This window comes from Oncorhynchus keta, chromosome 34 (genome assembly GCF_023373465.1).
Source record: "Oncorhynchus keta strain PuntledgeMale-10-30-2019 chromosome 34, Oket_V2, whole genome shotgun sequence".
Taxonomy (NCBI): Eukaryota; Metazoa; Chordata; class Actinopteri; order Salmoniformes; family Salmonidae; genus Oncorhynchus; species Oncorhynchus keta.
Window position 1 is genome coordinate 17,109,146 of NC_068454.1, and position 60,000 is coordinate 17,169,145.

Here is a 60,000-nt window from a genome sequence, read left to right on the forward strand (position 1 = left end):
GGGGCAAAGGTTCACCTTACAACAGGACAACAAGCCTAAGCACACAGCCAAGTAAATGCAGGAGTGGCTTAGGGACAAGTCTCTGAATGTACTTGAGTGGCCCAGCCAGAGCCTGGACTTGAACCCGATCAAACATCTCTGGAGAGACCTGAAAATAGCTATGCAGCAACGCTCCCCATCCAACCTGACAGAGCTTGAGAGGATATGCAGAGAAGAATGGGAGTCAGTCCCCAAATACTGGTGTGTCAAGCTTGTAGTATCATACCCAATAAGACTGTAATCGCTGCCAAACTGCTTTAACAAAGTACTGTGTAAGGGATCTGAATACTTATTAAAAAGTGATTTTTCAATTTTTTTCCCATTTACTTTAAATCTGTTTTTGCTTTGTCATTATGGTGTAATGTGTGTAGATTGATGAGGGGAAAAACAATTGAATCCATTTTAGAATAAGGCTGTAATGTAACAAAATGTGGAAAAACTAAAGGGGTCTGAATACTTTCTGAATGCAGAGTACTTCCATTATTTGTTTCAACTGGTATGGGGGGACCTTCGGACAAGTCTTGAGAGGTCTGTAAGCTTTCCAGAGAAGAACAACTAACATGTACATGTCCGTGAGAGTCTCACCTCACGGCTTTAAACTTCTTCACAACAGTATCTCGGACCTGCCTGGTGTGTTCCTTGTTCTTCATGATGCTCTGCGCGTTTAACGGACCTCTGAGACTATCACAGTGCAGGTGCATTTATACGGAGACTTGATTACACACAGGTGGATTGTATTTATCATCATTAGTCATTTAGGTCAACATTGGATCATTCAGAGATCCTCACTGAACTTCTGGAGAGAGTTTGCTGCACTGAAAGTAAAGGGGCTGAATAATTTTGCACGCCCAATTTTTCAGTTTTTGATTTGTTAAAAAAGTTTGAAATATCCAATAAATGTCGTTCCACTTCATGATTGTGTCCCACTTGTTGTTGATTCTTCACAAAAAAATACAGTTTTATATCTTTATGTTTGAAGCCTGAAATGTGGCAAAAGGTCGCAAAGTTCAGGGGGGCCGAAAACTTTCGCAAGGCACTGTATATGTTATTGCGGGTGTAGCGAAATACTTGCAATAACGTGAGAAATAACATTGAAAAAATGTCAAATACTGCAAAGTTGCCTCAGAGCCAGAAACAAGAAGGCATTTTACAAGTTCATGACCGTAGTTGAGTGGAGGCTTTAGCTCAAAGGGCTAACAGTTTCTTGAGGCCTGGGTTTAAAACATGGTTGATCAAACAAGTAGAGTAACAGTTTAGGAAGAGAATAGACCAGCACAGATAATGACAGTACAGTCAGCCTTGAGTAACAACGTCGGTGCCCCAAGTCTGGCTCAGTATTATTTAATAGGGATAATCCTCCACTCTATAATGGAATTACCATACATTACTGCAAATCTCTGTAGAGGAGCTTAAACTTGACCTTACCTGTAACTCAGTTATGTGGCGAGAGAGACACAGTGGACTTAACACTATTTACAATGGCATTAGCTGCCTAGTAAGTCAGATTTAGCCCAGCTAACATGCTTCCTTCATCCCCTTACCAACTCGGGCTTATTTAACTATAGCCCTGAGTCCTTTCTACAGCACTGCCTAGCGCTCATCTTGATTGGCGAAGCACCCAAAGACAACTGTGGATTCGTATTTATAGTTTGTCCAGATTGGGCAGATTGGGCTCGTTCCTGTGGAGATGGCTGTGATGAACCTCAGACGACCGCACTCAGCTGGAAACAGGCTGACACAGAATGGCATAATGAGCTAGCCTTCCTCATCTGACCCCCTGAATCAGAGGGAGACAGAGAGAGGGAGAGAGGGAGAGAGACAGAGGTATCTTTATAGACCTTTATGCAGATTTCTGTGGATAATGACCCCATGAATCAGAGAGAGACAGAGAGAGAGGGAGAGAGAGCGAGAGCGAGAGAGAGGGAGAGAGATAGACCTGTATGCAGATTACTGTGGAGAATGGAAAAAGGTCTGTGGGCATAATGAAAAACACAACAGAGGGTAATATAGAGAAGTAGATGCAGCAAGCATTCTCTCTTCTGGTCTGCAGGGTCCTCCTGTAAGTACGCTTTGTCATCAACACAGCCAACATGGTTCCATGTTCACTTCATCACTGCCACATACTTATCCTTTTACCATATACCTTATACTACACCTATATTAATTAACAAAACAAAAGACACGAGACTGGAATATGTTATAAAAATTCATAAAATGTATTTATCATTCAATCAGGATGAGATTTACAACTCTATCTCTCTCCTCAGGGTATCCCCGGACTTATGGGAATGAAAGTAAGTAAAAACTCAGGACTTTTAATAGCTAAATAAATGCTATACTAGTCAGTGATTAAATGTATTTTGAGGCATGTGTATGGTTTATGCCATACAAGGGTAAATGTTGCAGTTTTCCCCTGACACTGTAGGGTTATGGTTTGAACTTCAGTATAGCTGCTCTAATTCTCTTATTGATAACAGGTAGTGTTTGAGTGGTGGGAGGCTATCGAGGGAGGGTTGAGGTCATCTGTGGTAGGTAAGTATGGTAGGGGGTTACGGGTCTCATCTCTAGCCAACTAATGCTGCACGAGTTACGAGGGGATTGGACTTTATCAGGACAGATCAGTGTAAGTCGCTTTGGATAAAAGCGTCTGCTAAATGGCATTTATTATTATTATTATTATTCTAATGAGAGGGAAAGTAAACAGAAATGCTGCCAACCAGAGAGAGAGAGAGAGAGAGAGAGAGAGAGAGAGAGAGAGAGAGAGAGAGAGAGAGAGAGAGAGAGAGAGAGAGAGAGAGAGAGAGAGAGAGAGAGAGAGAGAGAGAAATAGATTTAAAGTCACGCATTGAATATAGGAGAGATTTAGAAATGTGTTTTGTCTTAACTAAAGCAAAGTTCTCTGTTTCACAGTCTCCCCCTGAATAAAATTGTAAAATGTATATCTCAACATCTTTACTTGGAAGAAAACATTGATGTTAATGTTATTCCTTGCTGTCCCCAGTCCACCTGGCCGTGCTGCTGCTCCAGTTTCAACTGTTCTGCCTTGTTATTATTCGACCATGCTGGTCATTTATGAACATTTGAACATCTTGGCCATGTTCTGTTATAATCTCCACCCGGCACAGCCAGAAGAGGACTGGCCACCCCACATAGCCTGGTTCCTCTCTAGGTTTCTTCCTAGGTTTTGGCCTTTCTAGGGACTTTTTCCTAGACACTGTGCTTCTACACCTGCATTGCTTGCTGTTTGGGGTTTTAGGCTGGGTTTCTGTACAGCACTTTGAGATATCAGCTGATGTACGAAGGGCTATATAAATACATTTGATTTGATTTGATTTGATTTGATTCTAAGAGCATTTGTCTATTTCCACTGGAGGTAGTCTTTAAACAGACTCCACTCCTATGAATGTGTTCTTTATCCTGAACTCTCTCCAGGGAATTATAGAAAGCACACTTATCATAACATGGATTTGTCGCCCTAAAACAAATTCTGATTTACCATAATCACCTGGGGTGAAGGTAAAACAATACTCAATATGCCACCTCGCAATAGGAATACCATTACTTTAGTAGTCTAGTCACGGTAGTACACAGCAAACAACAACAACAACAAAAACACAACTTCACCTAAGGGGAATACAAAAACACAACTTAACCTAAGGGGAATACAAAAACACAACTTAACCTAAGGGGAATACAAAAACACAACTTAACCTAAGGGGAATACAAAAACACAACTTAACCTAAGGGGAATACAAAAACACAACTTAACCTAAGGGGAATACAAAAACACAACTTAACCTAAGGGGAATACAAAAACACAACTTAACCTAAGGGGAATACAAAAACACAACTTCACCTAAGGGGAATACAAAAACACAACTTAACCTAAGGGGAATACAAAAACACAACTTAACCTAAGGGGAATACAAAAACACAACTTAACCTAAGGGGAATACAAAAACACAACTTCACCTAAGGGGAATACAAAAACACAACTTAACCTAAGGGGAATACAAAAACAGTGTACATTCTATTCTACAAAGACCCTGTGCATTATCCTGAACCCACCATGAAATATTCAATTTGTTCTTGCTGAGAGGTTGAACTTAATTAAATTACAATGGTCTTTAGTTTGTTTCCAAAAAAATACAACCTACCCACCCCATCCCCTAAACTCAGAATGGATTACAACCTCCATTTCATGAATATGTATGACCCTGGGGAGGGGGTCAGTCCCAGAGATGTATTGGTTTTAATCAATGCTGTGGCAATGATGAATGCAATCAAGACTCATTTGCATATTTAAAGGAAAAGGGAAATTGCTGTTAAAAGGGACAACAACCCAGGAAAAAGCTTGTGCTACTGTTGAGATAGTCTTGTTCACTAGCCGCAAACCCTAGATCTCTAGCACACAAGGCTGTAGGAGCAACAGTCACATATCAACCAAACAGAGAAACCAAATACATGTATAAGGCCATTGGTTTGTATGTGTGACTGTTAAGAGTCTGTCTCTTGTTGTGTAAGTGTGTGATGTGGAAATCATGAGAGCCCCCTATAAAGTATAACGCTCGCACCACTGATGATTATGGTGTTGAGCAGTAACACAGGGAGAAGTAGGCTTCTGGCTTAACAGGATCCAGAGAGGCTCATGGCTGCCAGGGAGGCCAAGATTACACGTTTGGCCAAAGTGATGCCTTTTTCCTCCAACAGTCCAATCTAAACACCTTCTCATTCTCTCTCCTGTTGTCAACCTCTGTTTCTCCTGTATAGTCTGTATCCATCCCTGTTTCTCGCTTATAACCCTCACCATGTCTCTTTCTTTTAACTGTATACTTTCCACTAACCAATTCCACAAGGTACTTCCATCTGATCATCCATCCGTCCCTCCAAGTGTCAGTTGTGGTGCTATGAAAAGGCAGCGACACATAAACAAGAGTCAGTCTCTACCCCTTTGACCCCCACCATCCAACCCTCCATCTGTGTGCCGCTAACCTAATTCACTTTGACCTTTAAGAGGCCATGACACTATGAACCCACAACCCAAGGGCCACTGCTCCTCTGCTGCGGTTGTTTTTAACCAACAAGGTCACAAAGTCTTCTGTTTCAAGCAGAAGCCATGCAGCATAAAATAACATTCTGAGGCAAAAGCAGAAAAACAAGGCAACAGAGAATTACTGCATGCAGTCAATTTCAGTTGTGCCTGTGGCTACACTCCTATACTTAGTGAATCATTTTGTGTCATATTCTTTTACTGCTTGAATTGTAGAACCATATGTGTCAAGACGCACAGTTAGAGGCAGATATAGTGTCCAATCAGAGTCCAAAACCTCTCAGCAACAATGAGGTGTCCTGTTTTACAATGTTTTTGTGTCTGTGTGTGCGTCTGATTTACGTTGTCTGGCATATGGCGGGGGAGTGGTGGGAAGACTCAAAATATATATCCTTCATCTTTCTCTTAGAGCTGCCAGCAGACGGAGGTGAACGAATCTCTCAAAAGATGTTGGCCTTGCCTTTCTGGAGCCGCCTCTTCGTCCTTGTCCTTTACTTATCTGGTTCCTTAACCTCACTTCCTGTCTCCTTCCGTCCTGCTTTTAGGCCTCTGTCTCCTAGTCACGTCCCTTTTCTGTCTTCTTTTCTAGTATTTCTCTGTCTTTCTCTCCTACCGTTCTGTCTCTCTCTTCTTCTGTATTGCCTTTCTGTGTCCCCTCCTTTTCTGTCTTCTTTTCTAGTATTTCTCTGTCTTTCTCTCCTACCGTTCTGTCTCTCTCTTCTTCTGTATTGCCTTTCTGTGTCCCCTCCTTTTCTGTCTCCTTGTCCACCACCTCTTTGGATTTCATGTATCAGACCCTGCACCTTGTCCCCTACTCTGTCGCCGTTCTCCCTGTGTCACTCTCCAATATTACCATGTGAGCGCGTACCTCCCATTCTCTAGAACAGGTATTCCCAAACTGAATACCCCAGGGGTACATGCAATGCTGTCGAGGGTACGACAAATAGAAATGTGATTAACATTTAAATAAATAATAATTCTTCACATTTTCAAATACTCCATTTATATTTTCCAACTGGGCTTTTTTCTCGCTTGAGTAGCTTCATTTCACTGCCAAAAATAAAATGAAACCATCTAGTGTTCAGCGAAATGGCAACACAATGTCAAGTACAGGTAGCCTAGTCAAATAACTAACATCCAATCACATTAACCGTTACTCTCTCACGGGAATTCCACCAACGGTCCATATGTAGCCTAACGTAGCTGCTGCTCATGTTGGTATCTGTACAGATGGCGCAAAAGCCATGACAGAAAGACATAGTGGAAGCAGTTGCTCCCGATGCTATTTGGGTCCACTGCAGCATCCACCGAGAGGCTCTTACTGCCAAGGTAATGCCTGACAGCTTGAAAGACGTTTTGGACACTACAGTGAAAATGGTTAACTTTGTTGAAACAAAGCCCCTGAAATCTTGTGCATTTTCTGCACTATGCAATGATATGGGCAGCGACCATGTAATGCTTTTACAACATACAGAAGTGTGCTGGTTATCAAGGGGCAAAGTATTGACATGTTTTTTTAAATTGTGAGACGAGCTTATAGTTTTTTTTACTGACCATAATTTTCACTTGTCTGACTGCTTGCATGATGACGAGTTTCTCACACGACTGGCCTGTCTGGGTGATGTTTTCTCCTCACCTGAATGATCAGAATCTAGGATTACAGGGACTATCCACAACTATATTTAATGTGCGGGACAAAAGAGCACTTCTCTGTCTGCATTAACAAGGACAACTCACAGGTCTTTCCGTCATTGTATGATTTTTTTGTGTGCAAATGAACTCAAGCTTACGGACAATGTCAAATGTGATATAGTGAAGCACCTGAGTGAGTTCGGGGCGCAATTACACAGGTACTTTCCCGAAACAGATGACACAAACAACTGGATTCGTTATCCCTTTCATGCCCTGCCTCCAGTCCACTTATCGATATCTGAACAAGAGAGCCTCATTGAAATTGCAACAAGCGGTTCTGTGAAAATGTAACTTAATCAGAAGCAACTGCCAGATTTATGGATAGGGCTGCGCTTAGAGTATTCTGCCTTGGCAAATTACGCTGTTAAGACACTGTTGCCCTTTGCAACCACGTACCTATGTGAGAGAGGATTCTTGCCCCTCACTAGCATGAAAAAGAAATATAGGCACAGACTGCATGTGGAAAATGATTAAAGACTGAGACTCTCCAATACAACCCAACATTTCAGAGTTATGAGCATCTTTTCAAGCACATCCTTCTCATTAACCGATGGTGAGTTATTCACAATTTTCAATTAACAAATAAGGTTTTATATGTAAAAAAATGATTGATTATTATTATAGTATTATTTGTGCCCTTGTCCTTTAAGAGCTCTTTGTCACTTCCCTCGAGCCGGGTTGTGACAAAAACTCACAGTCATTCTTATGTTAAATAAATGTATTGTATAATGTGTGTGTGGCAGGCTTACAATGATGCCAAAAACATTTGAGAGTGCACCAACCCGGGTGCTAGAGGGGGTACGCAGCTGGAGGTTAAATGTTTGGGGGGTACAGGACTATATTTATATATACCATATAACATACCACATGTTTATGTGGATCGCAATAGACACACTGACATACAGTACCATTCAAAAGTTTGGACATACCTCGTCATTCAAGGGTTTTTCTTCATTTTTTACTATTTTCTACATTGTGAAGACATGAAATTACACATATGGAATCATGTGGTAACCAAAAAAGTGTTAAACAAATAAAAATATATTTTCTATCTTAGATTCTTCAAAGTAGCCATCTTTTGCCTTGAGATGTGTCTGTGAATTGAACTCCTCGAAGCATTTATTTGGGCTGCAATTTCTGGGGCTGGTAACTCTAATGAACTTGTCCTCTGCAGCAGAGGTCTTCCTTTCCTGTGGCGGTCCTCATGAAAGCCAGTTTCATTGTAGCGCTTGATGGTTTTTGTGACTGTACTTGAAGAAACTTTCAAAGTTCTTGACATTTTTCGTATTGACTGACCTCCGAGTCTTAAATATAATGATGGACTGTCATTTCTCTTTGCTTATTTGAGCTGTTCTTGCCATAATATGGACTTGGTCTTTTACAAATAAGGCTATCTTCGTTATACCACCCCTACCTTGACACAACACAACTAATTAACGCATTAAGAAGGAAAGAAATTGCACAAATTAACTTTTAACAAGGCACACCTGTTAATTGAAATGCATTCCAGGTGACTACCTCATGAAGCTGGTTGAGAGAATGCCAAGAGTGTGCAAAGCTGTCATCAAGGCAAAGGGTTGCTACTTTGAAGAATCTCAAATCTTGTTAAGGGTGTGTACTGGAGGCGAAGTCAGGTGCAGGAGAACAGAGTGAAGTGAACAGGCACACTTTTTTTCCGGTCCAACGAAAGACCAAAGTACATAAACGTGCCCAAACACAGAACATAGACAAAAAGTAAGGCGCGTAACAATAGCCACATAACATAAATACAATTTCACACGAAGACATGGAGGGAAACAGAGGACTAAATACATGCAGTGTGATTAGGGAATGAAAACCAGGTGAACAAGGCAAAACGGAAATGGAAATATGAAAAAAGGGGCGGCGATGGCGGCGATGGCTAGAAAGCCGGTGAAGTCGACCACCGAACGCCCCCCGAACAAGGAGAGGAGAGGAGCTGATGTCGGCGGAAGTCGTGACAAATATAAAATATATTTGGATTTGTTTAACACTTTTTTGGTTACTACATGATTCCATGTGTTATTTTATAGTTTTGACATCTTCACTATTAATCTACAATTAGGGAAAATAGTAAAAATAAAGAAAAACCCTTGAATGACGAGGTATGTCCAAACTTTTGACTGGTACTGTACACATGGAAAATGTCCCTATCAAGAACATGAGCGAACAGAATGTGTGTGTGTGTGTGTGTGTGTATGTGTGTGTGTGTGTGTGTGTGTGTGTGTGTGTGTGTGTGTGTGTGTGTGTGTGTGTGTGTGTGTGTGTGTGTGTGTGTGTGTGTGTGTGTGTGTGTGTGTGTGTGTGTGTGTGTGTGTGTGTGTGTGTGTGTGTGTGTGTGTGTGTGTGTGTGTGTGAGGGAGGGAAAGGGTAAGCAGAGAAAACATCGAGTGAGCTCAGGTGTAAAGAAAGAGTTCTGATTAGGGTTGCAAAATTCCAGGAACTGTCAATAAATTTCCTGATTTTGTAGAAATCCTGGTTGGAAGATTACAGATTTTCATGATAATTCCGGTATTTCTGGAAAAACAAGTGATTTATTGAAAGTTCCCGGAATTTTGCAACCCTAGTTCAGATCCTAAACCCGGTACACATAGCCTCTTACTCACAGTTTGCCTACGTAATCCTATTTTGATCAATTCAGGACAAACTGAGTGCCCCCTTTCCTCATCCCTCTCTCCCTTCTTCCTCTCTCCACTCACTCACTTTAGAACATCGTGTATTTATTCCTGTCAACACTGATCCACTGTGTGTGTGTGTGTGTGTGTGTCAAAAAGGTCCAATAGAGGCTTTTTATTTTCATTCTATGTTATTCAACCTTAATTAACTAGGCAAGTCAGTTAAGAACAAATTCTTATTTACAATGACCTCCTATCCCAGCCAAACCCTAACCCGGACGGCGCTGGGCCAAATGTGGCCCGCCCTATGGCACCCCCAATCCCAGCTGGTTGTGATACCTCTAGCACTGAGATGCAGTGCCTTAGACCGGGTGCTTATATTAGTTCTGTTTCATACACGTACAGTGTGTGGTGTGAAATATAATATATATCTTTTTTTGCATAGCCCACTCCCCCTGAGACACCCTTCGAGAGTGGGGTCACTGCCAGGGATCGGTCATTACGTGTGTGTGTGTGTGACAGAGGTTGTGCCCAACCAGTAGAAGTCAGTTAATATAGGTACAGAATGCAGATGGAAGGTCTCTCCACTCTCTCATTGTGACCAAAACAATTTCAGTCTTTATCTAAATCAAGTCGATGGGGAGAATGTCTCGCTTTCTGTCTGCATATAGCACCTCATCTCCTGTTACACCAGATTTGTCTGCTTATGGAGAGCAGTCCCATATCATAGTCATTTTACTTCGCTCCATGTTTAAAATAAAAGAAGTAATAATGAACCAGACAAGTCAGTTAAGAACAAATTCTTATTTACAATGACGGCCAAACCGGCCAAACCCGGACGACGCTGGGCCAATTGTGCCGCCCTATGGGACTCCCAATCACGGCCAGTTGTGATGCAGCCAGAGTGTCTGTAGTGTCGTCTACAAGCAGTGAGATGCAGTGCCTTAGACCGCTGCGCCACTTGGGAGCCCATGTGACCCCAGACAATGCATAATTATGACAAATGACAAATGAAGCCATTATGGAGCCTGCATAATATGTGCATTCATATCTGTTTGATCAAGCTGGGGAGTGCACCAGTTTCACACATTTACATCTAGGCTAAGTGTGTGTGTGTGTGTGTGTGTGTGTGTGTGTGTGTGTGTGTGTGTGTGTGTGTGTGTGTGTGTGTGTGTGTGTGTGTGTGTGTATGTCGTGTGTGTGTATGTGTGTGTGTGTGAATGTATGTTGTGTGTGTCTTAATATAAACATGCTACGGCTCTTACATCTGCGTAAAATAAACATGAGTATCTGTAAAATTAACATGCTATCTGGCTCCTGAAGTAAAATAAACATGTTGTGGCTAGGAAATGCTCTGGCTCCTATGAATAAATATATTGCAATCTGTGTGCGTCTTAATATAAACATGCTATCTGGCTCTTACATCTGGTAAAATAAACATGCTATCTGGCTCCCACATCTGGTAAAATTAACATGCTATCTGGCTCCTACGTCTGGTAAAATAAACATGCTATCTGGCTCCTACATCTGGTAAAATAAAGATGCTATCTGGCTCCTACGTCTGGTAAAATAAACATGCTATCTGGCTCCCACATCTGGTAAAATAAACATGCTATCTGGCTCCCACATCTGGTAAAATAAACATGCTATCTGGCTCCCACATCTGGTAAAATAAACATGCTATCTGGCTCCCACATCTGGTAAAATAAACATGCTATCTGGCTCCCACATCTGGTAAAATAAACATGCTATCTGGCTCCCACATCTGGTAAAATAAACATGCTATCTGGCTCCCACATCTGGTAAAATAAACATGTTATCTGGCTCCTACATCTGGTAAAATAAACATGCTATCTGGCTCCCACATCTGGTAAAATAAACATGCTATCTGGCTCCCACATCTGGTAAAATAAACATGCTATCTGGCTCCCACATCTGGTAAAATAAACATGCTATCTGGCTCCCACATCTGGTAAAATAAACATGCTATCTGGCTCCCACATCTGGTAAAATAAACATGCTATCTGGCTCCCACATCTGGTCAAATAAACATGCTATCTGGCTCCTACATCTGGTAAAATAAACATGCTATCTGGCTCCTACATCTGGTAAAATAAACATGCTATCTGGCTCCTACATCTGGTAAAATAAACATGTTCTATCTCTCCAGCTTTGCTCCAATAAATAGACCTCCTGCCTCCTCATATGAGCATATTAAATAAATATCTATCTCACTTACCCATGAAATGAGAAAACTTAAAAAAGTAATTTAGTGTCAGTGTTGCACAAGATAAAGCAAGGTAAAACAGAGAAAAAAGGGGGAAGGGCGAGTGAGGGAAGAGAGATGGAGAGATAGATAGAGGGAAAGAAGGGGCTGGCATGGTAGGGGGCAGTAGGGGTTGGCAAAGTAAGGGAGGGGGCAGTAGGGACTGGCAAGGTAGGGTAGGGGGGCAGTAGGGGCTGGCAAAGTAAGTCAGGGGGCAGTAGGGACTGGCAAGGTAGGGTAGGGGGGCAGTAGGGACTGGCAAAGTAAGTCAGGGGCAGTAGGGACTGGCAAGGTAGGGTAGGGGGCAGTAGGGACTGGCAAAGTAAGTCAGGGGGCAGTAGGGACTGGCAAGGTAGGGTAGGGGGCAGTAGGGGCTGGCGTGGAAGGGGAAGGGGCAGTAGGGGCTGGTGAGGTAGGGTAGGGGGCAGTAGGGGCTGGCGTGGAAGGGGAAGGGGCAGTAGGGGCTGGTGAGGTAGGGGAGTGGGCAGTAGGGGATGGTGAGGTAGGGGAGGGGGCAGTAGGGGATAGTGAGGTAGGGGAGTGGGCAGTAGGGAATGTTGAGGAAGGGGAGGGGGCAGTAGGGGATGGTGAGGTAGGGGAGTGGGCAGTAGGCGCTGGTGAGGAAGGGGAGTGGGCAGTAGGGGATGGTGAGGTAGGGGATGGGGATGAGGTAGGGGAGTGGGCAGTAGGGAATGTTGAGGAAGGGGAGGGGGCAGTAGGGGATGGTGAGGTAGGGGAGTGGGCAGTAGGCGCTGGTGAGGAAGGGGAGTGGGCAGTAGGGGATGGTGAGGTAGGGGAGGGGGCAGTAGGGGATGGTGAGGTAGGGGAGTGGGCAGTAGGGAATGTTGAGGAAGGGGAGGGGGCAGTAGGGGATGGTGAGGTAGGGGAGTGGGCAGTAGGGGATGGTGAGGTAGGGGAGGGGGCAGTAGGGGATAGTGAGGTAGGGGAGTGGGCAGTAGGGAATGTTGAGGAAGGGGAGGGGGCAGTAGGGGATGGTGAGGTAGGGGAGTGGGCAGTAGGTGCTGGTGAGGAAGGGGAGTGGGCAGTAGGGGATGGTGAGGTAGGGGAGTGGGCAGTAGGGGATGGTGAGGTAGGGGAGTGGGCAGTAGGGAATGTTGAGGAAGGGGAGGGGGCAGTAGGGGATGGTGAGGTAGGGGAGTGGGCAGTAGGCGCTGGTGAGGAAGGGGAGTGGGCAGTAGGGGATGGTGAGGTAGGGGAGGGGGCAGTAGGGGATGGTGAGGTAGGGGAGTGGGCAGTAGGGAATGGTGAGGTAGGGGAGGGGGCAGTAGGGGATGGTGAGGTAGGGGAGGGGGCAATTGTCTATGATATCCATGAGATTTTCTGGTCTTGCAAAAAGGTAAATAATCCTGAAATGTCAATGAAATAATAATGTCGAAGTAAATGTCTGTGCAGGCCCTGCTGAAAAAAAAACAGCATGGACCAACATGGTGCCTTAGCTGTGTTTTCATGGTGCCTTAGCTGTGTTTTTGTGGTGCCTTCCCTGTGTTTTCATGTTGCCTTAGCTGTGTTGTCATGTTGCCGTAGCTGTGTTTTCATGTTGCCTTAGCTGTGTTTTCATGTTACCTTTGCTGTGTATTCATGTTGCCTTAGCGGTGTTTTCATGGTGCCTTAGCTGTGTTTTCATGGTGCCTTCGCTCTGTTTTCATGGTGCCTTCACTGTGTTTTCATGTTACCTTCACTGTGTTTTCATGTTACCTTCGCTGTGTTTTCATGTTACCTTCGCTGTGTTTTCAGTGTGCCTTCATTGTGTTTTCATGTTACCTTCATTGTGTTTTCATGTTACCTTCGCTGTGTTTTCATGTTACCTTAGCTGTGTTTTCATGGTGCCTTCGCTGTGTTTTCATGTTACCTTCACTGTGTTTTCATGTTACCTTCGCTGTGTTTTCATGTTACCTTCGCTGTGTTTTCAGTGTGCCTTCATTGTGTTTTCATGGTGCCTTCATTGTGTTTTCATGGTGCCTTCGATGTGTTTTCATGGTGCCTTCACTGTGTTTTCATGTTACCTTCATTGTGTTTTCATGTTACCTTCGCTGTGTTTTCAGTGTGCCTTCACTGTGTTTTCATGTTACCTTCATTGTGTTTTCATGTTACCTTCGCTGTGTTTTCATGTTACCTTCGCTGTGTTTTCATGGTGCCTTCGATGTGTTTTCATGGTGCCTTCACTGTGTTTTCATGTTACCTTCACTGTGTTTTCATGTTACCTTCGCTGTGTTTTCATGTTACCTTCGCTGTGTTTTCAGTGTGCCTTCATTGTGTTTTCATGGTGCCTTCATTGTGTTTTCATGGTGCCTTCGATGTGTTTTCATGGTGCCTTCACTGTGTTTTCATGGTGCCTTCATTGTGTTTTCATGGTGCCTTAGCTGTGTTTTCATGGTGCCTTTACTGTGTTTTCATGGTGCCTTCATTGTGTTTTCATGGTGCCTTAGCTGTGTTTTCATGGTGCCTTAGCTGTGTTTTCATGTTGCCTTCGTTGTGTTTTCATGGTACCATAGCTGTGTTTTCATGGTGCTTAGCTGTGTTTTCATGTTGCCTTAGCTGTGTTTTCATGGTGCCTTAGCTGTGTTTTCATGTTGCCGTAGCTGTGTTTTCATGGTGCCATAGCTGTGTTTTCATGTTACCTTCGTTGCGTTTTCATGGTACCATAGCTGTGTTTTCATGGTGCCTTAGCTGTGTTTTCATGGTGCCTTTACTGTGTTTTCATGGTGCCTTCATTGTGTTTTCATGGTGCCTTAGCTGTGTTTTCATGGTGCCTTAGCTGTGTTTTCATGTTGCCGTAGCTGTGTTTTCATGGTGCCATAGCTGTGTTTTCATGTTACCTTCGTTGCATTTTCATGGTACCATAGCTGTGTTTTCATGGTGCTTAGCTGTCTTTTCATGGTGCCTTAGCTGTGTTTTTTCATGTTGCCTTAGCTGTGTTTTCATGTTGCCTTAGCTGTGTTTTCATGTTACCTTCGCTGTGTTTTCATGTTACCTTCGCTGTGTTTTCATGTTACCTTCACTGTGTTTTCATGTTACCTTCGCTGTGTTTTCATGTTACCTTCGGTGCTGTGTTTTTCAGTGTGCCTTCGATGTGTTTTCATGGTGCCTTCACTGTGTTTTCATGTTACCTTCACTGTGTTTTCATGTTACCTTCGCTGTGTTTTCATGTTACCTTCGCTGTGTTTTCAGTGTGCCTTCATTGTGTTTTCATGGTGCCTTCATTGTGTTTTCATGGTGCCTTCATGATGTGTTTTCATGGTGCCTTTACTGTGTTTTCATGGTGCCTTCGATGTGTTTTCATGGTGCCTTAGCTGTGTTTTCATGGTGCCTTTACTGTGTTTTCATGGTGCCTTTTCATTGTGTTTTCATGGTGCCTTAGCTGTGTTTTCATGGTGCCTTAGCTGTGTTTTCATGTTACCTTCGTTGCGTTTTCATGGTACCATAGCTGTGTTTTCATGGTGCTTAGCTGTGTTTTCATGTTGCCTTAGCTGTGTTTTCATGGTGCCTTCATTGTGTTTTCATGGTGCCTTAGCTGTGTTTTCATGTTGCCTTCGTTGCGTTTTCATGGTACCATAGCTGTGTTTTCATGGTGCCTTTTCAGCTGTGTTTTTCATGTTGCCTTCGTTGCGTTTTCATGGTACCATAGCTGTGTTTTCATGTTGCCATAGCTGTGTTTTCATGGTGCTTAGCTGTGTTTTCATGTTGCCTTCGTGTTTTCATGTTTTCATGGTACCATAGCTGTGTTTTCATGGTACCTTAACTGTGTTTTGCTGGTGACCAGTCTCGCAGTGTTTTGCTGGTGACCAGCCTTCGCTGTGTTTTGCTGGTGACCAGCCTTCGCTGTGTTTTGCTGGTGACCAGCCTTCGCTGTGTTTTGCTGGTGACCAGCCTTCGCTGTGTTTTGCTGGTGACCAGCCTTCGCTGTGTTTTGCTGGTGACCAGCCTTCGCTGGTGACCAGCCTTCCCCAGTGTCCAAAAATCTGCAAAGGCTGGTCACCAGTGTCTAAAACACAGTGGAGGTGTTACATCTGCTCCTACCAGGTTCATGCTCTACAACATCCGCAGAGTACGACCCTGCCTCACACAGGAAGCGGCGCAGGTCCTAATCCAGGCACTTGTCATCTCCCGTCTGGATTACTGCAACTCGCTGTTGGCTGGGCTCCCTGCCTGTGCCATTAAACCCCTACAACTCATCCAGAACGCCGCAGCCCGTCTGGTGTTCAACCTTCCCAAGTTCTCTCACGTCACCCCGCTCCTCCGCTCTCTCCACTGGCTTCCAGTTGAAGCTCGCATCTGCTACAAGACCATGGTGCTTGCCTACGGAGCTGTGAGGGGAACGGCACCTCAGTACCTCCAGGCTCTGATCAGGCCCTACACCCAAACAAGGGCACTGCGTTCATCCACCTCTGGCCTGCTCGCCTCCCTACCACTGAGGAAGTACAGTTCCCGCTCAGCCCAATCAAAACTGTTTGCTGCTCTGGCCCCCAATGGTGGAACAAACTCCCTCACGACGCCAGGACAGCGGAGTCAATCACCACCTTCCGGAGACACCTGAAACCCCACCTCTTTAAGGAATACCTAGGATAGGATAAGTAATCCTTCTCACCCCCCCTAAAAGATTTAGATGCACTATTGTAAAGTGGCTCTTCCACTGGATGTCATAAGGTGAATGCACCAATTTGTAAGTCGCTCTGGATAAGAGCGTCTGCTAAATGACTTAAATGTAAATGTAAATGTACCATGCCCTCTACTTCTCATCCTGTGTCTCCCTAACCTGCCGCCACTCCCCCAGTGCTCTCTCCCTCTTCCTCTCTGTGTGTATGTGTGTGATTTTGTGGGTGGAGACAGTTGTGCTGGAGGCAGAGCAGATTCCCACCAGCTGCAACCTGTTCCATAATCAAGACCTCTACAAATACTCAACCCTGCCACTTCCACACTGTCAGATCGTAACCTCTGCTCATTCTGCCTGCTCTGACTTTGGTCCCTGTCTCCAGTCCCACTACTCTGTCCTTGACCTCGACACTCCACTGTGTCCTTGGATTCCTCTCCGGACCTGCTTACCCAGTCCCAACTCCAATCACTACAGCCTCGGCCTCCACACCTGGCTTCCTGCAACCCGCACAAGCTTCCCATGGCCCGCACCCCATCTTCCCCCTGTGTTTCAATAAATACCTTGGTTACCTCATCCTAGTCTCCTCGTCTGACTGAATCTGCTCTTGGTTTCACCTGTTCCGCACCGCGTGACAGAAGGCTGATCACCGATGTCCAAAACACAGTGAAGGCTGGTCACCAGTGTCTAAAACATCACAAAGCCTAGACACCAGAAAAAACAGCTAGACCATTATGCTAAAACAGCATAACCAGCTAGACCATACTGGTCAGACAAGCTTGACGAGCATCCGACCAGCACTGACTAGCATAGACCTGCATTGACCATATCACAATTGAACTGTATGCTGATATATGGTGTTTTTTTTCAGCAGGGGGAGTGATCATCATTAAACCTCATTTGGAACAATGACCCAATACTCTATATCCCTCAAACTCAACTCTGTACCTTGAAGCCACTTCCACTACTTTTTAAAAATTGTTCCCCTCTAGTCAGGGACTGACTTAGACCTTGGACACCAGGTGTGTGGAATGAATTATCAGGTAGAACAGAAAACCAGCAGGCTCCGGACCTCATAGGGTAGGATTTGAGTTCCTCTGCTCTATATCTTTGCTATTCAATATGACATTCACACGATAGAGCTACTTTATTCATATCCTCTAATTCCTCCATCTTTAATACAACCCCACACATCCCGCATATACCGAGTGTCAAATGTGCAGATTAATTTAGATAATAGATCATGTCTATTCCAATGATTTAGTTGACTAAAGTAATCAAAAGTGTAGTCATTGCTGCGAGGGCTCGATAGGGGAGCATGTCATGTCCAATAACACAGGAGATCTCAAGCGACACATGCTGAGTTTCTTCGAGGTCACTCCGTCTGCCATATTAATCACAGGGGAAATTAACTTGAAGAGAAATGTCAATCTGTCATTTACTGTATTAATTAGGGAATTGAGTCAATTAAAGCTGACACCATCAGAGTAACAGAGAGACCTATATCCAGTATGTACCATCCAGACCCTCCTCTGTTCACACACACACACAGGTTACGGGTTAACATTACATAGCAAATCAAACACTTTTTTATAGTTCATTGTTACGTTCCCCAGTGTCTGTGTTGTTTTGGGTTTGTATGTACAATATTTGTGTGTGTGTGTGTATTTCAGGAAATGGCTTCCTGAATTCTAAGCAGCTGATTGGTCGGCCCCGTCGATGAGTGGCGCTCTGAACCCTCCCTCTTGTCAGGGGATACAGCTGTTTTCAATTACCAACTCCTTCTCCAGCTGTAATAAAGCCAATGTTCCTTTGTAAGGAGAAGAGTGAGCTGCTTTGATGACCTGTGTTGGTTGTGCTGAAAGTGTTTTGTAGCAGCTACTGCTGAGGTATGTGTATGCCAATAGGACTCAGTGTTTTTGCTTATTGGAATTGTTCACCGAGTTTGAATTATTCTGTTTCATTTGTTCCCAGGGGGGGAAGGCAAGGCACTTTGGGAGTCCGTAGGCAAGAGGCCTGGGGCGGCAGCGTAGCCTAGTGGTTAGAGCGTTGGACTAGTAACCGGAAGGTTGCGAGTTCAAACCCCCGAGCTGACAAGGTACAAATCTGTCGTTCTGCCCCTGAACAGGCAGTTAACCCACTGTTCCCAGGCTGTCATTGAAAATAAGAATATGTTCTTAACTGACTTGCCTGGTTAAATAAAGGTAAACATCTTTTTTTTTTTAATACATAACCTGTAGTATTTACTTTCTACGCACACTAGGTAAGACCTGGGTGGACCACCCCCTCTATTTTGGTTAGTGTGCCAGGAGGTTAGTGTGCCAGGAGGTTAGTGTGCCAGGAGGTTCTAAAAGGCTAGGTAGTGGGTAGGTAGGAGAGGGGACTCTTTACATTTTATTGTATTTGCTTTGGTTCCATCCATCCCGTTTTCCCTACATTACCGTGTGAAGGAAATAAATTCCCTGTAAACAGTAATATTCTCTGCCTCTGTCATCCTTACCAGCACCTACAATCACATACCTCTTTCACTCCACGGGGAGTTGAGCGTAGCAGGCTGTTGCGTTCCCTCCATATTCAAGCTGAGATTCTCCTTTTCTCTGGTCAATTCTTAAGAAGTCACAAGACAAACACACACTAATGGCAGAGACCACAAGTTGGAGACATACAGGGTGGCTTCTCTCTGTGGTTTTGTTGATCCCCACATCATCTCTGGTTAGTGACCTAACAGAGGAGTGAGTAGATATTTGGCTGAATGTCTGCGTGACTCTGGGTAGCTGAACTGGAGATTATTGTCCCCTACGCCGCTGGACTTGTCATAAGAAGCCTTGCACAAGCCGACAAGGCTCATAGGGCAAGAGCCTATCTCCTATTTCTGTAGAGTAAGGCAGCTTAATGTACAAGCACACCCCCTGGACATTAATCTATCGCAGAATCTTACCCCTGATCTATCTTCTTAATTCTGAGTGCCAAGCAGAGACACATCGGGTCCTATTTTTAGTCTTTGGTATCACTCGGCCAGGGATTGAACTCACAACCTTCCAATATCAGGACAAACACTAACCACAAGGCCACTGAGTTGTCATTGTGTTAAGATACTGTGAAGTCCTATGCTAATCCTGAAAACAAACTGTATGGCTAAACTCCTGAACATGACACTTCAGGAAAAACACCATAATATGGTGGGGGACAGGTCATGAAAATAAATAACAGGATCACAATCAGATCGACAACATGAAAACAACAGGATCACAATCAGATCGACAACATGAAAACAACAGGATCACAATCAGATCGACAACATGAAAACAACAGGATCACAATCAGATCGACAACATGAAAACAACAGGATCACAATCAGATCGACAACATGAAAAAAATATGCATCAGACACCCCATGGCTCAGGATATAATCTGTTTTGCAGTTGACAAAGATGAGGATGGTGTGAGGGGTGACGACTGGTGTGTGGGTGCGCAGAGGGTGGTTACAAATGCGACAATAGGCTGCTGTTCATTTGAGGCAGGGGGCTTGTGTTGGAACGAGAGGAGTAAGTCTGATCCCCCATGGCCCCCTCTAGCCCCGACCCTAATCTTATCTCATCACACAACTAACTAATCTGCTTTATGACAGATTATGAAACCAATCGTGATCAGCAGTGTAGTGACGATACTGCAGGGGATGGAGAGGCTGGGGACTGTGGGGTTGTGACTCAGCTATTGAAGTATACTGTAGGATCCAGTGGATGTGTATGTATTTTGGGTGAGGGGTGTTTGTGTGTGTGTGTTTACGATAGTGTTACCGTGGCCAGTATCCACAATGCGTCCCAGAGTAAGAAATTGGTGGTAAGTGCTGAGAATAGAGACATTTTACTCCTACTCTTATAGGTAAAAATAAAAGATATGCATGAAGCCTCTTTGGTCATAAGACTCCCACCTAGTCAACAGATATTTATGAGAGCTTGTGAGCTATCCTAACCAGTTAAGTGTTACCAGCAGAAATACAATGAACAAAAATATAAACGTAACATGTAAAGTGTTGGTCCCATGTTAAATGAGCTGAAATAAAAGATCCCAGAAATGTTCCTTTAGCACAATACATGTATTTCTCTCAAATTCTGTGCACAAATGAGTTTACGTCCCTGTTAGTGAGCATTTCTCCATTGCCAAGATAATCCATTCACCTGACAGATGTGGCATATCAAAAAGCTGATTAAACAGCATGATAATTACACAGGTGCACCTTGTGCTGCAGACAAAAGACAACTCTAAAATGTGCAGTTTTGTCTCACAACACCACAGATGTCTTAAGTTTTGAGGGAGAGTGCAATTAACATGCTGATGGCAGGAATGGCCACTAAAGCTGATGCCAGGGAAATTAATGTTAATTTCTCTACCATAAGCCGGCCTCCAACGCCGTTTTAGAGAATTTAGCAGTACATTCAACTGGCCTCAAAACCACAGCTCATCTGCGTGATCGTCATCCTCACCAGGGTCTTGACCTGACTGCAGTTCGGCATCATAACTTACTTCAGTGGGCAAATGCTCACCTTCGATGGCCACTGGCATGCTGTAGAAGTGTGCTCTTCACAAATGAATCCTGGTTTCAATTGTACCTGGCAGATGCGAGACAGCATGTATGGCGTCATGTGAGCGAGCAGTTTTCTGATGTCAACGTTGTGAACAGAATGCCCCATGGTGGCAGTGGGGTTATGGTATGGGCAGGTAAAAGCTATGGGCAATGAACACAACTGCATCTTATTGATGTCAATTTGAACGCACAGAGATACCGTGACGATAGGCCCATTGTCGTGCCATTCATCCGCAGCCATCACCTCATGTTTCAGCATGATAAATCATATCAAATCTAATGTTATTGGTCACATACACATATTTAGCAGATGTTATTGCGGTTGTAGCACAATGCTTGTGTTCCTGGCTCCAACAGTGCAGTAATATCTGACAATTCACAACAATACACACAGCTCTATAAGTAAAAAAATGGAATTAAGAATAATGTAAATATTAGGATGAGCAATGTCGGAGTCTGGAGTATAAATATATACAGTACCAGACAAAGGTTTGGACACCTACTCATTCAAGGGTTTTTCTTTGTTTTGACTATTTTCTACATTGTAGACTAGTGAAGACATCAAAACTATGAAATAACACATATGGAATTATGTAGTAACCAAAAAAGTGTTAAACAAATCAAAATATATTTTGTATTTGAGATTCTTCAAATAGCCACCCTTTGTCTTGATGACAGCGTTGCGCACCTTTGGCATTCTCTCCACAACCTTCATGAGGTAGTCACATGGAATTCACTTCAATTAACAGGTGTGCCTTGTTAAAAGTTAATTTGTGCAATTTATTTCCTTCTTAAACCGTTTGAGCCAATCAGTTGTGTTGTGACAAGGTAGGGGTGGTATACCGAAGATAGCCTTATTTGGTAAAATACCAAGTCCATATTACGGCAGGTCAAGAACAGCTCAAACAAACAAAGGGAAACGACAGTCCATCATTACTTTAGGACTATGAAGGTCAGTCGATGCAGAACATTTCAAGAACTTTGAAAGTTTCTTCAAGTTCAGTCGCAAAAACCATCAAGCGCTATGATGAAACTGGCTCTCATGAGGACCACCACAGGAAAGGAAGACACAGAGTTACCTCTGCTGCAGAGGATAAGTTCATTACAGTTACCAGCCTCAGAAATCGACAATTAACTACACCTCAGATTGCACCTCACAGAGTTCAATTAACAGACACATCTCAACATCAAGTGTTCAGAGGAGACTGTGTGAATCAGGCCTTCATGATCAAATTGCTGCAAAGAAACCACTACTAAAGGACACCAATAATAAGAGGAGAATTGCTTGGGCCAAGAAACACAAGCAATGGACATTAGACCAGTGGAAATCTGTCCTTTGGTCTGATGAGTCCAAATTTTTGGTTCCAACTGGCGTGTCTTTGTGAGACGCAGAGTAAGTGAATGGATGATCTCCGCATGTGTGGTTCCCACCATGAAGCATGGAGGAGGTGGTGTGATGCTGTGGGGGTGCTTTGCTTGTGACACTGTGATTTATTTAGAATTCAAGGCACACTTAACCATCATGGCTACCACAGCATTCTACAGCGATATGCCATCCCATCTGGTTTGTGCTTAGTGGGTCTATCATTTGTTTTTCAACAGGACAATGACCTCCAGGCTGTGTAAGGGCTGTTTGACCGAGAAGGAAAGTGATGGAGTGCTGCATCAGATGACCTGGCCTCCACAATCACCTGAACTCAACCCAATTGAAATGGTTTGGTATGAGTTGGACCGCAGTGAAGGAAACAAGTGCTCATCATATCTGGGAACTCCTTCAAGACTGTTGGAAAAGTATTCCAGATGAAGCTGGTTGAGAGAATGCCAAGAATGTGCAAAGCTGTCTTCAAGGCAAAGGGTGGCTACTTTCAAGAATCTAAGCCCTGAGCTTATTGATGCGCTTGGAGGGTTCTATGGTGCTCAAAGCTGAGCTGTTGTCAATGACTAGCATTCTTACATAGGTATTCCTCTTGTCCAGATGGGATAGGGCAGTGTGCAGTGCGATGTTGATTGCATTGTCTATGGATCTATTGGGGAGGTATGCAAATTGAAGTGGGTCTAGGGTGTCATGTAGGGTGGAGGTGATATGATCCTTAACTAGCCTCTCAAAGCGCTTCATGATGACAAAATTGAGTACTTTGTGGAGATAGTCATTTAGTTCAGTTACCTTTGCTGTCTTGGGTAAAGGAACAATGGTGGACATCTTGAAGCAAGTGGGGACAGCAGACTGGGATAGGGAGAGATTGATTATGTCTATAAACACTCCAGCCACCTGGTCTTCACATGCTCTGAGGACGCGGCTATTGATGCCGTCTTGGCCAGCAATTTTCCGAGGGTTAACATGCTTAAATGTTTTACTCACGTCGGCCTCGGAGAACGAAAGCCCACAGTCCTCGGGAGCGGCCCACGTCGGTGGCACTGTGTTATCCTCAATGGGGGCAAAGAAGGTGTTTAGCTTGTACGGGAGCAAGACGTCTGCGAGCAGGTTGTAGAAACATCTCAAGGATGAGCAATGGAAACAGGATGCACCTGAGCACAATTTCAAGTCTCATAGCAAAGGGTCAGAATACTAATGTAAATAAGGCATCTGTTGTTGTTTTTTTTATACATTTGAAAAAATGTCTAAAAACATGTCTTGTAATAAAATGTGGAAAAAGAGAAGGGGTCTGAATACTTTCCTGAGTCGGACTAGAAGTCCACTCCAAATACCTCTTCTCTGCCGGCGGCGTCTTGGAGATGCCTACGGGATAAGATAAATTGCCTTGGAAGGAATGAACAAAGGATCCAATTTTGGAAAGTGGCGTTTCTGTCCGGAACACTGGTGAGTTACCGCCGCTCTGATATCCAAAAGGTATTTCCAGCTGTATGTAATAACAGAAAAAACGTTTTGGGCTAATAATGTAAACATTTTAAAATACTGCAAAGTTGCTTTGGAGCTAAAAATCAGAGTTGCCATGTCTGCCGGCGCCATGTCGCAAGTATCCGTACACAATTCCTGGAAGCTGAAAATGTCCCAGTACTTCCATGGCCTGCATACTCACCAGACATGTCACCCATTGAGCATGTTTGAAATGCCCCAGATCAACGTGTACGCCAGTTCCCGCCAATATCCAGCAACTTCGCACAGCCATTGAAGAGGAGTGGGACAACATTCCACAGGTCACAATCAACATCCTGATCACCTCTATGAGAAGGAGATGTGTCACGCCGCATGAGGCAAATGGTGGTCACACCAGATACTGACTGGTTTTCTGATCCATGCCCATATATATATTTTTAAGGTACTGTATCTGTTACCAACAGATGCATATATGTATTCCCAGTCGAATCCATAGATTAGGGCCTAATGAATTTATTTAAATTGACTGATTTCCTTAAAATCTTTTAAATTGTTGCACATTGTTTTTATATTTTTGTTCAGTATTACCTAAGAGGGTGGAGAAGACATGAAAGAGGAGCAGAGTGTGTACACGGCTCTGGACTGACGGCATTCAGACAAGGAAGGCAATTTATGGGCCTATCACACACCTTATTGGAGTTTTAAGGACTCCTCATTTGCATTTTATACTGGAGGGGGTTTATGGGTAATGCAAATAGAGACCCCCCTTTTCCTCCTTGTTTCCCTCCTGAAGTCCACCCACAACCCTTTCCATCTTCCCTTTCTCCCTCTCTCCTGATTAAGGTATCAAGCTCTTATTACATGCCTCGTCTCCCATTCTGCTCCATCTCTATCTCTCTTTTCATCTATTTCTCTCTCTTCGCTCCACTCGCTCTCTCTTTGCCCATCAGAGGCACTCTCAATGTTATTGCCAGACTATCATTAAAATGTTTGGCCATTCTTACCATATACTATCATTAAAATGTTATAGCCATTCTTACCATAGACTATCATTAAAATGTTTGGCCATTCTTACCATAGACTATCATTAAAATGTTTGGCCATTCTTACCATAGACTATCATTAAAATGTTATAGCCATTCTTACAATAGACTATCATTAAAATGTTATAGCAATCCACTCTCAGTGTTACAATCACCCTGACATTCCTGTAGATCTCGAGCATTCTGTATGCTACAGCCTTACATACTCCTCCATAATGACATAGGTAAACAGGGAGGGGTTTGGTAGGGGGTAGTTATATAACAGGGTGCTGCAGTAGTATAATGGCTGTTAGTTCTGGGTGCTAGAGTTAACCGACATGGTAGAGGAGATACCAGATGGTCGCCAGTCTTCCCTGGTCGTCTCCTTCACGTCCACATGGTCTAAAGATGAATATGCTAAATCCTCAACCTATTAAAATCCTATTCAACATTTCAGCACTCCCGCGCTTCATAAATGAATACTGTTATAGTAAAGCGTCTTAGGGCCTCTTTAAATACACTACTTTGACAACACAAACTAGGTCTAAGAGAGAGAGATACATGTGTAAAGAGACGGACCTAGATTCAAGTCTCTCTTTAATTAAGAGGTAGTGTGGAAGACATCTACAGATACCCCCCTCTGACTGGTACAGTTTAAAGACAATAGAGCCCCACAGTGGAAGTGTCATAATACCCGGGAAACAATCATTTTTTCCCATAGGGGGTTTTAAACTCACTTAAAATAAGGGCTGTGTTTCATGTCGGCTTGATAACCATGTAAATCTCTCTCGGACAAGATTTTTATCAATATATTACGCTCTATTTACTCACAGATTTAAAAATGCTAATTAGTATCAAAGTAGACATCGTGCAAAACTACAAATCCCTGCAAGCTCCTGCACGTCATCTCTAGCTGACACCTTTTCTAACAGCTATTGTGTCAATTTAAAACTTGGACAAGATAGTTCACAGAATTGTCCATTTAAATAAATGTACCTAATTTATTCATTACTACTATTAGCTAACATTAGATAGTTAATTCAGAGATTCTTACATTTGCCTTGATTTGCCTGTACATTCAGATCACCGTGGCTTTTGGGGTGGCAGGGTAGCCTAGTGGGTAGTGTTGGACTAGTAACTGAAAGGTTGCAAGTTCAAATCCCTGAGCTGACAAGGTAGAAATGTGTCGTTCTGCCCCTGAACAGGCAGTTAACTCACTGTTCCTCGGCCGTCATTGAAAATAAGAATAAATGTAAAAAATAAAAAAATGTATTTATTTACATTAGCAGCTAATTTTAATTTTTGGTGGGTAAATACAAACGAATATATTGATAAAAGTCACCTTGTCCTAGAGAGATTTATACGGTTATCAAAATATCACGGTTGTGTGAGGTGGTGAAGCCTGCACCCAAGTTAAATGTATCCTATCAGGCCCTGACTCTCCCGTGCATTGATTGATTTGACCAATTCAACAGCTGTAGGGGAACTGAGGGAGAGAGCGGGTCAGGCTGATGTCATTTCATGATTTGATTCCATTTCCAGTGCGGCACGAGTCAAATCAGTGCTATAGTTGGCATAATTGACCTGTGCAGGGCACTGTGTAAATGACCTTGGTGCCGAGGACAGAGTTGACTGGCTGCTGAGCCAGCAGAAATGTCTTTAACAGGAATAAAGAGGAGTGGGGGAGTGACTTTCAGTGGTTTCATCTTCATGCCACTAACAAGTGCATCATGGTCAGTGGAAAGTGCATCATGGTTGGATATCTATGTTTGACTATCTGTCAGGGTCAGTCCATTTTCTTTTTAAACCACTACATGATGGCATTCCACATGAAAGATGTTAAAAATTATGTTATGTCATTTTCTAATTAAAGTGAGGATCATAATTGTAATAGGTGACTAAAGCCTCCCATCAGCTGTCACCCTCGAATCTCTATCGAACATCCATTCCAGGAAAATCGTCGTCACCGGCAGAATGTAGTAGCCTCGGCCTACCAACCACCAAACAGAAAAACACGACCTTACATCACCTCGTCTGGCAGACAGACAGGGTGTTTTTCACAACAGACCGCTTTCACTCTAGTCTACGGGACAAGAATCAGGGATGAGGTGGCACGGGCAGGATTTTAGGTTCGGGCGGGAGCGTGATAGCCAGCTGGGCAGAGCGTTGTCTTCATCACTACGCACATCACCTGCCGCTGACGCACGAAGATTCAGGACCAATGACTCTGCGTCATTATAAAAATAAAAATAAATAATATAACCATATTTGGGTCATGATTTTTCTGTTTTCTGTGTTGAGAGGTGCTCTCTCCGCTCTCCCTCCCCTTCCTGCGTGGAACGTAGGCTATCTGTGCTCAAATACGCAATAGAGGAAGCATCCAACAGGTCATCTCCCCTTTTGCTCAGTCTGTGAAGGCAAATATACTCTTGCAGTACTGTTGTAAGCCTGGGCGCAGTAAAAATAGGCCAGTGGGCGCGCGCCTTACGTAACAATCTACGGAGCGCGCGGTGGGCTCTTGGTGCTTTCACGACAACTGGGAACTCTCTGACTTCCGCATTCTGTGCATTCAAATCAACTGGGAACTCTGACAAAAACGAGCTTCGACTGCAAAAAATCGGTTTGAACGTAATCCAAGCTCTGAGCTCTAGAACGATGCCCGAGTTTCTTACTTTGATATCCGAGTTGGATGACCGTTCAAACCAAATTTTCCCAGTCGAAGCTCGTTTTTTCCGAGTTCACAGTTGTCTTAAACTCACTGAAGTCGGAGATTTCCGAGTACCGAGTTCCCAGTTGTTTTGAACGCGGCATTTCTCTCATTCTCACACGGTTGTTTACAATTTCACTGTTTAATTACTTTTCTGTTGCCAAATTCGGTAAGAGAGGAAAAGAGGGAGAGGGCTCTCTGCCCATCATGGCACAGGCATGAATGTAGGGTATTATCAGGGGACATAGGGGCAATATCGAGTGTTGCCTGCGTCAGAGGCTCTCCCGCTCTCCCTCCCAGCCTAGCTGTGTCACAGAGCCGCAGTCTCGTGATGCTTGTTTACTTCTGAAGTAGGAGGGCAGAGGCTGGGTACAGACTGGGAACAGTCACGCACCCTCCTCTCCCATGCGCCTCATCACGTTGTAAATCGCAGTTGATGCCAATTGCCGTTCGGAGCATGGATAATCCATTGTAGAATCTACTAGATCATGCATCATGCCGTGTTTTTAGAATTGTGCTATAACTTGTGTAAAAAATTAATACGAATGCAAATAGACCTAATTATTTATATCATCAAGGCTTGTATTACATGCCTATTATAGCATTGTTAAATTATTGATAGCACTAACTTATCATAATAAAATAACATATAAGTATAACATAGGCGTACATTCACTCAAACTTCTAGCAGTTTATCCACTCTGAAACCTGTGACGAATATAATTGAGCTTTCCCTCCTTATTGCGCACTAACCAAACACAAGACATCATCAATGCTATACTGCGCACAAACCTAATAAATACAACAATACTTAACCCAAATAGCCACCGGCCATCTGTGATAGGCCTCGTCATAAATCATTTGATAATAGGCTACATAGGCTGAGTTGCTCTGCAAGAAGAGGATACACGTACGCATTTAATATGCATACAGGCCTAATAAATGCACCACTGGCTACAGATATGATCGGGCGAATGGTGCATTCACATGCTAGTCGGAACTAGGAAACCCTGACATTTCCGACTTGCTAACTGGTTGAACGCGGCACGAGTATAACTACAAAGAGTTAGCACATCGGACATTCCGAATAGCACATGAACAGCATCAACAGTTCCCAGATTGAGTCGCAAGAGGTCAGGAGTGTGTATGAGAGTGAGTGCATTGTTACAACAGTGTACATAGCCAGTAATATGACATTTTAAATGTCAATATTATTTTACAACTTTTGTGAGTGTAATATGTACGTTTTTTAAATTGTTTATTTCCCTTGTTTATTTCCTATTTGTTTATTATCTATTTCACTTTCTTTGGCAATGTAAAAATATGATTCCCATGCCAATAAAGCCCATTGAATTGAATGTAATTGAGTGGGAGGGCTTTCTAACGTCTGACGGAGTCTTTTCACTATCATGCAGCCCTCTCCACCACCAATGAGCCCAATAAGTAGGCGGATTTGCAGGTACGCCCCGTCGGCTAGCAGCGACCCAGTGTCAGTGTGTGCATTTTTTTCCTCCCCTTCTCTTTTTTTGTAACCAAAGCTGGATGTGTAGAACGTCACATATTGTTTCCCTCTTCACTCCGGTCACTCTAGCGATATGGGTTATTTACTGTTAAACAGCTACAGACGCCGAACGCACAGCCGGCGCCTGGAGTGAAAGTGTCTCTGAGAGATACGGACTATACAGAGTTTCTCTCCAGCCTTCGATAAGTGAGGATATAACAACAGGTTAACGAAAGTGAGATTTGTTTTTTAAAGGACGATAGAATGGCGAGTCCTCCAAATACTGGGGGAGGACACTTGTTATCCAACGCGAACATTAGTAACACCAAGATTAAGAAATGTGGATACCTCAAGAAGCAGAAGCACGGACACAAGCGCTTCTTCGTTCTGAAGGAACCGGGCGAGGGCTTCCCTGCCCGGCTGGAGTACTACGAGAGCGAGAAGAAATGGAAAAACAAGTCAGCGGCAAAGAGGGTTATACCTCTTGACTGCTGCCTCAATATCAACAAGAGAGCTGACGCCAAACACAAACACCTTATCGCCCTCTATACCAAGGACGAATATTTTGCCGTTGCGGCAGATAATGAAAAAGAGCAGGATAATTGGTACCGAGTCTTAACGGATTTAATGAGCGAGGGCAAAGTGTACTCTGATGGCTCCGCTTCCAATTCCGCTTCTTCGCTGGTGGGGTTTGATGAGTCGAACTACGGGATGATTACGCCGGTAACTGCCGCGTATAAGGAGGTATGGCAAGTGAACCTGAAATCCAAAGGGCTGGGGCAGAGCCGGAATCTGACCGGGGTGTACAGACTGTGTTTATCCAGCCGGACTATCAGCTTCGTAAAGCTCAACTCGGATGTCGCGTCCGTCAGTTTACAGCTGATGAACATTCGGAGATGCGGGCACTCAGAGAGCTTTTTCTTCATCGAGGTCGGACGGTCAGCAGCCACAGGACCAGGCGAGCTGTGGATGCAGGCTGACGACTCAGTGGTGGCGCAAAACATCCACGAGACTATATTGGAGGCCATGAAAGCCATGAAGGAGCTGTCAGAGTTTCGGCCGCGCAGCAAGAGCCAGTCTTCAGGCACTAACCCCATCTCCGTGCCGACCCGGCGGCACCTCAATAACCTTCCTCCAAGCCAGACCGGGCTCCAGCGGCGGTCGCGCACTGACAGCATGGCCACAACTTCCCCAGTTAGTAAATTTACTTCCTGCCGGATACGCACTGCCAGCGAGGGAGAAGGCACCATGGTGCGCCCCATGTCTGTGAACGGGAGTCCCCTCAGCCCCGGTATTCAACCGAACCTATTAGGGAGATCAAACACCATTACAGCCCGGCCCTGCCGGACATTTGAATCCTCTTCCCTCCAGCACAGTAAGTCCATGTCCATGCCTCTGTCTCACTCTCCACCCACAGCCACCCCCAGCCCTGTTAGCCTGTCCTCCTGCTCGGAGAGCAGTGCTCCTTGCCCCTCCAGCTGCAGTGCCTCGGTCTCCCCCAGTGATGGGGGCTTCATCTCCTGTGATGATTATGGCTCCAGCCCTGCAGGCCTACACCTCACCCTCCGCAGTAACACCCCAGAGTCCCTGAGGGAAGACACACCCCCTTCCCGGGAAGGCAGCAACCTGCACGGCTACATGGTGATGGAGAGACAGAACGGTTACCGTCGGTTACCAGAGCTGGACAAGGCATACCGGAAACGCACATACTCCCTCACCACCCCGCGCCAGCACAGGGCACCGCCCCAGGTCTCCTCTGCCTCATTGGACGAATACACGCTCATGAGGGCCACCTACACCAGTGGTTGCCAATCGGGTCGCAGCTCTCACATGGCTTCCCCAAAAGTGACCTATCCCGAGGACTATGGCGCTGTCCAGATAGGCTCCAACGGTCACCTAGGCGACAGTGGCTACATGCCCATGACTCCAGGTGTGGCCCCTCAGACAGCGGGGGTCAAAGGTAATGCTTACATGCCCATGAGCCCCATGTGTGTGTCGGCCCCAAAGCAGATCATCAACCCCCGCTCTCACCCCTCTCCAGCTGGGATGGGTCCCCATACAGATTCCCCTGGCAGTGTGTCTCTGGAGGACAGCGGCTACATGAGGATGTTCTGCGGGGCCAAGATGTCTGTGGACAGCTCAGATGAGAAACTCACCAATGAGGAGTACCTCAACATGTCCCCTGTGGACCCTCTGGTGTCCTTCACCCCCTCAGACTACTTCCTCACAGACACTACCCCCCAGCCTCACCCTCACCACAGACAGCCTTACTCCATCAGTTCCCTGCCCCGCTCTCTCAAAGCCCAGCCCCAGAGGAACGGTGTCACAGACACAGACCAGTACGTGGTGATGAGTCTACAGAGGCAGAGGATAGAAGAGGAGTCCAACTACTGTCCCATCTCACCAGTCTCCATCGGTACGCCCCCCACCAACACCCTCTCCTCAGCGCCCTCGATCCTCAGAGCCGGCAGGGTGACCCAGGAGGGGGGTCTGGTCCACAGGGGGAGGGTGAGTCGACCTACCCGGCTCGCCCTTGACTCTTTGAGGACACTGCCCTGTATGAGCGAACACCCTCTCCCCTCTGAGCCCAGGAGTCCCGGGGAGTACATCAACATAGACTTTGGCAACGCCACACGATACCCGCCTGTCTCTACCACGACTGAAAGCTCTGCTTCATCGCTGGGCTCGGTGGACGGGCCGGCGAGGAGTTCCCCGCCACTCTCCGAATACGTCAACATCAACATCAGCTCATGCTCTTCCAAACACAGGGATTCCCCTTCTTCAATAGGGCGCATGGAGCCGAGTCCTGTGCTCCTCGTGTGTCCCAGCCAGCCTCACAGAGATAATCAGAGGGAGAGAGAGGAGGAGGGGGAGGAGGAGGAGAGAGTCCTAGTGGAATATCCTCTCCAAAAGCATGTGAGCCCTGTGTGCCTGGTTGGAGCTGTAAAAGACGACTACACTGAGATGACCTTCAGTCCTACCAACCCCTCTGTCTCTCTCCCTGCCTCTCTGTGCCCCTCTGACTCCACTACCCCCCTGCCTACCAGCCCCTCGTCCTGCATCCAGAGACTCACCCTGGGGGGAGAGGGCGAAGTGGTGGTCCCCCCTGCCCCTGTGGAGTCCTTCCTCCTGGGGGGTCCCTCCACCCCCCCCATCAACCCAGACAGGGGGGCTAAGGTGATCCGGGCTGACCCCCAGGGTCGCAGGCGCCACAGCTCCGAGACCTTCTCCTCCACAACCACAGTAACGCCAGTGTCTCCATCGTTCGCCCACGATGCCAACAAGCGGCACAGCTCGGCGTCGGTGGAAAACGTGTCGCGGCTGGTCCGGAGCTCGGAGGGCTCAGACGAGGAGTATGGGAACAGCAACAGCCCCATGTGCCGGGAGACATCGGCGGGCTACCAAAACGGACTCAACTACATTGCCTTAAACCTGATGGAAGGGAGCCTGGGGGGTTGCAGCACTCTGGGGGGCTGTGAGGGACTGCTGAGGTTCAAGGCAGCATGTGGATGCAAGGGGGGCATGAACAGTTTCAACGCCAGCCCCTATGCCACCATGGGCTTCAAGGAGACTGCAACAGCAGTGAAAGGTGAGCCTCTGTCGATTATGTGTGTGCCTTTGCATGCTTATCATGAGCCCATTCATTCATCCATGGCATAGAAATAGAATGAATAGAAAGGATGTCTCCATTTAAGTCAATGATGGCATAATGGCTGGACTAGACATTTTGCGTGTAGCCATGCCAGGAAGTAGAAGCAGGAATCTTACCCTTCAATGTGTGCTCTGATTTATTGAGTCAATTCAACTAACATTACGAAAAATACATTCCATTGCGTGAGCTTCATCAAACTGTTTAGTGTTTATGTTTGGTATTGCAAGTCCATTTAAACAAATGTATTTGGTGTATACTGCTTATAGTGAAACGACTTACCATAACATAGATATGATTTATTTCTCTGAACATGATTTATTAAACATGGCGGCTGAAATGATACGTGACGGTGCAAGTTGGAGCACCATGAGAAGTGTAGCGTATTAGTCCTGTTATGCAGCTTATTCAGTGCAAATCAACTGTGATATTTGGAGTAGCCTGTCACACACATTCAGCACATCATTCAGGCCATGGCTGCGGGAAATACGCGTGGTTTCGTCATGCAAATGATTGAAGTTGTTTGAATTCTGGATCAATGTGTGCGCTTGAGTCCCAGCCAGCGTTTCCTGTGACGCAGTTATTCTTCTGGACCAGACTACGCTCGTGCAAATGTACAGGAGTAAATATCCCAACGCGTTGCTTTCAATGATGCTAAAGATTTTTTTTGCTCAGCATGCCAGAACAATCCATAAGGAATATATCGGCTAGGTGGTTTCTTCTTTATGTAACACAGTTATATGTGCTCTGAGAGGATTAGGATACGAGTCAGCAACTATACTGGAAAGTAGGCTCAAACTGATTCTGTTCAAAATGATCACAGAAAATACATCGATTTAGGGGACAATTCACCTACCAAATCACACTTAAACCCCGTCCGTAACTATTGAGGTTGGGGAAACCAAAACATTACCTTTCACCTCGTTCCTGGCTTATGTCTACTGTAGTATCAGTAGCCTGCCATACAACAGTAAATAACACACTCCCCATATATTTGGTTTGGACATTGATGGTGAAATATACATTTACTTGTAGGCCTATAAGCAGCGGCTACACAATGTTGTGATGTGCAATGCCCTGGTAAAGGGAGTGCTCTCTTTCTCCTTTCCTCATTTACTTTCTCTCTTCCTCTGTCTCCCTCTCTGGCTGTAAACAGAAGGGCTGGGTGTAGTCAGTGCACTGGGTTCCCCGGAAAAACAAGTGAGTCAGTTGTTTATCACTTGTCAGGTATTGGGTTTCATGTTAGGAATGTAGTGTTCAAAGGCTGCTGGGAGATGTGAATTTTCACTTGTTTTTCTAACCTACTGGGGGGATTGCAGATCACGTTGTTGTTTTACCGTGAGGAACTTTACAAAACAGACTAACACACACACTGCACCTGCTCCCAAGGGGATTAAAAACCTATGCACTGATTGGCCAAACATACTCAATCAAGGGTGTGTGTTAAGAAGTATTATGCCAGTGTATTTACTTATGTTTGTGTAATAAGGGATTTCATGTGTGTTTGAGCATGACTGGGGTTGCAACATTCTGGGCACTTTCAATAAATTCCCTGGTTTTCTCTGAAATAGTGGTTGGAGTATTCCCAAAATCAGGAGGAATAAGCACGAAAATCCGGAATCCTCCTACTAGGATTTCTGGAAAATGTTGCAACCCTAAGCATGTCTGCTGACTGAGTTGTTTTGTAGACATAGCAGTCATTTCCACAAAGTTGAGCAGAAAGAAAGACCTGGCCCTAAGCTACGGAAGGAGAGGAGATGGGGGAGGAGGAATGGAGACAGAGGAGTGACATGTATTAGTTTGTTTTTCAAAATCAGGACAAAACAGACCACAGTGGGAGGGAGGGGGTAAGAACAGAGGAGGGCAGACAACAAAGCAAGAGAGAAGGAGCAGAGTTGATCCAGTACGAGTTGGCTGTGGCCGGTTATTGCTTGGTTATTTATGGCATTCCCGAAAAACAAATGATCAGCCGGAGAGAAAGAACAAAGTGTTTACCAAGAAATGACAGGCTTTTCCACATTCTTCCCTCAGCACCACAACGTGACTCGTAGTCAGCATTCCAAGATGCTCACATTCATTTGTGACTTGCTGGATTTGGAATGAAAATCATTTGAGGATGAATTGGCCTTTTATATTTTGTGCGTGTGTGACAGCTGCTGTGTGTATCTATTTGTAGGTTACTCTGGCCTTGTGTTTGTAGGTTATTCTGGCCTTGTGTTTGTGGGTTACTCTGGCCTTGTGTTTGTGGGTTACTCTGGCCTTGTGTTTGTGGGTTACTCTGGCCTTGTGTTTGTAAGTTACTCTGGCCTTGTGTTTGTAAGTTACTCTGGCCTTGTGTTTGTAGGTTACTCTGGCCTTGTGTTTGTGGGTTACTCTGGCCTTGTGTTTGTGGGTTACTCTGGCCTTGTGTTTGTGGGTTACTCTGGCCTTGTGTTTGTGGGTTACTCTGGTCTTGTGTTTGTGGGTTACTCTGGTCTTGTGTTTGTGGGTTACTCTGGCCTTGTGTTTGTGGGTTACTCTGGCCTTGTGTTTGTGGGTTACTCTGGCCTTGTGTTTGTAGGTTACTCTGGCCTTGTGTTTGTGGGTTACTCTGGCCTTGTGTTTGTAGGTTACTCTGTCCTTGTATTTGTAGGTTACTCTGGCCTTGTATTTGTAGGTTACTCTGGCCTTGTGTTTGTGGGTTACTCTGGCCTTGTGTTTGTGGGTTACTCTGGCCTTGTGTTTGTGGGTTACTCTGGCCTTGTGTTTGTGGGTTACTCTGGCCTTGTGTTTGTGGGTTACTCTGGTCTTTTGTTTGTGGGTTACTCTGGTCTTGTGTTTGGGTTAATCTGGTCTTGTGTTTGTGGGTTACTCTGGCCTTGTGTTTGTAGTTTGCTCTGGCCTTGTGTTTGTGGGTTACTCTGGCCTTGTGTTTGTGGGTTACTCTGGCCTTGTGTTTGTAGGTTACTCTGGCCTTGTGTTTGTGGGTTACTCTGGCCTTGTGTTTGTAGGTTACTCTGGCCTTGTATTTGTAGGTTACTCTGGCCTTGTATTTGTAGGTTGCTCTGGCCTTGTGTTTGTAGGTTTCTCTGGCCTTGTGTTTGTAGGTTGCTCTGGCCTTGTGTTTGTAGGTTACTCTGGCCTTGTGTTTGTGGGTTACTCTGGCCTTGTGTTTGTAGGTTGCTCTGGCCTTGTGTTTGTGGGTTACTCTGGCCTTGTGTTTGTGGGTTACTCTGGCCTTGTGTTTGTGGGTTACTCTGGCCTTGTGTTTGTGGGTTACTCTGGCCTTGTGTTTGTGGGTTACTCTGGCCTTGTGTTTGTGGGTTACTCTGGCCTTGTGTTTGTGGGTTACTCTGGCCTTGTATTTGTAGGTTACTCTGGCCTTGTGTTTGTGGGTTACTCTGGCCTTGTGTTTGTAGGTTACTCTGGCCTTGTGTTTGTAGGTTACTCTGGCCTTGTGTTTGTAGGTTACTCTGGCCTTGTGTTTGTAGGTTACTCTGGCCTTGTATTTGTAGGTTACTCTGGCCTTGTGTTTGTAGGTTACTCTGGCCTTGTGTTTGTGGGTTACTCTGGCCTTGTGTTTGTAGGTTACTCTGGCCTTGTGTTTGTGGGTTACTCTGGCCTTGTATTTGTGGGTTACTCTGGCTTTGTGTTTGTAGGTTACTCTGACCTTGTGTTTGTAGGTTACTCTGACCTTGTGTTTGTGGGTTACTCTGGCCTTGTGTTTGTGGGTTACTCTGGCCTTGTGTTTGTGGGTTACTCTGGCCTTGTGTTTGTGGGTTACTCTGGCCTTGTGTTTGTGGGTTACTCTGGCCTTGTGTTTGTGGGTTACTCTGGCTTTGTGTTTGTAGGTTACTCTGGCCTTGTATTTGTAGGTTACTCTGGCTTTGTGTTCTTGTGAATTAGATATCAGTATTTGAGACTTATTAGTTTATTGGTTCATTGACTCATTGAGCTGATAGCCTGTCCAAAGCTAGTGTTTTTGGCATTGTTGTTGTTTTGGTTTGGGGGTAGGCATACACTCACTCAGATGGGAGAGGGAAGGGGGTGGGTCACTGAGTGGGTTGGGAGCTGTTTAAATTTCAAAGCATACCCCCATATGGCCCACTCCTGCACCTCACTCTGCCGCCCCGGGTCAGAAACGTAACCTTTGAACTGGCTCTGGGTGTGTGAGGGCCCTTGGGAATAGCAGAGAGGAAGGGAACGCTACAAGCAAACACCAGTTATCTGCAAACAGAATAAGAAACATGTATTCATCTCTCCTACGCTCTCTAGTCTATCTCTGTGTCTGAAACTCTGTGTCTATCTCTGTGTCTGAAACTCTGTGTCTATCTCTGTGTCTGAAACTCTGTGTCTATCTCTGTGTCTGAAACTCTGTGTCTATCTCTGTGTCTGAAACTCTCTCTGTGTGTTTCTCTGACGCTCTTATCATTCCTCTCTCTCCTTTCTTCATGTTTTCCTCTTTTTTTTAATGAGAGCTCTCTCTCTTTTGGGCTGTCAGGTGTTTGATAGAGACACTCATTCTCTCCCTGTTTTTATTTGGGAGCTCTGACCTCGTCCCCCCTTTTGTTTCCCTCTCTACCTCAGTGTGTGTTAGCAGATGGTGGGGGCCGGGGTCTTGCACCTGCCCCTCCCAGCAGTGCTCACTGGTTATCTGGCCCTTCAGAGGCAATGACTGAGCACCATCTGCGTCAGAGAGAAAGGCTGAAAACAAATCCAATTTTGATAAACTCTCATATCTATTGGGTGAAATACCACAGTGAGCAATCACTGCAGCAGGATTTGTAACCTGTTTCCACAAGAAAAGGGCAACCAGTGAAGAACAAACACCATTGTAAATACAACCCATATTTACATTTATTTATATTCCCTTTTGTACTTTAACTGTTTGCACATCATTGCAACACTGTATATAGACATAATATGACTTTTGAAAAGTCTTTATTCTTTTGGAACTTTTATAAGTGTAATGTTTATTTTCATTTTTTATTGTTTATTTCACTTTGTTTATTATCTATATCACTTGCTTTGGCAGTGTAAACATATGCTTCCCATGCCAATAAAGCCCCTTGAATTGAAATTTAATTGAGACCAAATATCACTCTAACCCTCACTTTCGCTCTTTCACTTACTCACTTTTTTCCCTTTCTCCATCTCTCTGTCCCTCCCTCTCTCTCTTTATTTCTCTCACTTTTTCTGGCATTAGTTTCTGTTTACTGTAAGTCATGTGATTAAGTCTCCTAGTCAGTTGGTCTCTGCCCTCCTTTCTCTCTCCGCCCAGAGAGCCCTCTGTCTGTAGCTCCTAGTTCCAGCTGAGGGCCTCTGGTTGGCTTTAATAAAATGCCATAGATGTTTGTTTAACAACTAATTAAACAATTAGTAAATTAGATAGCTAAATAGCCCCATTACAGGAATTCCTTGAATTGCCTCCTGTTTTATGGACTTCTTTGAGAAGAATAATTGCTTTCGAGAATTTTAACTGAATTTGTTACCTAAATGAACTTCACTGAAGTGGTGTGATTTTAGAGGATAGCATAGCTGTGCTGAAAACGCCTGATTGACTTGTCAGCTGCTGTGTGTGGTTAATTATAGATCTATCCAATAATAATACCTAGACGTAGTGACGTATTTCTAATAACGTTTGCCTTCACCTGTCCTCACTACCCTGCCCTCTCTCTGTCTTTCACCCCTCTCTCACTTCACCCCCCCCCCCCCTTCTCTGTGTGATACCCATAAACTAGGACGGGATGTTCCATGGTTAGATAAACTCTGTTAACGTTCCCTCCATTTAGCTGGGAGTTAAGGAGTATTACATTGTGTTCAGGATTAGACATTGTTGAGTATTTTGTTTTGTTTCAAGTTAGATTTAGTGGAAGGGAGAGCACACACACACAGGTTTCCCAAACACTGAGGTGAGTTGCAGTTAGGATCACTTAAGCCTCATTGAGCTCATGTTCTCCTGACTTCCCGGGAACAGGCTTCACTCTCTCCTCACCCATTCCTTCTTATCGCTCTCCATTTTTCTTTGGTTCACTCTCTTTTCTTCCCTCCTCCTCTCTCAAATTCAAAAATAAATGTTAACATGTTGTTTGTTAACACAACCCTGTGCCCCAACAAAAAAACTGTTAGTCTGAATTATGCTACTGCTAGGAGAACCACAGACCTGTTGTCTGAGATATGCTACTGCTAGGATAACTACAGACCTATTGTTTGAGATATGCTACTGCTAGGAGAATTACAGACCTATTGTTTGAGATATGCTACTGCTAGGAGAATTACAGACCTGTTGTCTGAGATATGATACTGCTAGGAGAACCACAGACCTGTTGTCTGAGATATGCTACTGCTAGGAGAATTACAGACCTGTTGTCTGAGATATGATACTGCTAGGAGAACCACAGACCTGTTGTCTGAGATATGCTAATGCTAGGAGAATTACAGACCTATTGTTTGAGATATGCTACTGCTAGGAGAATTACAGACCTATTGTTTGAGATATGCTACTGCTAGGAGAATTACAGACCTGTTGTCTGAGATATGCTACTGCTAGGAGAATTACAGACCTATTGTTTGAGATATGCTACTGCTAGGATAACTACAGACTTGTTGTCTGAGATATGCTACTGCGAGGAGAATTACAGGCCTGTTGTCTGAGATATGCTACTGCGAGGAGAATTACAGGCCTGTTGTCTGAGATATGCTACTGCTAGGAGAATTACAGACCTGTTGTCTGAGATATGCTACTGCTAGGAGAATTACAGACCTGTTGTCTGAGATATGCTACTGCTAGGAGAATTACAGACCTGTTGTCTGAGATATGATACTGCTAGGATAACTACAGACCTGTTGCCTGAGATATGCTACTGCTAGGAGAATTACAGATGTGTTGTCTGAGATATGATACTGCTAGGAGAATGACAGACCTGTTGTCTGAGATATGATACTGCTAGGATAACCACAGACCTGTTGTCTGAGATTTGATACTGCTAGGATAACTACAGCCCTGTTGTCTGAGATATGCTACTGTGAGGAGAACCATAGACCTGTTGTCTGAGATATGCTACTGCTAGGATAATTACAGACCTGTTGTCTGAGATATGCTACTGCTAGGAGAATTACAGACCTGTTGTCTGAGATATGCTACTGCTAGGAGAATTACAGACCTGTTGTCTGAGATATGCTACTGCTAGGAGAATTACAGACCTGTTGTCTGAGATATGCTACTGCTAGGATAATTACAGACCTGTTGTCTGAGATATGCTACTGCTAGGAGAATTACAGACCTGTTGTCTGAGATATGCTACTGCTAGGAGAATTACAGACCTGTTGTCTGAGATATGCTACTGCTAGGATAATTACAGACCTGTTGTCTGAGATATGCTACTGCTAGGATAATTACAGACCTGTTGTCTGAGATATGCTACTGCTAGGAGAATTACAGACCTGTTGTCTGAGATATGCTACTGCTAGGAGAATTACAGACCTGTTGTCTGAGATATGCTACTGCTAGGAGAATTACAGACCTGTTGTCTGAGATATGCTACTGCTAGGATAATTACAGACCTGTTGTCTGAGATATGCTACTGCTAGGAGAATTACAGACCTGTTGTCTGAGATATGCTACTGCTAGGAGAATTACAGACCTGTTGTCTGAGATATGCTACTGCTAGGATAATTACAGACCTGTTGTCTGAGATATGCTACTGCTAGGATAATTACAGACCTGTTGTCTGAGATATGCTACTGTGAGGAGAACCATAGACCTGTTGTGTGAGATTTGATACTGCTAGGATAACTACAGTCCTGTTGTCTGAGATATGATACTGCTAGGAGAATTACAGACCTGTTGTCTGAGATATGCTACTGCTAGGATAATTACAGACCTGTTGTCTGAGATATGCTACTGCTAGGATAATTACAGACCTGTTGTCTGAGATATGATACTGTGAGGAGAACCATAGACCTGTTGTCTGAGATTTAATACTGCTAGGCGAACCACAGACCTGTTGTCTGAGGTTTAATACTGCTAGGAGAACCACAGACCTGTTGTCTGAGATTTGATACTGCTAGGCGAACCACAGACCTGTTGTCTTAGATATGAACTTCATACTTTGTACTTTAAACTACAGTAGCATGTCTGCTCCTTTGTATATGCCTGTGGAGTGTGTGAGTGTGATGTAGATTGTTCTTGGCCTGAGAACAGCAGGTCTATGTATAGCCAGTGAGAAATAAATAAATAATGTGGAGAGCAGTGTGGTTGGGGGAAGGGGCACCTTCCAGGAAGGGGTAGAGGGGTGTGTGGTGGAGTGCCTATAAGGGGGATGGGTAGGCTGTAACGGGTTTGTTTATCCCTCCCTCTACCCCCTCACTCTCTCCCTCTGTGATCAGCGTGTGTGAAATTAGCTGTATTAGGGGAGGTAGTCTCTCTCAGCTGACACACACTGCACTGAGAAGTGCTGGTTGAGTCTCCACTCATAAAAGGGGATTGTGATGGCCTGGCAGGACTGTGTGATTGGTAACCAGGGGTGTGTGTTTAGAAACCTCGGTTGTGTGTGTGAGATGATTAAGCTCTGATTCTCGGCAACTCTCCCTCATCCCCACTCCCTCACACCCCTGTGTCTGCAACCAACTGGTCTGGACTGGCCCTGCTGGGGCACACACACACACACACACACACACACACACACACACACACACACACACACACACACACACACACACACACACACACAGACACAGACACAGACACAGACACATTCCCATGTCAGGTTGACTTTGTTACTCTGGTTGTCCAACCCTCTCCCTGAATGGAGTGACTGGACCCTGGGTGTAATTGGCCCTGTGAAATTCAAACTACTTCTGTGAACTCTGCTGTCACATACACCACACCAGGTCAGAAGATATTTTATCAGATGTGGTGTTATGGTGAGGTTGGACAGCCATGAGGTGTTGGTTTATGGTGAGGTTGGACAGCCATGAGGTGTTGGTTTATGGTGAGGTTGGACAGCCATGAGGTGTGGCGTTATGGTGAGGTTGGACAGCCATGAGGTGTGAGGTTGGACAGCCATGAGGTGTGGCGTTATGGTGAGGTTGGTCAGCCATGAGGTGTTGCGTTATGGTGAGGTTGGACAGCCATGAGGTGTGGCGTTATGGTGAGGTTGGTCAGCCATGAGGTGTTGCGTTATGGTGAGGTTGGACAGCCATGAGGTGTGGCGTTATGGTGAGGTTGGTCAGCCATGAGGTGTTGCGTTATGGTGAGGTTGGACAGCAATGAGGTGTGGCGTTATGGTGAGGTTGGACAGCCATGAGGTGTGGCGTTATGGTGAGGTTGGTCAGCCATGAGGTGTGGCGTTATGGTGAGGTTGGTCAGCCATGAGGTGTTGCGTTATGGTGAGGTTGGACAGCCATGAGGTGTTGGTTTATGGTGAGGTTGGACAGCCATGAGGTGTTGGTTTATGGTGAGGTTGGACAGCCATGAGGTGTTGGTTTATGGTGAGGTTGGACAGCCATGAGGTGTGGCGTTATGGTGAGGTTGGTCAGCCATGAGGTGTTGCGTTATGGTGAGGTTGGACAGCCATGAGGTGTTGGTTTATGGTGAGGTTGGACAGCCATGAGGTGTTGGTTTATGGTGAGGTTGGACAGCCATGAGGTGTTGGTTTATGGTGAGGTTGGACAGCCATGAGGTGTTGGTTTATGGTGAGGTTGGACAGCCATGAGGTGTTGGTTTATGGTGAGGTTGGTCAGCCATGAGGTGTGGCATTATGGTGAGGTTGGACAGCCATGAGGTGTTGGTTTATGGTGAGGTTGGTCAGCCATGAGATGTGGCGTTATGGTGAGGTTGGTCAGCCATGAGGTGTGGTTTTATGGTGAGGTTGGACAGCCATGAGGTGTGGTGTTATGGTGAGGTTGGACAGCCATGAGGTGTGGTGTTATGGTGAGGTTGGACAGCCATGAGGTGTGGCGTTATGGTGAGGTTGGTCAGCCATGAGGTGTGGCGTTATGGTGAGGTTGGTCAGCCATGAGGTGTGGTTTTATGGTGAGGTGGGTCAGCCATGAGGTGTGGCGTTATGGTGATGTTGGTCAGCCATGAGGTGTGGTGTTATGGTGAGGTTGGTCAGCCATGAGGTGTGGTTTTATGGTGAGGTTGGTCAGCCATGAGGTGTGGTGTTATGGTGAGGTTGGTCAGCCATGAGGTGTGGTGTTATGGTGAGGTTGGTCAGCCATGAGGTGTGGTTTTATGGTGAGGTTGGTCAGCCATGAGGTGTGGTGTTATGGTGAGGTTGGACAGCCATGAGGTGTGGCGTTATGGTGAGGTTGGTCAGCCATGAGGTGTGGTGTTATGGTGAGGTTGGTCAGCCATGAGGTGTGGCGTTATGGTGAGGTTGGTCAGCCATGAGGTGTGGTGTTATGGTGAGGTTGGACAGCCATGAGGTGTGGCGTTATGGTGAGGTTGGTCAGCCATGAGGTGTGGTTCCCATGAACAGGCTAGGTCCTGGTTCCTGGTTCCTGGTTGTATATCTGACAGAGCACGGACAGGGTGACACAGTGTCTGTGGAAGTGGGTCAGCCCCTCTAATGTGATTAGCAGGATAATATAGACTCTAATCAGCCTCCTGTGAGTGTGAGTAGCGCAAGGTGAATCACTCCTCTATTTACTAGTATACTATGTACTGCACCTCCTCTGTGACTGTGGAGTGACAGAGGCATTTAGCAGTTTTGGGTATAAATAGTAGTTATCCCATTCCTCTCTTTCTCCTAGGAGGTGGGTTCTCCTAGTACGTGGGTATAGGGGGTTCTCCTAGTAGGTGGGTATAGGGGGTTATCCTAGGAGGTGGGTTCTCCTAGTAGGTGGGTATAGGGGGTTCTCCTAGTAGGTGGGTATAGGGAATTGTCCTAGTAGGTGGGTATAGGGAGTTCTCTTAGTAAGTGGGTATAGGGGGTTCTCCTAGTAGGTGGGTATAGGGGGTTCTCCTAGTAGGTGGGTATAGGGGGTTCTCCTAGTAGGTGGGTATAGGGGTTTCTCCTAGTAGGTGGGTATAGGGGGTTCTCCTAGTAGGTGGGTATAGGGGGTTCTCCGAGTAGGTGGGTATAGGGGGTTCTCCGAGTAGGTGGGTATAGGGGGTTCTCCGAGTAGGTGGGTATAGGGGGTTCTCCTAGTAGGTGGGTATAGGGGGTTCTCCTAGTAGGTGGGTATAGGGAGTTCTCTTAGTAGGTGGGTATAGGGGGTTCTCCTAGTAGGTGGGTATAGGGGGTTCTCCTAGTAGGTGGGTATAGGGGGTTCTCCTAGTAGGTGGGTATAGGGGGTTCTCCTAGTAGGTGGGTATAGGGAGTTCTAGTAGGTGGGTATAGGGAGTTCTCTTAGTAGGTGGATATCAAGGATCAGTATTCTGGGAAAGTATCATTATTATAGTGTTTTGGTCTGACATTTTGTTTCAAGTTTTGATGTTATGTCATTTCTCTGTGTGTGTGTGTGTGTTTCCTAACACTGCAGGTTCTGAATCAGGTTTGTTTAAGAGAGTGGCCAGCTCTGTGAAAAAAACTCTTGTTCTCTGCTTGAAAAAGACAGTGGTGTAAAGTACATAAGTAAAACGTTGAAGTACTACTTAAGTAGTTTTTTGGGGTATCTGTACTTTACTGTTTATATTTTTGACAACTTTTACTTCACTTTATTCCTAAAGAAAATAATGTACTTTTTACCTCATGTTTTCCCTGACACTCAAAAGTAAATTGTGAATTATTAGCAGAACAGGAAAATGGTCCAATTACACATTTATCATGAGAACGTTCCTGCTCATTCCTTCTGCCTCTGATCTGGCAGACTCATTAAACACAAATTATTCATTTGTAAGTTTTATCTGTGTTGGAGTGCAGCCCTGACTATCCGTAAATGAAAAAAAACAAGAAAATGGTGCCATCTGGTTTGCTTAATAAGGAATTTTAAATGATTTATACTTTTACTTTTGATACTTAATCATATTTTAGAAAAGTTCAATTTCTTTTCATACTGAAGTATATTTAAAATCAAATACTTTTAGACTTTTACTCAATTAGTATTTTACTGGGTGACTTTCACTTGATCTATTTTCTGTTAAGATATCTTTACTTTTACTGAAGTATGAAAATTGGCTACTTTTTCCACCACTGGAAAAAGAGAGAGGTAGTGAGGTAGTGAGGTAGTGAGGTAGTGAGGTAGTGAGGTAGTGAGGTAGTGAGGTAGTGAGGTAGTGAGGTAGTGAGGTAGTGAGGTGAGTGAGGTGAGTGAGGTGAGTGAGTGAGTGAGTGAGTGAGTGAGTGAGTGGGAGGCATGGAGGGGAAATGCAGTGTGCTGTTACTTCCACGCCAGCACGGCATGCAAATCACACTGCACAAACAAGTACACAGGAGCAAGGGTCACAGCACAGAGAGAGAGCGAGAGAGAGACAGAGAGACAGAGTGTTTATACAAGGCCAGAAAAACACTCTGTGTGTGTTTGTTTGTGCTTGTTTGTTTACCTGGTCTGTTTTTGTCTGTTTTTCTGTGTTTTATGTTTCTCTTAGTGCTGTATGCTTAGGTGTGTGTTTTATGTTTCTCTTAGAGTGCTGTATGCTTAGGTGTGTGTTTTATGTTTCTCTTAGAGTGCTGTATGCTTAGGTGTGTGTTTTATGTTTCTCTTAGAGTGCTGTATGCTTAGGTGTGTGTTTTATGTTTCTCTTAGAGTGCTGTATGCTTAGGTGTGTGTTTTATTTTCTGTACTTCTGCATATGCTTCTGTATGTTTTTCAACGTGAGTGTCAGTGTTGGTATGGGTCAGTGTTTGTCATTGGAGACTGTACTCTGTCAGCTGAACAGTGCTAAACGTTGCTCTGTTTCCCCTCTGCCACTTGATTGTCTCCCAGCTGACTCACGTCACTGTCACTGTTGGTATGGGTCACCACCACTCATTGGACTCACTGTACTCTGTCACTGAACAGTGCAAACGTTGCTCTGTTTCCCTCTGCCACTCACACTGTCTCCAGCTCACTCACTCACTCACTCACTCACTCACCACTCACTCACTCACTCACTCACTCACTCACTCACACACACACACACACTGTACGTACACTCACTCACTCACTCACCACTCACTCACTCACCACTCCACCACTCACTCACTCACTCACCACTCACTCACCACTCACTCACTCACACACACACACACTGTACGTACACTCACTCACTCACTCACTCACTCACACACACACACACACACACACTCACACTCACACTCACACTCACACTCACACTCACACACTCACGCACACATACTGTACCTACACACACTCACGCACACATACTATACGTCACACACTCACGCACACACTCACGCACACATACTGTACGTCACACACTCACGCACACATACTGTACCTACACACACTCACGCACACATACTGTACGTACACACTCACGCACACATACTACGCACACACTCACGCACACATACTGTACCTACACACACTCACGCACACATACTGTACGTACACACACTCACGCACACATACTGTACGTACACACACTCACGCACACATACTGTACGTACACACACTCACGCACACATACTGTACGTACACATACTGTACGTACACATACTGTACGTACACATACTGTACGTACACACACTCACACTCACATACTGTACGTACACACACTCACGCACACATACTGTAGGTACACACACTCACACACACACACACTCACGCACACATACTGTAGGTACACACACTCACACACACACACACTCACGCACACATACTGTACGTACACACACTCACGCACACATACTGTAGGTACACACACTCACACACACACACTCACACTCACATACTGTACGTACACACACTCACGCACACATACTGTACGTACACACACTCACGCACACATACTGTACGTACACACACTCACGCACACACACTCACGCACACATACTGTACGTACACACACTCACGCACACATACTGTACGTACACACACTCACGCACACACACACATGCACACATACTGTACGTACACACACTCACGCACACATACTGTACGTACACATCGTTTCTCAATGGAAGAGATAACAAGAGCCTAGTGGGACAAAAAAAGGAATGCATTTTTAAGTCTGTATGTGGGATTTGCTTGTAGATAATATGGCAAACTAATTAACCAAACCACACCCCTCTCTGTTTCTCTTTCCCTCCATTCAGACTGAAATCTGATGGGACCACCCCCCTCCTATACCCCCTGTTCCCCTCTCACTCTCTCTCTCTCTCTCTCTCTCTCTCTCTCTCTCTCTCTCTCTCTCTCTCTCTCTCTCTCTCTCTCTGTCTCTCCTGGCTGCGAACGATGGATAACGCTGCAGCCTAGTGACGAGGTCGCCACGCCAACAGCTGGACCATGTGCTGCAGTAGACAAACTTTAACCTCCACCATCCCCTCCCCTAGGGGTCAACAGGGCCGCCGTTGTCACGACAATGTGGACACTTGACCCCCCCCTCCCCCAAGTCTCCTATCTTCACTCCCCCCTCTCGGCACCCAGACATTGAGGGGCCGTCGCTGCTGCTATCTAGACAAATAAAAAGAATGTTTCTTCAAAGATTATCTATGTACATTCAAAGTTACTTGTGCAAAATGATATTATTATTATTATTATTGTTATTATTATTATTCCACTGGTTATCTTTTGGCTTTGGCTGACAGGGCCAGTTAACCTCACCTTGAACCAAACCTCAAGATATGCGAAACACACGTTATACATACTTACACATGTTTATTTATTTATATGTGTGCACTTAGTGGTGCATGTGTGTGTGTGGATGTGTACACTGAATTTGTACTGAAGAGAGGTGGCATTTTACGAATATATTCAACAACGTAGTGAGTTAGCAGTTGCTTAAAACCCCTACCTCAGAGCAAACCAGGTTAGTACTTATTTACACACCAGAAATATATATCGAGATATATTTATTTATTTTCAGAGGTGAATGTTTTTATGAACACCAATCCAAAGCCTTACTACTCTCCTGTCCGCAGTTTCTGATGGACGTTTAGTTTGGACCTATAAACACGCAGAAAATCAAAGACTTAAATCCATTGCCATGGAGACGGAATGCTTGTCTGAGCAGCTGGAGAGGAAGAAATGTCTGTCTGACCTCTTTCCCTCTGCAATCAAAGATTATTGAGATTATTACAGTTTGTTCACATATAGTTACTATATATTAATATGCCATAGTAATATATTTATCATTGCATACAAAGCTTACGAGAAGAAGCTGTTCGGCATTATTCAACACGCAAGTAAAAGCCAGGAGAATGGGATCCAGGAGGAGTTTTCTAGAGTAGGACACACATCATAATCACACACACATCATCATCACACACACATCATCATCATCACACACATCCGCATGTCCCAGTTTCACCTGTGCTGGTGGTCTGTTGTTAATGCCTAGAACACCATCATTGAGACAAAGCCTTTATATACTTTAACAGATTACCTAGTTCACTCACAATGACCCACACGTTATTCTCACCTGATGCCTCAGCACGGCACCTGTGGTTAGCTGTGATAGGCTATTTGGCACAGAGGTGTGCTGTGATTGGGCTGGTGGGCAGACTCACGACTGGTTTTCAGAGAGGTTTTGACATGCCTGAAGCCATGGCTGCTGCTTTGGGCTGTGAGACAGGAAGGAAGGAGGAGACACACCAGAGTTGACGCTGCACGGTCTTGCACTTACAAACTGCCTAGATTGTAAACACAAGACACTTGAATGTAGTCTATTCCATGTTCTCCTCTTAGGGAACGTAACCACCTTGACAACGAGTAGAAATACCACAACAATAATATCTACGACAACTGCTACAACATGCAGAATAAGACAAAAGAAACAGGCAAAAACATAACGATCAAAAAACGGAGTAAGGACGAAGAGTGTCGCTTACATTGTCAGTTCATTGGTACTCAACGTTCGCCTATATACTGTAAAAATGTACAAATACAGAGAATAGAATTGAGCGCAAGCTGAACCTTTTGTTTGAGAGAAATTTTAAGTTAAAGATGATAAATTATGTTTGTACTGTTTATGTGTTTGGAGTGAATTCCCGGAAACAATGAAAGCACTAATTATTAAGTTATATACAAGCAGCAGTGTTTGGCCTGGATTTTAAAATGATTATTACAGGATGGTCTTGTGAAATGATTGCCTCTACAAGGACATTTTCTAATGCTGTAATTCCGAGAAATACTTTGAGAACAAATGATTCATTAATACTTGACATACACGTTTATTCTTGCTACTTAGGTACATTTCACGAATGGCACATGCAATATTTACATTTTTAAGAAATTTGTTTATAGAGAGGTACCAACTGTATAATAATATGTTAATAATGTTTGTTAAACTTTAAAATATATATTTTTTTTGCTCTTTGTATTTTTTTTCTGCCAATTGATATAATGGAAAGTGTTCTGTTTGTTTTTGCTAATAGAGCGTATTGGTGATTTGACCAGTGTTTTTTTGCATTTGGATAGCGTTCCTGTTGGGTTTTTATTTAGCGTCTAAACATTACGATGATATGACGACTTAGCTTAACTTGCTGTGTCTTCCATTGTAAATACTTCATATCTCATGACTTATTGAGATGCTACTAAGAGATGATCATTTAAACCTAGTGTAGTTGCCATGGCTTTAGACTGTATTGATTCTTTATAGACACTTGCAATAAAGAATAACATTGTTTAAGAAAGCTAATGACTCTGTCTCCTCAATTTTTTCCACAAACAAGTGTGGTTGTTTTTTTGGGGATCTCTTATCTGAATGGAAGAAGGACCGGAGCATCATCTGTCTCCACAGACACCATATGTCTCAATTCATTTTTCAATAAATCAAATAAAAACCTCTCTCTCTCTCTGTTGTGTCTTAGCCACGCATGTTCATCTGTTCCCTCTCTACTAGTATCCCTCAATGAGTATTGTACTATGACTTCTGCCCATTGAACAACACCCCAGTGGCAAGACAGAAGAATTCTTTAAGTATCGTCTAGCATTAGCGCTGCTATGGGTTTGCTCCCCCAACCCCTACAATAGTAATTAGACTAGCTTGTCATGAGCGACAGAACAGAGAAGGAATAAATACAAGCAGTTATGGGATTGTGTTTCTGTGCCCTCAGCCATATGCTGTCAGATTATTCCTTCTCACAGCCATGCTAATTGAAATGGTCATTAAGGTTGGGAAACTTTGTATAACTAACAGTCTGGTTGGGATATTAGTTTGTGTGTGTGTGTTTTTTGGGGCAGGGTGTGTGTGTGTATGGGGGGAGGGGTTGTAATTATGTGTGTATACAGTAGTTGCCAAAAGTTTTGAGAGTAACGCAAATATTAATTTTCACAGTCTGCTGCTTCAGTGTCTTTAGATATTTTTTGTCAGATGTTACTATGGAATACTGAAGTATAATTACAAGCATTTCACAAGTGTCAAAGGCTTTTATTGACAATTACATGAAGTTGATGCAAAGAGTCAATATTTGCAGTGTTAACCCTTCTTTTTCAAGACCTCTGCAATCCGTCCTGGCATGCTGTCAATTAACTTCTGGGCCACATCCTGACTGATGGCAGCCCATTCTTGCATAATCAATGCTTGGAGTTTGTCAGAATTTGTGGGTTTTTGTTTGTCTACCCGCCTCTTGAGGATTGACCACAAGTTCTCAATAGGATTAAGGTCTGGGGAGTTTCCTGGCCATGGACACAAAATATCGATGTTTTGTTCCCCGAGCCACTTAGTTGTCACTTTTGCCTTATGGCAAGGTGCTCCATCATGCTAGAAAAGTCATTGTTCATCACCAAACTCAATCAGCATGACAGAGTGATCTCCAGCCTTGTCCTCGTCAACACTCACACCTGTGTTAATGAGAGAATCACTGACATGATGTCAGCTGGTCCTTTTGTGGCAAGGCTGTTATGCAGTGGAAATGTTTTTTTTTAGGGGGATTCAGTTCATTTGCATGGCAAAGAGGGACTTTGCAATGAATTGCAATTAATCTGATCACTCTTCATAACATTCTGGAGTATATGCAAATTGCCTTCATACAAACTGAGGCAGCAGACTTTGTGAAAATGTATATTTGTGTAATTCTCAAAACTTTTGGTCACGACTGCATGTTTGTGAAGGGGTTTTGGCAGATTGCTTTTGTGTGCATATGCACTTAGTGTACAAAACATTAAGAACACCTTCCTAATATTGAGTTTCACCCTTGCTCTTTTACCCTCAGAACAGCCTGAATTTGTCGGGGCATGGAATCTACAAGGTGTCGAAAGTGTTCCACAGGGATGCTGCCCCATGATGACTCCAATGCTTCTGCACACTTGTGTCAAGTTGGCTGGATGTGTTTTGGGTGGTGGACCGTTCTTGATACAGACGGGAAACTGTTGAGCGTGAAAAACTCAGCAGCGTTGTAGTTCTTGACACAAAACGGAGCGCCTGGCACCTACTACCATACCCCGTTCAAAGGCACTTAAATATTTTGTCTTGCCCATTCACCCTCTGAATGGTACACAAACACAATCAATGTCTCAGTCATTTCAAGGCTTTAAAATCCTTATTTAACCTGCCTTTTCCTCATCTACACTGATTGAAGTGGATTTAACAAGTGACATCAATAAGAGATCATAGCTTTCATCTGGATTCACCTGGTCAGTCTAAGTCATGGAAAAAGCAGGTATCCGTAATGTTTTGTACACTCAGTGTAGTATCAAATACAATTTGAAATGAAAATGCTTACTTACGAGCACTTGCCAACAATGCAGCGGGAAAGAAAATAGAGAAATAATCAGAAAGTTAAACATGTAATAATAAAATATATAATAAATACATAATGAGTAACAATAACTTGTCTATATACACAGGGTACCAGTACTGAGTCCATGTGCAGGGGTACGTGGTAATTGAGATAAACTACCGGTCCAAAGATTTAGAACGCCTACTCATTCAAGGGGTTTTGTTATTTTTACTATTTTATACATTGTAGAGTAGTAGTGAAGACATCAAAACTATGAAATAACACATGGAATCATGTAGTAACCAAAAAAGTGTTAAACAAATCAAAACACTGTATATTTTATATTTGAGATTCTTCAAATAGCCACCCTTTGCCTTGATGACAGCTTTGCACACTCTTGGCATTCTCTCAACCAGCTTCATGAGGTAATCACCTGGAATGCATTTCAATTAACAGGTGCGCCTTGTTAACTTCTTGCGTCGAGCCATCCCGGATCCGGGATCGTGAATAATGTAGACAAAGCTCATTACCATAACGCAACGTTAACTATTCATGAAAATCGCAAATGAAATTAAATTAATCTATTTGCTCTGAAGCTTAGCCTTTTGTTAACAACACTGTCATCTCGGGTTTTCAAAATATGCTTCTCAACCATAGCAAACTAGCATTTAGTATTTAGCGTTTAGCATTAGCATTTAGCGTTAGCATTTAGCATTAGCATTTAGCGTTAGCATTAGCAGGCAACATTTTCACAAAAACCAGCAAAAACATTCAATAAATCATTTACCTTTGAAGAACTTCAGATGTTTTCAATGAGGAGACTCAGTTAGATAGCAAATGTTCAGTTTTCCTGAAAGATTAGTTGTGCAGGAGAAATCGGTCCGTTTTCTGCGTCATGTTTGGCTACCAAAAAAAAACGAAAGTTCATTCATCCAAACGCCAAACTTTCTTCCACATTAACTCCATAATATCGACTGAAACATGGTAAACGTTGTTTAGAATCAATCCTCAAGGTGTTTTTCACATATCTCTTCATGATATATCATTCCTGGAAGTCTCCTCTCTGTCTCAATCACATGGATGAATGCGAGCAGCTTGGAGATTACGCAACAATTTCAACAAAGGACACTGGGCGGATCCCTGGTAAATGTAGTCTCTTATGGCCAATCTTCCAATGATATGCCTACAAATACGTCACAATGCTGCAGACAACTTGGAGAAACGATAGAAAGGGCAGGCTAATTCGAGGTGCTTTCACAGCCATATAAGGAGACAATGGAAAACAGAGCCTCAAAAATCCTGCTCATTTCCTGTTTGAGGTTGCATCATGGTTTCGCCTGTAAAATCAGTTCTGGGGCACCCACAGATAATATCTTTGCAGTTTTGAAAACGTCAGAGTGTTTTCTTTCCAAAGCTGGCAATTATATGCATAGTGGAGCATCTTTTTGTGACAAAATATTGCGCTTAAAACGGGCACATTTTTTTATTCAATAATGAAATAGCGCCCCCCTAGCTTCAACTGGTTAAAGTTACTTTTTGGAATTTCTTTCCTTATTAATGCGTTTGAGTCAATCAGTTGTGTTGTGACAAGGTAGAAGGGTTTATACCTTTTTGGTAAAAGACCCAATCCATATTATGGCAAGAACCTCTCAAACGAGCAAAGAGAAACGACATTCCAACATTACTTTAAGACATGAAAGTCGGTCAATCCAGAAAACTTCAAGAACTTTGAAAGCGCTTTGATGAAACTGGCTCTCATGAGGACCGCCACAGGAAAGGAATACCCAGAGTTACCAATCTCAGAAATTGCAGCCCAAATAAATCCTTCAGAGAGTTCAAGTAAAGGACACCAATAATAAGAAGAGACTTGCTTGGGCCAAAAAACACAAACAATGGACATTAGACCGGTGGAAATCTGTCCTTTGGTCTGATGAGACTAAATCTGAGATTGTTGGTTCCATCCGCCGTGTCTTTGTGAGACGCAGGGTAGGTGAATGGATGATCTCCACATGTGTGGTTCCCACCGTGAAGCATGGAGGAGGAAGTTTTATGGTGTCGGGGTGCTTTGTTGGTGATACTGTCTGTGATTTATTTAGAATTCTAGGCACATTTAACCAGCATGGCTACCACGGAATACTGCTGCGATACGTCATCCCATCTGGTTTTCACTTAGTGGGTCTATCATTTGTTTTTCAAAAGGACAATGACCCACCACACCTACAGGCTGTGTAAGGGCTATTTGATCAAGAAGGAGCGCTGCATCAGATGACCTGGCTTCTGCAATCACCCAACCTCAACCTAATTTAGATGGTTTGGGATGAGTTGGACCACAGAGAGAAGGAAAAACAGCCAACAAGTGCTCAGCATATGTGGGAACTCCTTGTGAAAACCATTCCTCATGAAGCTAGTTGAGAGAATGCCAAGAATGTGCAAGCTGTCATCAAGGAAAAGGGTGGCTACTTTGAAGAATCTCAAATACAAAATATATTTAGACTTGTTTAACACTTTTTTGGATACAACATGATTCCATATGTGTTATTTCATAGTTTTGATGTCTTCACTATTATTCTACAATGTAGACAAACCTTTGAATGAGTAGGTGTGTCCATACTTTTGACTGGTACTGTAGGTATTACAGGCTGGGTCAGGGAGAGGTTGAAAATGTCAGTGAAGACACTTGCCAGCTGGTCAGCGCATGCTCTTAGTATGTATCCTGGTAATCCATCTGGGCCTGCGGCCTTGTGAATTTTAAACATGGGGGGGTATGTTTCAGCGGCAGGGACTGGGAGACCAGTCAGGATCGATTGAGAGATGAACGGAACAAAGTACAAATCAAATAAAATTTTATTTGTCACATACACATGGTTAGCAGATGTTAATGCGAGTGTAGCGAAATGCTTGTGCTTCTAGTTCCGACAATGTAGTGATAACCAACAAGTAATCTAACTAACAATTCCAAAACTACTGTCTTATACACAGTGTAAGGGGATAAAGAATATGTACATAAGGATATATGAATGAGTGATGGTACAGAGCAGCATACAGTAGATGGTATCGAGTACAGTATATACATATGAGATGAGTATGTAGACAAAGTAAACAAAGTGGCATAGTTAAAGTGGCTAGTGATACATGTATTTCATAAGGATGCAGTCGATGATGTAGAGTACAGTATATACGTATGCATATGAGATGAATAATGTAGGGTAAGTAACATTATATAAGGTAGCATTGTTTAAAGTGGCTAGTGATATATTTACATCATTTCCCATCAATTCCCATTATTAAAGTGGCTGGAGTTGGGTCAGTGTCAATGACAGTGTGTTGGCAGCAGCCACTCAATGTTAGTGGTGGCTGTTTAACAGTCTGATGGCCTTGAGATAGAAGCTGTTTTTCAGTCTCTCGGTCCCAGCTTTGATGCACCTGTACTGACCTCGCCTTCTGGATGATAGCGGGGTGAACGGGCAGTGGTTCGGGTGGTTGATGTCCTTGATGATCTTTATGGCCTTCCTGTAACATCGGGTGGTGTAGGTGTCCTGGAGGGCAGGTAGTTTGTCCCCGGTGATGCGTTGTGGAGAGCCTTACGGTTGAGGGCGGAGCAGTTGCCGTACCAGGCGGTGATACAGGCCGCCAGGATGCTCTCGATTGTGCATCTGTAGAAGTTTGCGAGTGCTTTTGGTGACAAGCCAAATTTCTTCAGCCTCCTGAGGTTGAAGAGACGCTGCTGCGCCTTCTTCACGACGCTGTCAGTGTGAGTGGACCAATTAAGTTTGTCTGTGATGTCACATTCTCCTCCTCTGTCTCTGCTGCTAAAGCCACTTTCTACCACTCTAAATTCCAAGCATCTGCCTCTAACCCTAGGAAGCTCTTTGCCACCTTCTCCTCCCTCCTGAATCCCCCCCCCCCCTCCTCCCTCTCTGCAGATGACTTCGTCAACCATTTTGAAAAGAAGGTCGACGACATCCGATCCTCGTTTGCTAAGTCAAACGACACCGCTGGTTCTGCTCACACTGCCCTACCCTGTGCTCTGACCTCTTTCTCCCCTCTCTCTCCAGATGAAATCTTGCGTCTTGTGACGGCCGGCCGCCCAACAACCTGCCCGCTTGACCCTATCCCCTCCTCTCTTCTCCAGACCATTTCCGGAGTCCTTCTCCCTTACCTCACCTCGCGCATCAACTCATCCCTGACCGCTGGCTACGTCCCTTCCGTCTTCAAGAGAGCGAGAGTTGCACCCCTTCTGAAAAAACCTACACTCGATCCCTCCGATGTCAACAACTACAGACCAGTATCCCTTCTTTCTTTTCTCTCCAAAACTCTTGAACGTGCCGTCCTTGGCCAGCTCTCCCGCTATCTCTCTCAGAATTACCTTCTTGATCCAAATCAGTCAGGTTTCAAGACTAGTCATTCAACTGAGACTGCTCTTCTCTGTATCACGGAGGCGCTCCGCACCGCTAAAGCTAACTCTCTCTCCTCTGCTCTCATCCTTCTAGACCTATCGGCTGCCTTCGATACTGTGAACCATCAGATCCTCCTCTCCACCCTCTCCGAGTTGGGCATCTCCCGGCGCGGCCCACGCTTGGATTGCGTCCTACCTGACAGGTCGCTCCTACCAGGTGGCGTGGCGAGAATCTGTCTCCTCACCACACGCTCTCACCACTGGTGTCCCCCAGGGCTCTGTTCTAGGCCCTCTCCTATTCTCGCTATACACCAAGTCACTTGGCTCTGTCATAACCTCACATGGTCTCTCCTATCATTGCTATGCAGACGACACACAATTAATCTTCTCCTTTCCCCCTTCTGATGACCAGGTGGCGAATCGCATCTCTGCATGTCTGGCAGACATATCAGTGTGGATGACGGATCACCACCTCAAGCTGAACCTCGGCAAGACGGAGCTGCTCTTCCTCCCGGGGAAGGACTGCCCGTTCCATGATCTCGCCATCACGGTTGACAACTCCATTGTGTCCTCCTCCCAGAGCGCTAAGAACCTTGGCGTGATCCTGGACAACAAACACCCTGTCGTTCTCAACTAACATCAAGGCGGTGGCCCGTTCCTGTAGGTTCATGCTCTACAACATCCGCAGAGTACGACACTGCCTCACACAGGAAGCGGCGCAGGTCCTAATCCAGGCACTTGTCATCTCCCGTCTGGATTACTGCAACTCGCTGTTGGCTGGGCTCCCTGCCTGTGCCATTAAACCCCTACAACTCATCCAGAACGCCGCAGCCCGTCTGGTGTTCAACCTTCCCAAGTTCTCTCACGTCACCCCGCTCCTCCGCTCTCTCCACTGGCTTCCAGTTGAAGCTCGCATCCGCTACAAGACCATGGTGCTTGCCTACGGAGCTGTGAGGGAACGGCACCTCAGTACCTCCAGGCTCTGATCAGGCCCTACACCCAAACAAGGGCACTGCATTCATCCACCTCTGGCCTGCTCGCCTCCCTACCACTGAGGAAGTACAGTTCCCGCTCAGCCCAGTCAAAACTGTTCGCTGCTCTGGCCCCCCAATGGTGGAACAAACTCCCTCACGACGCCAGGACAGCGGAGTCAATCACCACCTTCCGGAGACACCTGAAACCCCACCTCTTTAAGGAATACCTAGGATAGGATAAGTAATCCTTCTCACCCCCCCCCCCTAAAAGATTTAGATGCACTATTGTAAAGTGGCTGTTCCACTGGATGTCATAAGGTGAATGCACCAATTTGTAAGTCGCTCTGGATAAGAACGTCTGCTAAATGACTTAAATGTAAATGTAAATGTAATGTGTATGCGGAGGAACTTAAAACTTGCTACCCTCTCCACTACTGTTCCATCGATGTGGATAGGGGGGTGTTCCCTCTGCTGTTTCCTGAAGTCCACAATCATCTCCTTAGTTTTGTTGACGTCGAGTGTGAGGTTATTTTCCTGACACCACACTCCGAGGGCCCTCACCTTCTCCCTGTAGGCCGTCTCGTCGTTGTTGGTAATCAAGCCTACCACTGTTGTGTCGTCCGCAAACTTGATGATTGAGTTGGAGGCGTGCGTGGTCACGCAGTCGTGGGTGAACAGGGAGTACAGGAGAGGGCTCAGAACGCACGCTTGTGGGGCCCCGTGTTGAGGATCAGCGGGAGGAGATGTTGTTGCCTACCCTCATCACCTGGGGGCGGCCCGTCAGGAAGTCCAGTACCCAGTTGCACAGGGCGGGGTCGAGACCCAGGGTCTCGAGCTTGATGACGAGCTTGGAGGGTACTATGGTGTTGAATGCCGAGCTGTAGTCGATGAACAGCATTCTCACATAGGTATTCCTCTTGTCCAGGTGGGTTAGGGCAGTGTGCAGTGTGGTTGAGATTGCATCGTCTGTGGACCTATTTGGACCTATTTGGGCGGTAAGCAAATTGGAGTGGGTCTAGGGTGTCAGGTAGGGTAGAGGTGATATGGTCCTTGACTAGTCTCTCAAAGCACTTCATGATGACGGAAGTGAGTGCTACGGGGCGGTAGTCGTTTAGCTCAGTTACCTTACAGAGAGATCCTTGATGAAAGCCTACTCCAGAGCGCTCAGGACCTCAGACTGGGGTGAAGGTTCACCTTCCAACAGGAAAATGAAGCAAAACACACAGCCAAGACAACCCAGAAGTGGCTTTGGGACAAAGTTTCTGAATGTCCTTGAGTGGCACAGCTCGAGCCCGGACTTGAACCTGATCGAACATCTCTGGAGAGACATGAAAATAGCTGTGCAGCTACGCTCCCCATCCAGCCTAACTGAGCTTGAGAGGATCTGCAGAAAAGAATGTGAGAAACTCCCCAAATACAGGTGTGCCAAGCTTGTAGCTTCATACCCAAGAAGACTTGAGGCTGTAATCGCTGCCAAAGATGTTTCAACAAAGTACTGAGAAAAGGGTCTGAATACTTATGTAAATGTGATGTTTCATTTTTTAAAAATACATTTGAAGAAATGTAAAAAAAATATCACATTTATATAAGTATTCAGACCCTATACTCAGTAATTTGTTGAAGCACTTTTGGCAGTGATTACAGCCTCAATGATGTTGCTCTTGCTGTGGGCGATTCCCTGATCCACCTATACGCAGACGACACCATTCTGTATACTTCTGGCCCTTCCTTGGACACTGTGCTATCTAACCTCCAAACGTGCTTCAATGCCATACAACACTCCTTCCGTGGCCTCCAACTGCTCTTAAACGCTAGTAAAACCAAATGCATGCTTTTCAACCGTTCGCTGCCTGCACCCGCACGCCCGACTAGCATCACCACCCTGGATGGTTCCGATCTAGAATATGTTCGACATCTATAAGTACCTAGGTGTCTGGCTAGACTGTAAACTCTCCTTCCAGACTCATATCAAACATCTCCAATCTAAAATCAAATCTAGAGTCAGCTTTCTATTCCGCAACAAAGCCTCCTTCTCTCACGCCGCCAAACTTACCCTAATAAAACTGACTATCCTACCAATACTCGACTTCGGTGATGCCATCTACCAAATAGCTTCCAATACTCTACTCAGCAAACTGAATGCAGTTTATCACAGTGCCATCCGTTTTGTTACTAAAGCACCTTATACCACCCACCACTGCGACCTGTATGCTCTAGTCGGCTGGTCCTCGCTACATATTCGTCGCCAGACCCACTGGCTCCAGGTCATCTGCAAGGCCATGCTAGGTAAAGCTCCGCCTTATCTCTCCACCCACCCGTAGCACGCGCTCCAACAGGTGTATCTCACTGACCATCCCTAAAGCCAACACCTCATTTGGCCGCCTTTCCTTCCAGTTCTCTGCTGCCTGTGACTGGAACGAATTGCAAAAATCGCTGAAGTTGGAGACTTTTATCTCCCTCACCAACTTTAAACATCTGCTATCTGAGCAGCTAACCGATCGCTGCAGCTGTACATAGTCGGTAAATAGCCCACCCAATTTACCTACCTCATCCCCATACTGTTTTTATTTATTTACTTTTCTGCTCTTTTGCACACCAGTATCTCTACCTGCACATGACCATCTGATCATTTATCACTCCAGTGTTAATCTCCTAAATTTTAATTATTCGCCTACCTCCTCATGCCTTTTGCACACAATGTATATAGACTCTTTTTTTCTTTTTTCTACTGTGTTATTGACTTGTTAATTGTTTACTCCATGTGTAACTCTGTTGTCTGTTCACACTGCTATGCTTTATCTTGGCCAGGTCGCAGTTGTAAATGAGAACTTGTTCTCAACTAGCCTACCTGGTTAAATAAAGGTGTGATGCTACAAGCTTGGCACACCTGTATTTGGGGAGTGTCTACCATCCTTCTCTGCAGTTCTTCTCAAGCTCTGTCAGGTTGGATGGGGAGAGTAGCTGCACAGCTATTTTCAGGTCTCCAGAGATGTTCATTATGACGTATTATGTGTAAATTGATGAGGGGAAAAAACTATTTAATCAATTTTAGAATACGGCTGTAATGTAAGAACATGTGGAAAATGTAAAGGGGTCTGAATACTTTCTGAATGCTCTGTATATGTCACGGTGGCAAGGCATATGAATTACAAGGATTTACAGAGCAAACAGCACAATTATCACAACACAGAGTAGGTTGTAAAAGGGCAATGTTTTACTGGCTTGGCATCCTCAGTGATTTTACCCACCGCTACTGATGATTTGTTGCTTGATTGAACCATTTCTATGA

The 60,000-nt window shown here is 44.7% G+C and overlaps 3 protein-coding genes and 1 long non-coding RNA gene across 6 annotated transcripts; 1 reads left to right on the forward strand and 3 right to left on the reverse strand.

The window, feature by feature from the left end:
* Window positions 1-12,007: 12,007 nt before the first annotated feature.
* LOC127914885 (uncharacterized) lies at window positions 12,008-13,303 on the reverse strand. Its single transcript, XM_052492626.1, has 2 exons — window positions 13,265-13,303; window positions 12,008-13,000 (listed from the first exon to the last, which is right to left on the reverse strand). The coding sequence occupies exons 1-2, from the start codon at window positions 13,301-13,303 to the stop codon at window positions 12,008-12,010; spliced, it is 1,032 nt and encodes a 343-aa protein (XP_052348586.1).
* A 15,624-nt stretch (window positions 13,304-28,927) lies between these two features.
* Window positions 28,928-34,342, forward strand: LOC118370511 (insulin receptor substrate 2-like). Its single transcript, XM_035755545.2, has 2 exons — window positions 28,928-32,529; window positions 33,746-34,342. Exons 1-2 carry the CDS (start codon window positions 29,205-29,207, stop codon window positions 33,841-33,843), a joined length of 3,423 nt encoding a protein of 1,140 aa, XP_035611438.1. The 5' UTR covers window positions 28,928-29,204; the 3' UTR covers window positions 33,844-34,342.
* A 413-nt stretch (window positions 34,343-34,755) lies between these two features.
* On the reverse strand, window positions 34,756-38,567 carry LOC127914886 (adhesive plaque matrix protein-like). The gene is made up of 4 exons (XM_052492627.1): window positions 38,564-38,567; window positions 36,690-36,746; window positions 35,441-36,462; window positions 34,756-35,352 (listed from the first exon to the last, which is right to left on the reverse strand). Exons 1-4 carry the CDS (start codon window positions 38,565-38,567, stop codon window positions 34,756-34,758), a joined length of 1,680 nt encoding a protein of 559 aa, XP_052348587.1.
* Window positions 38,568-39,165: 598 nt separating this feature from the next.
* LOC127915037 (uncharacterized) lies at window positions 39,166-40,159 on the reverse strand. 3 transcript variants are annotated; one of them, XR_008089990.1, is made up of 3 exons: window positions 40,012-40,159; window positions 39,612-39,931; window positions 39,166-39,371 (listed from the first exon to the last, which is right to left on the reverse strand). It is a non-coding gene; the product is annotated as an uncharacterized LOC127915037 (long non-coding RNA). The 3 variants fall into 3 exon arrangements; XR_008089992.1 differs by having other exon boundaries at window positions 39,612-39,971; XR_008089991.1 differs by having other exon boundaries at window positions 39,612-39,891; window positions 39,932-40,076.
* Window positions 40,160-60,000: the final 19,841 nt, after the last annotated feature.

Bases quoted from the DNA above. Each gene is read 5' to 3' on its own strand.
- LOC127914886 (XM_052492627.1), bottom strand. The intron at 36,463-36,689 runs GTGAGGTGCAGG...CTAATTCACAAG, and splicing joins TTCTGACCCGGGGCGGCAGA to AACACAAAGCCAGAGTAACC. The intron at 35,353-35,440 runs GTAACCCACAAA...CACAAACACAAG, and splicing joins ACTACAAACACAAGGCCAGA to GCCAGAGTAACCCACAAACA.
- LOC118370511 (XM_035755545.2), top strand. From the start codon at position 29,205: ATGGCGAGTCCTCCAAATACTGGGGGAGGACACTTGTTATCCAACGCG. The intron at 32,530-33,745 runs GTGAGCCTCTGT...GGCTGTAAACAG, and splicing joins GACTGCAACAGCAGTGAAAG to AAGGGCTGGGTGTAGTCAGT.
- LOC127914885 (XM_052492626.1), bottom strand. From the start codon at position 13,303: ATGAAAACACCGCTAAGGCAACATGAATACACAGCAAAG. The intron at 13,001-13,264 runs GTAACATGAAAA...TGGATATCATAG, and splicing joins AACATGAATACACAGCAAAG to ACAATTGCCCCCTCCCCTAC.